We start from the raw sequence: 71,937 nt of genomic DNA, 5'->3' as shown, positions 1-71,937 counted from the left end.
TAACTGGCAGAATGCATGTTTCTCAGGTACATACACACAAATTACCATAATACCATAACAGTTTTAATCTCACAAGTTTATAGTTCCTAAAAATTTTCCAGTTGGATATGAGATCCCACAAGTGTGTTCCTCGTAGCTATTTTCTGCAGTTATCCTCAAAGCTGTCTGCAGACTGCTGCTGAAAAGCAGCGATGTGAAGCAGCAGTGCAGTACACACAGGCCATGCTCCCGACCCACAGTTTGCATCTTTTATTTCTACTCCAGAAACCATGTTCATTTCCAGCAGCTCACGTCCTTACCCAGCTAACGGAACCATGCTACCTTATCTTTGCATTGAGCTCTTATCAACTGCAGTAGGCATCAGAAATTAACATTAAATAAATCACATCTTCAGAATGGAAAACCCAAATGAAGCTGCTGTTGCATTTTTAAACTTCCCATAATCCCAAATAAATATTTCAGTTAATGAGTGTGTCTGTGATAATGAAGAGATGGCAGGTTTGTTAGGAAATATGTAACTATCTGAAGAGGTTATAATTTGTAATTGTGTCAGCTTTGTACTTCTCTCTGTTCTCCCAAGTAACTGGTTTTGAAAGTCTGGTATCTTAAAATTTTTCCTTTCTGCCCCCGCCCCCCCCCCCAAAAAAAAAAAAAAAATCCATTTCACAATATAATTCCATGCTGTTTTGATGTAGCTTTTGTGATTCTTCTTTCTCACTTCACAATTTTCATTTGCCATGAAAACAAGACACTTCCAAATTTAGCATGCATGTATATATGTGTGCTTGTTTAACTTTACGTAATCTCATCCTCACATCATCCTCATTTTGCTGTGACTAAAACAAACCACTTTTCCACTTTCCATTCCAAGAAAATGTAAGCTAATCAACAACAATACAGTGCTCATGATGGAATACAGCCCCAGGCACCAGATGGGCAAGAAAAGGACCCATCTTTTAGAAGAAGGAAATGAGCAGACTTCAGGAACATCCCCACAGAGTTTACAAATGCATACATCTTCCTGATGCACGGGCCATTGATTCAGAGCCTGCTGTACATAAACTGTCTAAAATTAGAGGATCCAGCATTACAATTTCTTCTCACTAAAAGAAAATGCATTGAAGAAAATTATGACTATTATCATAACACTGTGAAACCCAATGAAAATGCTTGTATCTAGTATTACTGAAAACTTTTACATTCTTATAAAATATTCTCCCCGGTTTTATTTGACATTATTTTATCATCCTGTTCAGTGAATATAGCCATATTTCTTCAGCACATTAGTAGTATTGGATTTCTAAATCACATTTTAGTAGCTGACAAAACACACACACAAAAACCCCCAGTATCAGTGACAATATAAACACTGAATGGAACAATTTCAAATGGGTCAACATGCCAGTAACATTTTATATAAACATAGCACATGTAAAAGGATCACTCTGGATATTTACTAATCATGTGATAGGTATTAAAAAACTGAAACATTTTAAGTCACTTCCCACAAAGATTTCCTAGAGGGCTTATATGCATAAAATTGTCATATCATGATAAAAAAATAGGTCTAAAACATTTCACCAGTCCACCACAGTGACACAAAGCAAAATCAGCTATACTTAAGGTGTGCCAGCACAACTTGTTCTTAAAAAAAACCACCAAAACACACCATCATCACCTCAAAAAAATCCAGGGACAGGGAGATACAGGGATTCTACAAAATTCAGTGACTACCTATGCCTCCTACTTACAACGTTTTGGTTATAAGTGGATATAAACCTCCTTCTTGCAACATACGCTTATGTTCTGTTCTGTTCCCAGGGTACATAACAAATATCACCCGTATTGCCACACAAGTGCGCACACAAACATGAGAAACAATGAACAGCTGATTTAAATTCTGCATGTGCAACATTTAATGCAAGTTGTAAACTATAAATACCAGCTGTGTAATGTTTACTTGCAATATAAACTACTTAAAAGATTCAAGTCAATAGTAACCCTGAGGATTAATACGCATGTATTCCCTACACTGCTCTGTCAAACCAGAGCCTCTGTCTCATTTAAACTCACTTATTTCTGTAGTTCTGCAGTGTGCCTGAAAGTGAATTACAGAAAAAACACAGATATTAGTATAATATAGCCATCACCTCTGCAGCAATGGCATCTTCTTGAAAGGACCTCCCTCTAAACATCAGCTTTGATTTAGAGTGCAAGCTCTCCATGAAGAATTTGTTTTCAATCATTTCTAGAAGGCACTTAGCAATGGACTATCATTATTATCACAGTGTTACCCAAGATGATCACTGTCAGAGTTCCATACTGCAGAAAATTATGCTCCTTGACTCAGAAACTGTTGTCTAGTTTAGTTACTAAACACATATGGCTTGTGGAAGGTAGAGAAAGGTGTTCCAGCAAAGGAAATATAATTAGCACAATGAGGATCATCAAGCTGCCAGTACGTTACATTTAATTTTACAAAGCTGTTTTACAAGAAGAGAACAAAGTGATTAGTGAAAAGAAAAAAATAAACCACCAAACCAACCAACTAACCAAAAAAACCCAACCCAAAATACACAAAGAAACCTTACTGAGAAGTCATCCACCAATACTAGAATACTTGCCTGCACTTAAAAGGCACAAAGCAGAAGAACTGAAGTCAGTTTCTACTCTGCAGTTGCAACAGCCTAAATATTCAGAGGCATCACAAAATGTTTATCACGGGCAGGATTTGCACGCTCCTGCACATGAAAGAGGGATGAAAGCTGGCTACATCTCTGCAAGACTGTCAGTGGAACAGCAGCCCACAAGCCATGCTGAAGAGTACGTGTTTGAGAAAGCATCACCCAGGTCACAACCATATGGCTGTGTTAAAGTACACAAAACTCTGCATACAGCAGTACAGACACTACTTACCCCTTCTTAAGTGCAGCTCTAAGAAATGCTTTGTTCTCCGTGACCATGAGGTGGTGAAATAAAAGATCTTTGCTACCCACCTCCTTCATAGGAGACAAGCACTTCCATCTTCAAAGGATTATTGTCACAAGTTGGATATTCCTGAGTACCTAAGCATTGCTACATGGTTTTGACAAGCCTACTGAGAGCTGTTGAAATATCATTAAAGTTTAACAAAACAGATTGCTCTTGAGCAATAACAAACACATGTTGCCCTAGTACCCTCCCAAGCAAAGGCTGGTAATGAATGGAAAGCCTACAATAATGAAAAGCCATTATTTTAAATGCTAATGCAAGCTTCAAAAATGTGATATGGGTAAAGTGACAAAGGTAGTTTGTTTGCAGGGGGGTGGATAGGCGGGTGTTTGAACAAAGGATTAAAGTTAACTCTATCAAATGAATCTACCACATTAATACAACTAAAGTACTCTTTGAATCCTGTGTGCTACTCTGAAATAAGTTAGTGATTACAGACAAGCCAAAAAGGACCAACCAGTTTTGGGACATGGACCTCTCCAAGTACCTACTGTTTTCTGAAACAGGTTGTTCAAAACTACGCAGTTTTTAGACAGCAAAACCAGCGAGGGTGATGCTACCTAAACTTAAAATTAATACATGAAACCGCAGTGCATTTCTAACCTGTCTTAGGGGTTCTTCCATTCTCTAGATGACTCTTCCAACAAAACCTGCAGCTTTACATCAGGTTACCCCGAGCTGTGTGATCTCCAGCATTAGAGAACCTCAAAGCTCAACTAGATGCGACCTTAGCAACCTGGCTGTTTGCCTCTGAGCAGGAGAACAGATCCAGACAGCCTCCAGAGCTGCATTCCAACCTGATACCACAGCTCTAAAAAATTTCATTTAGACAAAAATCCATTTTTGTTTCAGAAAACAGTTCTCTGCACAAAAAATGGTAATAAATGATCACATTGTATCAAAGTTGTAGGTGAGAGACAAGTACCACCAAAAGGAGAGAATAAAAGAGCTTTCTTGCAGATATTCCCAAGCTATACTCTTTAAATAGCATCTCTGCACACGCACACACACATGGCCCAACATGGAGCCTGTAAATTCTTCAAGTCTCGCTGCCTATGAGCTCATTTTGGCAGAGAAATTATTAAATAGAGCTGTAATGATTATATCTCCATCTCACACCAATACTAGAGGAGCTTAATTTAATACAGTCCTGGTTAATAAACAGAAAACAGATGAGACAATTTATCTCTATTTACTACAAATTCCATGGGGAAAAGAAGACTTTATCAAAACTGTTTGTGTCTTTAATACTGCACTGAAGTCTCTAGTAACTACTTTGCAGATCCTAAGGCAGAAGAAAATCCAATCATATTTTGGCTTCTAAGAGTAACGCAAAAGAATTCCTTTTCTTTCTGCTTTGTTATCCTCATTAGAGATCACACAAACAGTACCGAATGCCTTTGGTAGCCTACATGCTTAAGGAGCCAGGAGGATGGGTGACGTCTGTAGACTCTGCTTTTGGATAAATGATGTCAAACTTTTCCACTCCAAAAATCTAAGGAACAGGCCAGTTTAGAGCACACAACACCCTTTCCGAGGTCTGGAACAGAAGCTTACCATAAGTGACAGGATCAGCTACATCATCATAGTTGTACAATGCATTTTATAACCCTCTTCACACTTTGGAGACATTAATTCAAACCAGCTTTTCAAGGGGAGAAAGCCCACCCAGCATGTACGCAATGTTAACTTTCTCAAACACATTCTGTCAAACTGAAGCCAAAAAAAATACGAAACCTCAAAATACACTCCTTGCGTCCATGCCTGGAGGTGTCAATCCAAGACAGCAAGCAGGTGCATTATTTAGCCCAGTTTAGAACAGCCCTTACCCACACGTGTAGCTTTAAAGCACATATGTTTAATCCTGTGATTCTTTAAGTACTTGAAGACAGTGAGATAATTTTGATTCCACATTAGTCATCTTGCTTACATGCTATATTCCTTCCACTATCCCACACCCATCTCTGCCATTAAATTGTAGGTTTGTGCCGGAGCAAAGGACTACTCCTGCTCTGCCTGCATGCAGCCAGGCACACCAAGGTCCACCGACTAGAGGCCATTAGGCCCTAAAATAACACCAATTTTATGTGACAAAGGAATAAAAGGAAATCTTTGACTCAGCTTTAGAAGGTGAGTTAGAAAACAGCATTCAAATGATAATGAGTTTGACCAGTATTTTCCAATCCATATGGGCCAGAGGTGTTCTCAGTTGCTGAGAAAAAATAGCCCATGGGACACCGAGCTCAATAAACCTCCTCTTCCCCACACTTTACTGGAGCACCAGCACAGCATACTGCTCACGTTGAAGGCTTTAGAAAGGTGCGTGGCAGAATTTCACCCCAGGTGAATTTACACATTGGATTCAACAGCAGAGCACACTGCTCTAACCAGGAGCCACCACTCAAGAGCTGGGAGCCAAAAGCCACTTCCTAGGCACAAGGAATACAAGGGGTTATTTCCCCCTCGCCGCCCAAAGCGGACCAAACCCCTTCACTTGCTGAGAAACAGGCTTGTAGATTTATTCGCTAGACCCTGCAGAGCTGGATGGGGACACAGGAGCAAGGCCACGCCACCCTCTCCAAATGAGGGGCAAGTATTCCATCCCATGTGGTGGGGAAGGAGTTACTACCCGCAAAGGGACTGAGGCCAAACATTCCCCACAACAGCCTGCCTTCCCTCCGTTAGCATCAGCTCTGAAGAAACAGCAAACTAGATTGCAAGGATCAGAAACAAAACAAGCTGCTTCTGTGGTTTGCCTTGCTCGGAGGCACTCTCCTCACTGTGACTGATGCGGCCCTGCTGGTGTCACACTGGGCTACTTTATGTGCATCCATAAACTGCTATAATTCAGCACAAATTCATTCTGGGGAAGATTTTGGAAAACAGTGAAATGGTAGCATCCCTCAAAAAAAAAAAAAAAAAAAAGAAGAAGTTATCTCACTGGCTATGACAGAATTCTAAAGTATTTCAGCATTAGTAAGTGTTACACAATGCATCATCTGTATAAAAACACTGAACCAAGAAAAATAATACAGGAATTCTTCATCAGAGTTCACTTTTCAGGCCTTCCACAAACACCCTTAATCTTTGTTCCTATGGATTCAACTTAACCTTTTGGAAATGTTACAGCTAATAACTTTAAGGGAATAACAGGAAAACATTCCTTTTCTTGACGTTTCTGCACCTGACTCCTCCAGCCTCTCCCTCCTGCCTTGCCATTGCTTTTGACACCACTGATCACTCCCCCCTCACTGACATCTCATCTTCCTTGGGCTTCTGTATGGTCTCTTAGCTCACAATCCTGTTCAGTTATGACACTAGTGCTTCTTCTCCTTGCTCACACCCACCAGGGGTCTTCAAACGCACTAAACATGCTCCATTATCAGCTTAGGGAAAAGACCTCTTACCCACCCATTTAAAGCCAGCCTCAAGTTTTGCCCAAGTTTCAGGCAACAGCACACACCAACATTGGCAAAGATCAAAATCAGACACTAGGTTGAACTTTCAATCTCTGGCAGCCACATCTTCAATCAACTGAATGTCACGCTCCTCCAGCTCTGAAGGGGCATCCTCTCTTGTGAAAGTTATCATTACCCTGGGTCACCAACCAAAAAAGCCAATTACCCTCTGCAGCAGCACCCGGCATAACAGCATCACCCGTGTAGGGAGCAGGAACTCAGGTGGAAGGAGCTGCACTGCTGCAATTGCCATCTTCTTGTTTATACAGTCGAGCTAGTCAGGGTTAAATATTTAAAATAGGTCATTAAATGCCAAATTTTTACTTTCTTTTACTTCCTTTTTTGAAAACCCAGTTTACACTTTTGATCAGAGCCAGTTTAGAATCACCTTGCAATACAGTTCAAATGCTTTTCTGTCATTTTTCTTGATGGCAGGAAGCTACTGTCTGAGAAACTGGTCCTTCAAAACTGCCTGTGTGCATGTCTGTCACATTAAATATGCTTCATAAGGGAATTGATGTAGCATCATTAAACAGTGCAATTAACTGTCCTAGCTACACAATTACACATGTACCCTAACCACATGAAGAGCTGGACAATTTCTGAAAATTAATTTAAATTACTCAAGAAAATTATATATAATAATACAGATGCTTACGATGGGAAAATAATGATAGGCATCCCAAACAAAAGCATAAAAGAAACAATGTTTAGATATTGACTAGGTACCACTCCAAGCTCACTGATGACAACTTCAGTCAGTTTTGGGGAAGCAGCTGTAAGCAGCCAGCTAACACACCACACAAATGTGACCAGGAGTCACCTTTGTCACGCATCTCCAGGGCCAGCCCTACTGAACATACAGCAAAAGGTCACACATGAGCAGAGACATGAAAACAGGATCTTTGCACAATACGAGGGAAGATTTTTTCATGAAACAGACTGCACAGATTAAATTTTAAAGCCATTAATAAATCTTCTGGCATTTCTACAAAGGTGCATACCTGTACTATCCCATCCATCTGGGAGAGAAAATAAACACTAGCTATTGTCTCTATAAACGCTGATCACCCTTTCTCCCTTTATTTGATGGCCAAGACCCCCCAAGAGGTGACAGCTCTTTAAGGTGAAGTTATGCTCAAATAAACAGTGTCTATCAGAGGATCATACCCATTTGGAAATAAACCACAAGTCTTTACTGTTCTATGTGAACCACTGAGAGAATCTAGAAAAAACACTTTCCCAGTTGTTCATCAGTCCAGAATTCTATGAAATAACACTGCCTCAAGCTAGGCTAACCTGTCGCAGATAAGAATTCAGCTGAATCTTCAGCCAAATAATGCGGCTGCAGCAAGTGAACATTACTTACTCTGCTGGAGAAGCAGCATTTGGATGACTGTTTTTACAAGCCAGCTGTACATTACTGCGCTCACTCTGGTGTATCCTATCACTCAAGCAAAGCAGACTTATCTCTAAATTAGTAAATTCATTTCCTCCCTTGTGATTACTAGTCTTTCTTGGTCATTTCATTCAAATAAACAAGGAATCCCTTTAAATTTTGTACAATGCTACTGTAAAACAAGGTAACAACTCAGTACTATAAACAACGACGTGTCTGTTTCTGTAATTTTCCTAAATCCTTCTCTGGCATTTCTTGGTCTTACAGCATATGTTCCTGAAGATCTGAAGAAATGTAGTATCTTTATCTTTGTTTAAACACTCAAGCCATGCAATCCCACAGCTGACTGAGCCCAGCAAAAAGAGACATCCTGCTGCAAAAGCAGTAGTCATTTTTCTGAAAACTTTCAGAAACATCTTAGTACAACTAGACACAGATTTTGATTAAATGTTTCAAAAAAGCACAGAAGTCATGCGGAAGGAAGGAGCGAGAAAGGAACAATGCTTTCCTAGGAGCATGGGGACCAAGTTACAAGCAAATACAAAAACTAAAACCCCTTAATGGTGCTTGAGGAAGAAGTGATCTATTCATCACAAATTTTTTTTACCGTTTTTCTTTGTAGCTTTTAAGGCTATGCTTCATGTTTTGAATATGTTCCCAGACTTAAGTGCTGAAGATGCTTTGACGCTAACAAATTTTAGTTTGTAGCACATTAAATGCAGCACAAAGTACACAGTGGGTCACAAAAAGCTGTCCAACTGTGTAGTCTAGCTCTGAGTTCATTTAATTCACAGATGCACAGGCTTTTTGCACCAAACTAATAAAAACTTGAGTTGGCTGTCACAGAGGTATCCAACACAGAGCTCTAAGTCAGATTAACAGCAATCAATCACCATGCCGCATCCTTCACCTCTGCGTGAAGGAAGTTTCATCAGTGAAACTCCTTGTCACTGTTACTGTGCAAAGCCTGTGGCCTCCTCTCAGCTATGCCCATTGCCCAGAGCAACAGAGCTCCATCTTGTCTAGGATGTCTCAGATCACTACTGCATATATACCCTTAACTAATTTTCCTATAATAATGCAGGAGTTAACATACCTATACTGTTTAACACATGATGGAAAAGTTTCTGAAGGAGCTTCCATAAAAAAAAGAAATTCAAGGATGTTGCTCTGGTAATAGATGGTATAAAAATACGGAATCCCAAAATATTCAGTGAAATGAATCTTAGATTAACAATTCTTTAAAAGAAGTCCACTTTTTCCAAAAAATGGATTGTGTTACACAAATATAAATCAGGTTGCCACTAAGAGAAATTACTTGCTTCTGAAGTGACATTTGTCAACTAAATGAATAAGGACTATGACATCTGTAGAAACTGTGAAGCTGCTAAAGCTACACACTACTGCTTAACATTATTTCTCCTTCATATAAAGAGTGTCACAACTTGAGCATAAACATTGCTCTTATTAGGCAGAGAATGTCAAGTCTCATTGCTAAATTTACTGTCGCGACTCAGCATGAAAACAAGTATTGCCCTTTTGGCTTTCAGCGCTTCCATTAAAGTGCCCATTCAATACTCACATTAACTTTACTACAATGGTATTACTTAGGCCAACAAAAGGGGTATTTTATCTGAGTCTAGACAATGTTAAATTCCTTCTAGCACTGATACAAAATCATCAAAATATAACATCTGCCTTGTAACCAGCCCATAAAGCCTCAGACAGGCGGTAATTAAGCCCAGACTCAGGCGTACTTCTTGGGAGGCCACTTACCCATGCAAAAACTGGCCAAGGTCACCCCTGCCCCTCTAGTCATGGTGTCAGAACCAGGGGGCTGGGGGTATGAGGGGACCACAGGCTCTGGAAGAAAACCCATGCGCCCCGCAGCCCTGCTCAGAAGCTGTAGGACTGAGATGAAGATCACTGAAGGGCAATTTGCTTGCGATGTTTTCAAACATCTTGGACCAGCAATTGCAAATGTAATCCTTTTAAAAAATACACTGATCAGAGGAACTCAGATATATGCAAACACTAACAAAATACCCGTCGCCAATACATTTCCTGAAGCGTGGGCAGCCTGATGTACTCGACACATGGCATACAGCACAGACACGTCCAAGAGCCTCCTGAACTGAAATACAGACACACCTCCAATATTGAGAAGTGATAGCCAAGGACCAGTCCTCCAACAGCATAAATCACATAGCCAGGACACACAGAGCTTCCAAAGCACCAGTAACCAGCTGAGGCAAGCTGGTGTCCTGAAGCTAAAACGCTGAGCTTGGGTAGGAGGCAGCCCCAGTCAGGGCTGGGGGACAGGGGGGAAAGCAGTCCGTGGAGGTTTGCCTGGCAGAGACCAAAATCTGAGGCTGATTTAACATTGATGAAGAACAGATGACAAATCACGTTATCGACGAAAGAGAAACTGAAAGAGAAGAACAGCCTTAGATCACTAAATATTCCAAACCAATGTTAAACGATCACCTAACTGCGCAAATTTCATTTCTGGAGGACAATGTGAAATGACTCTTCAACACCACCCACAAAACCGCAAATGTTTGCCTAAACGTTTAAACAATTTAGAAGCTCACACACAAGCTAATGCCCATTTAGAGACAAAAATCAAAATAATATATTTTTCCAGATGCTCTACTGGATTGCTCAAGCTGTAATGGCACACTTATAAGAAACTACAATAAAAAAGGCAAAATGCTCATGGCAATACAGCATGAACATAGCACAAGAGCCATTAATATTGTTCTGCCAAAGAAAAATGTCTTACTAAATAGCCTGAAAGGACATCTGACATGCATCTTTTCCTGTTTTCAAGAAATATAACCATACGTAAACCTGATATGATTACTTGCTAAAGCTAATAAGTTTATTTTTCTTTGATGGTTGTGTGCTCCTTAGTGTGCTCTAAATGCATAATAAAAATATAATGAAAAACATACATTTATTCTGTGGCAACTACTGCATATTCCATAAAAAAGTAATCTTATACAGTTTAATTTTACAGTGTTTCTTAAACCTAATTCTACTTATTCACTACATGCAGAGGGTATCTGCAAAGGAATTTAATACTCTAGCATAACCCTTTTCTTCACTGACATTAATGCCAAATTTTCTCTTTACAATCATTGTCTTCTCCCTCCTGTAAGCCTAGAAGAGGAAAAGAAAATGGATTTAAGGTTTCCAAAGAGTCTCATTAAAATGTAAAGTCCAAATATCCACATAATTTTTTCCACGACTGCTTTAGGACTGTTGTGGGATTTTTCTTGTCTGGGCATTTATCTTCCATAACATTTCAATATCCTCGAGAAAACTCTGAACTGAGCTTAAGTCATTGTCACTGGTGATATCAGTGCATCTGTTTTGCATTAAGGGCATGCAAATTTGAGCACAGATGAATTAAAGACCACTTACTTTCCAAAAAGCATCTGTCAGGAGAAACACCAGCAAATAAAAGCCACTGACAGGAAACCCAGTGCAAATCTTTAGGATAAGACAGTCCAGAAAAAAACTCTTGGGACTGTCTCCCTTGTTCCCCCTTGCAGCGGAATTTACTATGGAAAATCATGCTTGCAGTCAACAGCCAAACCATCTGCTTTTTTTAAAATATACTTATGTTACACACATTTGTTTTACATGCCCTGCCATTCATTTAAAGCCAGAAAAATCTGCCACAGAATTCTTCATTATGTCAATTGAAATAAGAGCTTTTATTCACTTCAAGAGATGACAAGCAGTGGGGACTTGCAGATGCCACAACCTGTTCCTTTCACCAGACTCAGCATGTACTCCAGTTCTTTGGCTAGGCAGTGTTAAGCTGCCCTCCCGTTACAGTCACTTCAACTAGCCTTGATCTTACTTGATTTTATGAGGCTAGTCATCCTTTTAACTGGAGCTATGCAGAAAACTACTTATCCGTGGTGCCAGAAATCCCGTGCCCCTAATTAGGATGTGTTCCCCCACGGAAGTCAGGATGAGGACATTTTCCATGGAAGGTCTAGTTCTTTCACAGACAAAAGGCTCTGCATTCCCACAATCATCCTAACAGTCCTCCACTGCATCTATCTCAATTTCCACTCACCTTTCCTGGGCATGCTTGCCCAGAACTTGGGGGGGGGGGGGATCCTGATGACTCAGTAGAAATCTGACAGGTTTCCTGGGCACAGAGGCACTTTCCTGGTCCCAAAGTAGACATGCACTGCATCTGTAATGCAGAGTGGTCACTTCAGTGCTGGCAATGACCAAAACCTACAAGCTACATTCACTTCTGTTCCCCATTGACAGGTTGAAGCGCTCTGAAACCCAGCACGCCATGGCTACAAATAATGCTGACCATACCCGTTCTTCATATGAAACAACCACATGTAAGACGGTGCAGCAGATCTGGGCGCTCTTGATACCTCTGATGCTTTCCAGGAACATTGGATGAGCTACACAGCACCCACGCATAGCAGTTCTGATGAGGTAGGAGGGAAGAGGCACCTCTTCTTTCCCAAGAATGATTCCTGTGGTACAATCCTGCACAGCTTCAGCTGTGTGACTGCAGAAAAAAACACAAGAAGCAGGATCGTTATTGCCTGCTGTCACGGTCCACACAGTGGACTCACGATGGTTCATTTACTATGATCTTGAAGCGCAAAAAATCAAGGTGACCATGCCAAGGGGTTATGCTTCGATCAAACAGCACAACTTTATTGTTTGCCCATAAAGTGGCATGCAATAGATAGTGACAGAAAATGAAGAAAAGGTAAAGTAAAAAGAAAAGGAAAGAGGATTATAGCTACCACCACAGGTCCAAGGTGTCCCTATGTCCCAGGTCCAAGCACCATCCCGCCAGTCCTTCTGATCGTCGTGATCCTTGGTGGGGAAGATCTCCAAAGTTGGGTTTCTAAGGAGCCATCCTTTATGCCAAGCAACACACCTTGCTCCTCCTCTGGCCCATGGATTGTTGCCAATCTCCACCTTCTTGAGCAAGGTAACCAGTATGTCCAAAGAGGAGTGCCCGAGGCATGGTTTGCCTTAGAGGTGGGTGGCTTCAGACCAGGAGGTGTGTTTTTGTATTATAATGATATTATAATGAAGAAAGTTCACCTGAAGTGCAAGTTTTCTTGTTTGTTGTTACAGCAATGGTTGTGATCCATCTTCTGGACAGCTGTTATGCGGCTTTATCGTAGTTGTTCCTTCCAGTGCCGGGTAGCAGGGACCAGCATAGTACTCCTCATACCATGCAGTTCTCCTTCCCAGGGTCTTTGGGTCTTGGTGTCCATGTGGACCGCACTCCATCTCCAGGTCTCTGTTAGCAATGTTGAGACAGTATCATTCTCTTTAGACAGACTCTTACAACGACCTAGCCGGCAAAATGTGATATAAACTGTTGGTGAAGAGCTAGTGAATCCTAGCAGCAATTCCTTGGGAAAGAAAAATTCCTCACCAAGTCATCATGGGAGAGGCTGGAAGGCTGGTATCCCCAGCAGCTGCAGGTTTGTTTGGAAGAGAACAGAGGGCCTCAGAGCAGAGGACCATAGCATAGCGTGGCTTGTGTCCTACCCTTGGCTCTTATTTGTGAGAAGGGATATTAAATTCCTAACAGCAATGGAAAAAGCAGTAAGTGAAAGCAGCCTGGCAAGCACTGTGCAACAACAGTAATTCACCACAAATGAAAGAATGGGTCCAAACACAGCAGCACTAATATAGAGATGTTATTTCGACTGTATTGAGTTGTACAGCACATTTTGTTTGTCACAATGCTATCACACTGATTTTAGAGTTTTTGGCCAGCACGTTGTGATGCTGAAACTCACAGGAGCTAAAAGCAGTTTGGACTAGTGGCCTGAACAGAAGGGCCAGGAGTACCTAGTTTCTGGCTTCCTTACTGCTTGCAGTCATTCCAACATGTGCAAAACGGGAGCAAATCCAGTTTCTTCTGCCAGCCCAATGGTCACTCTTCCATATCAGGGGAAAATCTGAAGCAAGGTGCCTTCTCTTCCCAAAGCCATATTGGTTGTTCCCAGTATGGAAAAGAAGGAGAGTCCAAGTAAGTACAGCGTCTTCAGATGATGCTAGCTTTCTTTGTTTGCACTATTGGGGCTTACAAAACCAGAGGCTGACATCAAAGTGCAGAAAAGGGTCATTATTCTATTCCCTCCAACAGAGATGACAAACCATTAGCAAAAATTTGGGGAGATCACAACAGTGTAAAGTACTTTGCCTCATTAGTAGACCAAATGTCTTCACAGGTCCTCCCCACCACATAGGAAGTCTCAGCTCATGAGATGCAGAATATATCGGACACTGTCATTTAGCTGGAAAGAAAACCTGAACTTCTGCAAAGAAATGCCCCTCTTTCAAACTCTTCTCCCTTGTTAATATCCACAGATTTCTTAGAAAGGAGGCAGGATGGATACTCCCCGAGGAATCTAGGGATTAAAAGCCCCTTTTCTTTCTAAAGCTTACTTTTTTTTCTAAACCCAGTTCCTTTTCTTTAGAATGAGCTGGGATTCCTGCTCTCTATTTTAAAGAAGTAGAGAAGCAACTACAAATTGGCAACTCTGAACTCTGACCACTGTACAGGAGACAAAAAGACAAGTCAAATTCAAGAGGCATTTTAGGTAGCGCTGGGGCAAGTCAGAGAGATTGTTTTCACCATGAACAGATGCCACACGTTGTGTTTATCACTGTAGCTTGGCTGTACATGCTGAAGTGAAAAGCAAAGACCATAGTGTCTATGTCAGCCAGTGTCCTTCCCCACCCCCATTTTGGTATCAATGCTTCATTCTCCTTCTTCGGGTTACATTAAGTGCACAGAAATATATAGCAGCATTTGGACTGAAGCCCTTGCATACACCAGACAGTACATTCCAGGAGGTAAAACAACACCTTATGGCCTATACCCTCAAGGTATCAAGTTTTCAGGATAAAGAGCAGTAGGAAGTGGAGAGCTGAGGGCAGAAAAGGGGAGGAGGAGCAACACAGGAACACAAGTTCTGTTTCCATGCCAGGAGAGGATCAGGGTGCCATTCCTGTGTTAGCACCAGGCTGTGATATGACCGCAGACAAAGCAGACGGGCAGAGCAGAAGTTAAAAAGCCAGTCTCCCATCTCCCTGCAGCAGTGGGGTCAGGGGCAAAGACAGGAGTAACAAACGAGGACAGGGTCGTACAACTGCTGATCAGGGATGGGTAACTTCAGATGGCAGCAACCAGCACAAAACACATTCCTACAGTTCCTGTCAAGGAGCAAGAAAACCAGTGAAAAGAGACCTGGGAACACCACAGCAAAACTTCAGCAAGCACACAGGATCCAGTTTAGGGATGAGGTACCAGCCTTACTTACGATATATCAACAGGCTTCTTAAACTATATACTGTGGTCTCCCAGAGCAAGCCAACTGGCTACCACTAAAAAGGTACTAATGGGCATCACTACCTAGGAGAAGGATCACAGGCCTTGGAAAAACAGAAACAATGCAGAATGGAAATCGGCAGGGAATTCAGGCGGCCTGGCAAATAAAGACTTAAAACTTTCTCCTGGGGGCTGGAGGGAAGAAACATTGCAGACAGGCATTTTGTGAGGTTTGTGAGAAACAGGCTGGGAGGAAGAGTGGAACTACAGTGATAGCATAGTTTACCTGCAGTGATGCCTCTGTTTGGCCAGCCAGAATTCACAATCACAGTTAAAACAATGCAAGGCCATGTGGTCTGCAACCCAACGTGTGACCTAGGGCAGACACCAGTCCTCATCAGCTTTCAGTTTGCAACATGACAACGACCAGGTCTCAGGACCCCAGTGCAGGCTGAGCTGGCTTTGGACCACAACAGGCTAGCTCAGAGCGAGCCCACCCCACAGGTCCCTTCCTATCGGGCACAGCAGCAGCAGAGGATGCAGAGGATGTGTTAAAGGACAAGGGTGTCTGCTCTCTGCCTTGCTTCCAGATCACACTCTGCTGCCATAACCACCACAGTTAGCTGCAAAGAAACCCTCCCCTGCTGCATTACAACTGCCATAACAGAACACATACCTCAGTCTCCTTCTTATCAACAGGCTCCCAGCTTGCTTCTGACAGTCTTCACTATGATCAGAACAGAAATCCTCAGTGTCACTGCCATCCGATTCCTTCAAACATGTCTGCAAGAAGAGGTGAAGTCACAAATCCCCTCAGCTGCCTCATTCACACAGCCAAGGGCACTCCCCGCTCTGGCCCTGCTCAGTGCTTGTGAGGGACACGTGGGTGGCTCCACAGCTCCCCATACGAGGAGGTAAAGCATTCATGACTATGTAGGAGCCACTGCTTGGCTCTCAAGATGCAGAGATACCTCCAGGCAGCATGAGGACACGGCACATGGACAGGAGGGGAGCAGGGCTGAGAAAGCATAGGAACAAGTTTAACCACTCAGCCCAAAAGTAAAAGGTTGCAAACTGTGCATTGGAAAGGGCAGTGTGAGGGGGGCACAGGGACCGCTGCTGCTGGAGCCACACTGCCAGAGTTGGGATGTTAGGGGCAGTTACTTACAAAGTCATCCTCGTAGTCCATCGGCGGCTCGGCCGGAGGGGGAACAGAAATGGCAGATGTCCAGGTGCAGCTGCAGCTCTCACACCTGCCTGCACAGCTGCTCCACCTCCTGCTTGTAGCTGGCCTTGATCTGCCACAGCCTGTGCTGAATCATGGCTGTGGGGAAGGGGAGCCCGTCATTGTCCAGATAGAGAGGAGGCACAGGAGAAGGGCATTTTGGTGGCACGTGCTTGGGACCAGACGCTTGTTTCAGGTGGCAGGGTAGCCATGAATGGCTGGGCTTCCTTGAAGGGCCTGCAAAATGCGTGCCGACGTGGCCAGAGCAGACTGAGGGTTTTGCACCTTCCCTGGCAGCCCACTGGCCACTGAGGCACAGGCCCGGTGCCCACAGAGGTTTTCTGCTCAACCTCTTGCTACAGCAGCCATAGGAGAGGAGGTATCTGGGTGCAGGCTCCCCACTGAGGAGTGATGTCACCATTCCTTGAAAACTGTCCCAGTTGGACCCCAGGAAGAAGAACTCACTGCTTTGGCTCTGGGAAATGGGCTTGCGCCATTGGTCTAGGGGGACTCTCCCCAGCCAGCCAGACTCCTTGCAGGGCGCACTCCTTCCAGCGTCACCTTTGCTGTTGTCTTCATTCAGGCAGGGAATGCCCAGGGCAGGGCTTGGGATGTCATGTCAAGGCCCTTTTGGTGCCAGGGACACCTGGCTGCGAATGTCTTGGCAGGTGGCACTTCTCATGGGGCAGTCTCCTCCATTGGACACCATGCCAGTAGCCTTCAAAGGTTCCCGAGGACAGGCTTCTAACTGGAACTTTCTGGAACTGGTGGAAACCCTGTCAGCGTTTTCTTGTCTGGAAGAATTTGGAGCTGGACATGTGCCATCCAGTTCCTCCGTGTATGTTTCACTCCCCTTTTCTGCCTTCAGAGAGCCTCTGCTTGCTGGCACAGAAGCCCAGCCCCTCAGTTGCCTGCTATGTCCTGTGTGCTCAGCATGGCTGCTACAAGCGCTGTTGGCTTGCAGGGGAGTGTTTTCCTCTTGCTCCTCCACCTGCTGTGTCTCTCCTGCACGCACCGCACTGCCCTTCGCTCAAGTGTGGCTCAGCTCCCTCAGCAGCGGCATGCCGGGCTTCCAGGCCCACCCAGACCTCCTGACAGCGGTTATTCAGGTTGGGATCACTAGACATGCGGGTCAGTGGGCTGCTGGAGTCACAAGCCGAGAGCAGGTCATCCATAGATCTTGTCTTTAGTAATCTAGAACCCCAAAGCAAAGCAAATCTCACAACAAACCCCCTGAAACTTCCCTCATTTCAGTCAGAACTGAGGTGAGGGAAGGGAAATGTTCCTAATTACGGACCAAAGGGTGGGGGAGGGGCGGTGCAGCAGCATGAGCACAACGCTATAGCGTGGCCTTTGCCATCTGCTTTTTTAGGTGCAGCAGCGAGCTGTACACATTCTTCTCCAAGTGGCTGGGACAAGAGCTACAGAGCTCTTGCTCTCCACAGGAAAGATGAGAACAGGTAAAACAGAGGGACTACAATGAGTGAGGAGGTAAAGGCGGCCTGCGGGTAGGCAGCAACTTGGGCCTGGAGCTCTAAGCTCTTACCTATCCAAACATCTGCCACTGAACTCCTGGCTCTGAGGGCAAGGGTCAGGTAAATGCCCATGCCATCCTGTCCCAGAGGATGTGGCGAGGAAGCTGGGAGATACACTGCTGTCCAGACATGCAGCCCTCACACATGGCACACTGGATGCAGCACCTGCAACCACCACTTACAATCAGAGATGAACGCAAAAGGAAACCCCTCCAAACTCTCCCCACACAGTCCCTGGTGCCTGGCAGATGAAAAGTCTGGAAAACTGGGCCAGGAGCTCTACTGACCTGCTCAGACCCTGGCATATAGAGAAGATTGTGGAAGTTCTTATTGCCAGCCTGCAGGAGGGACCACACGGAGCAGGTACGCTTGTAGATGTTGTGCATCTCTCACTCGCAGGGGGTGTTCCCAAGGAAGGTCCCATAAAGGCAGGAATACGTGTGCTACACCAGCTTCACCTGCAGCACTAGAAGGGGAACAATTGTCAGGGCCATTGGGAAATGGTGTCTCCTGTCCAAAAGGGAAATGTCTTGCGCTCCTCTGGGGTGGCTCCTGCACTTCCTACCCAGCTGGTGACCCTACTGCTGTTCTTTTCCACACAGAGCAGGACAGAGAAGGGACAGCAACAGGAATCACTTAAAGTGAAAGCAACAGTCAACTCATACCATAGCCATCCCTCTATAACCCTAACCTGTATTATTTGATAAGACCGAGATTAATAGCCATTGTTTCCCTAATGTATTTTTAAAAATGTTTCAGACTCATATTGCTGAGATATGCAAATTAGGCTTTTAATCAAAACAGTGCTGCTGATGGTATCTGAATTCACTGGGCTAGAAAGGGACCTGCAGAAGAAGCAATTGAAAGAAACCAGAGAATATAAACCCTTTGTCACTGTGCAGTCTGTTAGGTCCTCTGAGCCTGCACTGGGAAGGGAGGAAGAAGTTACAAGGAGCTAGCAGAAGCCAGCAGTAGTATCACACATACAGAACCAGGTCAAAATAGCACAACTGAAGGGCAGGGCTGGACCCACACAGTGAAGGTATGTCAGGAATGCCAGCAGAAAGTCCCAGCACTACTCAGACACTTGGCCATTTTTAAAGAATTCAACTTCTGTCTTCTTTCAGCTACAACACTTTAAAATATCATGGCCTTCCCTCTGCCTCTGCTTGCATCTGGCATGGGATAAAGAGATGTTTGCACGCATATCTCTTACCAAAAAAGCTTCGTTAAATTCAAAGAGGCAAGGAAATTGCCAAGAAGCTGATGAACAGCATCCAGCCACTGAAGAAACACTGGGCACTGCTCATTCTGATCTTCCACCTTCTCCTGGTCACCAAACCTGTGACTGAAATCCAGCCAATCTGATTCAACAGGCACCTGGAAGCCCTGTAAATAAAAGAAAAAACTAACTGCTGACACTCTTCTGTAGGCACACAGCAGGATAAGGCAAGGCCCATCTGCCACTCGCGCAAGGTAAACGCAGGCCTTCTGAAGGGCTGGAAAGGAGGCTGCACCTGTGGTTGGTTTGGGAACAAACCTGAATGTCAGAGGTTTCCAAATACAAACAGCTGTTATTTCTATACAAGAAACAGCTTGGAAAATACGCACAATTAGGAGCAGAGAACCAGCTGAACCTTGAACACAAGAGGTTATTTACCACAGTACTTCACCAAGTGAGCAGAAGAGTGACGTACCATTCACCGAAAACAGGCAGGAAAAGAACATGGAAAACCCCAACACCCACAATTGTAGCTCTGAAACATCACTAAGCTTACTGACAAATGTGACCCTGCTCCTTTCTCTGGAGACTCAGAGACAAAAGCTGCCTTTGAACAGACATGAATGAGCAGCCCAGTCCAACCCACACCTCCATGGTCCTGTAGTAAGGGTCCAGAACAACCTTTGCCAGCGCTACAATCTGCGGAGTCCCGTCCCAGCTGTCTGAGCAATGAACCAGCACTGGACGCCCTTCTCTGTCAACTGCACTGGAGACTAGCACTGCTGCCTTCAGCATGACAGAAAGGTGCGGCATCTACTTGGTACTCTCCAGGGCTGAAAGCCAGCTAGAAGGTGTGCAAAAAGCAAGAAAATGATTGCTTAGCTCTCCAGTGGGAGGATAAATAAATAAATATACACACATACACTTTAACTGAAGTCTTTTTGGAGTCCACAATGAAAATCAGTCTTTTCTAAAAGATGCTCAAGAGGAGCCAGCCAGCCTAGAATAAGCACAAAGAATTGAACCCCTAACTTCAAATTTTCCCAGATACAACTCTACATTTTACAAACCCTCAAAGGACACACACAACCAAGTGACACTGAGGCAGTGCTGCAACCCCTTCTGGATTACCAGGGGTGAAAATAAGCAGTGTTCAATCACTGTGGGCACATTCCCTCCATTTTCTGAGGTAGAAACCTGGGACAGGATAAAGGAAAAGGGAGGGAACCCCCTCCAGGACACTGACATATATGATGTCAAACTCAGCTAGAGAAAAGTCACTTACTGGGGTCTGGCACCTGGCTGCAGACAGTACGTAGATACTGCAAACTGTTCCGGATGGAGCCAATGTTGGCCATGCCCATGAACGTGACTTCACAGTTTGGGTAATACTCTAAACGCAACAGAGATGCAAACATTCAGAGAGCTGCTGTCACTGCAGCTCTGCCTCCATACACTTAGTATAGCTGTTCCCTCACAGTACCATTTCTGGTCTTCAGCAGTAGGTAGGCAGTTTTTCTAGAAAAGACTTGTGGGCCAGCAGCAATAAATATGGAATAACAGACTGCACAAGCAAGAAGGGGAACGTGGTGCCAGAAACTGAGTACCAAAATGCTGACACCCACACACCCACACCCCCCCTGCTGTGCTCTAGGACCCCCTTGACAAAGCAGGTCCAAGAGGAAGATGTTCCAGGATGCACTTAGCCCTCTGTACCTTCACATTCGCAGCCACCTCCCTTTGCTCTGTTGGCCACAGCCACAGTGTAGGACCTGGCATCAAGAATCAGCAGCTCCTGAGGAGTTCCTGCGTTCTCCACACCTGAACACGTGGTCAGGGATGAGTCTGCAGAGACAGACACAGACTGAGCTCCCAGCACCTCCCTCCCTCCTACAACAGGCCTCCAGTACCCCCCAACACTGGCTGTGAATGAGCCCAGGGACCTGCCCCACACACCGCTCTTAAGGCATGACAGGGCACAGATTATCGATCTGGATATTTGGTTTAAACCTTGCATTGTGACAGCCCTGTTAGCAGCAACAGCAACACTTAGGTGTAAAAAGCACTGACTAATTCATGTTTAGGAGAGCACGGAAGGGAGTGAGCTGTCTCACCGAAGTCAGCATCACAGGCCTCGCTGCCGTCGCTGCTCCCGTTGTGTGGCATGCCACCAGATACCTTTACTCCAGGGTTCAAGGAACAGGCTTTGGCAACAGATGCCACAAGATACTCGTCATCAGCGTTTCGCCAGCACCACCAGCTGATTCCAGGCTGGCTGCAGCGTGCAATCACTGCCCCATTGCACACGTCTGCAAAGGAAGGGAGAGCCTAATGAAGCCTCACCTGGAGAGGTGAGGAACAAGCCCAGCAACCTCTCCTTAGGTACAGTCCGCACCTGTGCAACCCTCCTCACTGCTTTGTCTGCTGCATTTACTCTTGCATTCAAGCACTGAAACAGGGCAGGGCATTTCAAATAACCATTATTGAATAACAGCAGCAGCGACACCGAAGCTGTCACTCATGTCACGGCCATGAGGAACACGAGAAGACAGCACAGGAGTGGCTAATGGAGCTGGAACAGCTGGCAAAATGAGATTGCAGAGGAGTAGGTTGCTGCAGCGGCTGTTGGGAGCAGCCGGTGCCAGTGGATGGTGACAGCTCCGGGGTCAGCTGCAGCTCACTGGGCCTCACCCCAAGGATCGAGGGCTGTGCCCGGGGATCAACTACCACTGAAATGATCGGGGAGTTTCTGCAGCCAGGGGGAAGCTGCCAGTTATTTAGCCTTCACTAAACTATTTTTATTTATAATGATATACAAATATATACTATTATCTATAAATATATAATATATAATATATAATATGCATATTATTGTAGATAGATATATAAATATCTAAACATTAAACCACAGGGTTTATTTAAATAATTATGGTTGTACTTTGGTAAAGTAATATTTATTTTAATGCTGTTCTGTTCTTCCATTCTCCTCCTTTTTCTTCCTCACTTAAAGTATATACTGGTTGTTAAACCATCTCATTTATCACTTCTAAGCTGGAAAGATTAGCTCACTCCCATCAGACTGGTTAGTTTCTGGGTGGAGGCCTGAGCTGGTGTTTATTAAGAACCCCTAAAATGTGAAAACAGCCTACCCTGGCTGTTGCTTATTGATGCCTGGCAGAAGGCCTGAGGTAGGAATAAGTGTTCTTTTTTCACATGAACACACCAGTCAAGTCATTCACAAGCAGCCTGGAAAGGGAATGGGTCATTAGGTGACAAAGTTGCTGGTGATACAGAATTATCCACGAGAATCTATGGCTGTCTGGAAAAGGTTGCAAAGGATCTTGTGATAAAAAGAGAGCACAGAATTTAATATAAATATATGTAAAGTATTTACAGATGACCAAAGCATAACCCCAGCTATGACACAGAGCAGTTCAGTACAAATCAGCAGCCAAGCCTCAAAGACTTTGAGGTCACTGTGGAGCTCTCAAATAGCCTCAGCTCAATGCTCAAAAGAAGCAAAACAGTTAAGAATGTGTTAGCAGTTATTTAGAAAAGAGTAAGACAGGAAAAATTATGGCATCACATCTTACGCATCTTCAGAGTGACAAAAATTTCTCACCAATCCATCTCAAAAAGGATAACATAGTACTCAAGCCTCCAGAGAAGGGTGGCAAGGACAATCACAGGTATAGAAGAGCTTTGCTATAGGGACAACTTAAGTAGGAAACAGCTTCCCACCACAAGAGGAGGACAAGAATGGGTGAGAAGCATAAAAGGTCATAAAAGATATAAAAATGTGCATTTGGAAGATTAGACTTATTTTTCCCTGATAGAAACACAAACACGTACTGGAATGGTCATGGTATATGTTCAACAAGTATTTTCCAGACAACAACAAAACAGACAGTGGACTCACTGCCACAGTGCAATGTGGAAGTATAAATTGGTTCCAAAATACACTGAAGTCATGGAAGGTGGGTCCACCAAGTGACCATGAAACATGACCACACATTCTCCTGAATAGTTGTTGTAGGAAATCTAAGATATTGGCTTCTCCAAAGATGCACCGGGAAAGAATACCTGCATACCTGTCACATTTATTACACTTCCCCAAGATGCTGCTCCCAGTGCCTGGCTCTCCTTGGAGACAGGGTAATAAACTGGACAGCCCCACACCTCAGTTCTTTACAAGAGTGCTTGCCCCTCCCTATCCCACCACCCCTCATGCAGCACCTCTCTGAAGATGAGCTGGAGTAATAACAAAGATACAGATAAAGCTCCTGACAAACAACATCCAAGTATTTTTCTTTTATTTGTAGGTCAACAGCTCTGAAAAAGTTGCATTGGTGGCAAAGCAGGGGACGTAATGCTCTAGATCCTAAAGCACATACCAGCACACACCTCAACCCATTGCTCAAAGGCTGTTTAGCTGCCAGCGAGGGCTATTAGAAGCACTCCTGAAGGTATCTCTTTCTCATGCTGCCATGCTGTAAGAGGCCCTGCTTTTCCACAGAGGATGACAGTGCCTGCTCATGTTATTTGCTGTAAGGCAGTACACCAAGAAAATGCATCAAGGCTTTGAACTCCTCCTAACAGCGGTGCACAGTATCTCAGCAGCAGCTACCACATTTTTCAGGAACAGTCTTGCTTCTCGAAGACAATGTTCCCTTATTCTCCTGAGGCAACTTATCAATAAATGCAGAAAACGTATTATCGTTAGTGACACCTCATAGCCACTAACGATGAAGACTTTAAATTGAAGACTTCCAAAGAAATAATGTTCATGTTCAGCCAAGTCAAAATACTGTGAGCTCCTTTTTCTTTCAGTGCTCTCTGCTGCTGTTCTGTTTTGCAAAGACTTACAGAGCAGTCACTCCCAGAAGATCTATTCCTGTCTTCAGGATCGCTCAAGTATGGTTAATACAGACAGCAGCAAAGGCTTTGTTTGTACTAGTAAATGAAACTGAGCCAAGGTGTGGACTTAAGCACCAGCCTGTGATCATCCAAGCTTGTTTGTTAGCACACCTACAGGTTTTGGCCTGTGCCAACCACCACTTACCCAAACAGTGCCTAAGCACGTTTTGGGGAAATGCAGGTGGTGTGCCAGGGACTGCTCCCAACACGCATTTGGATGCAATGGCACTGTTTGGGGTGCAGAAGGTAGAGAGTTTAGCTGTGTAGGCCACCTGAAGTGAGAGGTAGCCTGCTTAACGTAATACTACAAACATTGCCAAAGAGTCGTATTACATTCAGAAAACTTTGTAGCACAAACTTCTCAGCACTGCAACAAATGCTGGGCAGAGGTTGGCCTTGAGGTAGCCAGTTTCAACAGACATAGTGACATGCCAATAAACACAAGGAAATATGGCCACCATTTATGAGCATGAAGTCACCAGCAAGCAGAAAGTATAGCAGATGCCAGCCGACAAATCAAAACCACAACTGAGCTTGCAGTGAGCTTCCAGGTCAGGGAGGCCCCCATAGCTTGACTCTGCATTCTCCTGTAAACCCACAAACATATGAACCATTTCTGGCCATTGCTGTGGAACTTTTCTTCAAAGGAAAAAGCTCCTTTCTTGAAACTGGCATGGCAGAAGGTGCCATAGTGTTTTAACGTATGTGGACAAAATTAATCTTTAGAGAGCCTCAGTTTACTTTTAATTACTCAAGAACCCAAAGCCAGAGTATGCAGTGCATTTGTAGTTTATCAGTTGAGCTTTTACTCCCAGATTCGTTTGGAGCACAAGGCTAAAGTGCATCTGATACCATCAGTACATGCCATTTAACCCATAACAATCATCCAGAAAGCATCAAGTAACCTCTCTCTGGCCATAAAAGTGCTCATCCACAATGCAAAGTCAAACAGCTTAGCTTGAAACAAGAAAAAGCTGAAAGAGGGTTTACACAGCTGTCACCTAAAGGTTCCCAGCTGAGAGGCACGTATACAAGTGCTTTCATTTCTCAAGTCTCAACTAAACTCCTCGCTCACAGGCATGATCTGAAAAGCCTGAGACTGAGCGCTCAGCCATGGTGCTGGAGCAATGCCCACTGGTTTCCCGCTGCTTCCCCGACAGCCACTGCAGCATGAACAAGGCAAGGTGATGCTGAGTGTCTGTGAGGAGCTCTCTTGCTAACATAGTCTCAAGGTCTTCTCAAGGTGGCTGTGTAGACAGAGAGTAATAAGCGGCTGGCATACAAAGCCCGTCTGCCTATGCAGTCAGCTAAATAGTTAATTGCATCCTTGGCGTTGTTTTACAAGTGAATTGTGCCTGAAGGCTCCTGCATCTCTGCTGTACATCTCCACTGAGGACTCAGAGATGGAGACCTGAACTTCTGTTTTCCCTAACAGCTAAATTATACTTTTATAGAAAACTGATAATGTGGTACCTTTGGTGTCATGTTGTATAGATCTGTGACCCAAAAAATTCAGAGTTGCTCTCCAAAAGGTCTGAAGTCTACCAGTCTTACGGTTACAGAGTCCCCTACAGGGATGCACACACTCCAGCTGGGTTCTCCACTCTCTCCTGAACTATGAGCAAGGAAGAGGAGGAACTGAGTGTAGGGCTTTTAATTTCTTCCCCTTTCATGCAGCACAAGGCACTCCAGAAGCAGTCATGGCCCTCACGGAGCCTCCTGGCCAAGACTTCAATCTTGAGGGCAAAGGCTAAAGAGTGCATGAAAGTGAGAGAGACACAGGGGCAAGCACTTGTCCCACCTTGTAACATCACTTGTCGGCATCTTCTAATCTGTTCCCAGGCTGCAAAGGGTTGCAGCTCCACTTGTAAATTACTGGGTACCATTACAGCGATATTATCAAGCAAGGAACAATATTAGAGCAGCAAAAAGACACGGCTTTGCCCTCAGCTGGGGAGGCACACTGGGACAGTCTCCAGTGCCAGACCATTTTTAGCAAAAACAATCACAAATACAATTAACTTCTTAGCCGACTTGTCTACAAAGAGGGAAAAGCTCCATACAATAAGCAGCACTCAATATTACTCTGCTGCAGAATTTAGTTCTTCCAGAAGTAATACACTCTGTTTTGCCAGCATCTAACAGCAAACCATCCAACATGAAGATGCAGAGTTAAGGTAACCTGTAAGTGCACTGGTTTTGTTTCCTGGCTTTTGTGCTTCCCAAGGTTGTCCTTTGTTGTGCAGCTCTGATACTTTCAATTTTTTTATATATTTGGATATAGTAATTGTTAACACAGAGTCTAAGGCTAGAAATCACAACATATATTTTACAACATGCACACTGGCTGTGTGCACCTATTTCACCAGCCTCCCATTTGCTTCAAACATGTCAGTCTCCCTGAAGACACATTTAATGAGAAACCACCCCCCTACCTGGCAAAGCCCTGCTTTATTTGCTGCCTAGCCTCCTGCATCCCCCTGGATAGATTATTTTTGGAAGGCTGACCAGGGAATATTTACCAGCTATTGAATCAACAAAATTCAGCCACATGCAAACATTTCATTCTGTTACCTAAACAGTGTCAGAACTCTCAGAACTCCATCAAAACAGAAGTGATTTGCACTTCAGTATTAAAAGTTATGTCCAGGCCTGAACACCTAGTTGAGAGCTGGGCCACACAGCAGGCTCCTTTGAGCAAAGATTTCTTTTCTAAGCAGCCATTATGCAAGTGCCAACCTGTGAAAAAATTTTAAAAACTCAAAGAGAGAGAACCTTGATCTGACATAGTGCTCTTGCTGCATGTCCCGTAGGAGGAAAGTCACCCGCATCTTTAGATCTAATGGAAAGTAGGAAAGAAGCAACAAGTGCAAGGTTCTGCATGTGGGCTGGGGCAATACCAAGCACAAGCACAGGCTGGGCAGAGAATGGATGGAGAGCAGCCCTGAGGGGAAGGATTGTGGGGTGTTGGTGGATGAGAAGCTCAACTTGGCCCAGAAACGTGTGCTTGCAGCCCAGAAATCCAACCGTGCCCCGGGCTACATCCCCAGCAGGGCAAGGGAGGGGATTCTCCCCCTCTCCTCTGCTCTGCTCTCGTGAGACCCTCCCTGTGCAGTGCTTGTCTTCTCTGAGGCCCTCAACATAAGAAAGACATGAAGCTGTTGGAACAAGTCCAGAGGAGGCCACGGAGATGCTCAGAGGACTGGAGCCCTCTGCTGTGTAGACAGGCTGAGGGAGTTGGGGTTGTTCAGCCTGGAGAAGAGATGGCTCCAGGGAGACCTTAGAGCAGCTCCCAGTACCTGAAGGGGCTGACAGGAAAGCTGGAGGGGGACTTTTTACAAGGGCCTGTGGCAAGTAAAGGTCCTTAGTAGAGGTCAGAAACCAGCATTAATTTCACTTACAAAAATACATGGTGGTGACACCACAGGCACCACTGTATGGGTAAAACACAACTTTCAGGTACAGGCAACACACAAGGTGAGAACTAGCAGGGTCAGTCATTCTGGTGGGCAAAGTCTGGATATGTATTTTAGCTGTAGCAGAAGCCCAGTAACCCACAGCAGCATGTGTAAAACCTTACAGATTTCATAAAAAAAATAAATAAATCATGTTTTCGGCCAGATGTTTAGCATCCCAACACGTGACTCAACACATTCAGCTTTATAACATCAATTAAGATATGCAATAATCTTCATGGAATCCACCAACCACATCCAAAATTAAACATTAACACAACACAGCTACAGATTGTGACTGATCTGCACCATCCCCTCTCTCTCACCACAGCCTGCAGGGCTGGGGGGCAGGAACACGAAGTGACAAAACACACAGGTGGACAGCTCACACGCAAAACACCTCGTCGCTTCGGCTATAAATCCGCAGCCAGGAAATAAAACCAAATGCATTGCACTGGGAGCTGAAGCAGCAAGGAGGGCAAAGCGGGGAGAGGAGCAGGAAGGCAAGGCAGGTGGAACTGGGTAACATGCAGCTGCTCTTCCCTGGAGCAGCTTTCCTTCAGCTGGAGTCACCTCCGCAACTTTTGCAAACTCCCCTTCCGGGATGATCGGCTCCACTTTGAGGAGGATCACCCTGATAAAGGCTTTCTGTGCTGCCGACCTCTCTGACTCGACCGCCGCTGCCAGCACCAGCCCTGTATGGCCCAGTGCTGCCTGCAGCATCACCATGAGCAGCCAGGGCCGGAGGACAGCCAGCTGCAGCTGAGGGCCAGCACTCATGCTACCAGCTGCAGCAGCAGGCTCCAGCCACACATACTGCTCAGGAACAAGTCCTCACGCTGCAGTGGGCTCCGGCCATCGGTGAAGCTCGTCGGCTTGCCCAGCATGCGGTCCCAGCAGCAGGGAGGTGGGAGAGTGGGGACAGAGCACCTCGGTCACCACCAGCACTGCTTACCGCACAACTTCTTCAGTCCTTGCCATCACCGTTTCTCTTCCTTGGTGCCACGTGCTCAAAGGCCACTGAGAGCTCAAAGGCATATTTTAAACAAACAAACAAACAAACAAAATATCCTGAAGTATAAGTCCCTCCTCCAGCAGATAAATCCCAAAAGGTCAGCAGAACAGGTTGCAAGCAAGAAGTCAGTTCGGCCCTACAGGAACACTGGGGCATGTTAGGAACGCGCCAGTCCCACAGAGATGAGGCCCCGGGAGATCTCCCTACGGACATGGTGTCCTCGTGTTTCCCACCCAAGGGTTAGGAAGATCCACAGGTTCAAAACATCCATCTCAAATACCCTTGAGAGACACCTCACCTTCTCGCCAGCACTTCTGACCACGTCAGCTCAAGCTCTTCCCCCTGAATGTTACCTGCAGTTACCAGCGGCCTTCTCAGAAACTATGCTGGAGGTGTTGCTTGAATTTATGGTGAAAAGGAAGTTTGCTTCGGTACTGTTCTGCAAATCGAGTCGATCCCTTCCATCCTGCTCCATCCTGCCAGAAGTGCTTCTTTCAAGTCTGGAGATCAACTTTACTCTTCTCCGGGCAATCCACGTTCCGAGTCTGACTCCGGGTGCAGTTCTCGAGAATAACTAATAAAGCACGGAGCTTCTCTTCAGAATTTCAAGTTCCCAGGAAATAAAAAGGCTCTCAAAGTCTTTGGACGTTTAGATACCACACCAAAGAGGTATAGCAAGCAAAAAGTTACAGCATCTCTGGTTTCTCTCGCGCTTTTTCTGTGCACGCCCAAGTTCTGGTATGACCGCTTCCACGCACACATTAAGAAGATCCCGACTGAAGGCCCCACAAAATAAAATATAAAGTTCCATGGTCTGCCCAAAGGTCCCATGAAATGTGTCGAGGAGCCTTCTTAATGTGGAGAACTCAGGCAGAGGCTGTTTTCAGCTAAACCCAAAGTTACGGTGATCGCACAGCCATGAGGAGAAAAAATGGTTTAAAAATTATAAAATAATCTGCAAACCTGTTAGGTGGTGTGTGCCTGCTGGAGTCTGCAGGGGCCAGGGCGGGTGGAAACTGGGCTGTAAATCCTGGGCCAAAGTTATTTCCAGCAGCTTAAGAAAACTGCGTGGGTCTGGTGATGTCTGCTCGCGCTCTTTAAAAAAAACCACCACTACCCCAAAGTCGGTATTTATAATAAAAAAAGGTTAAAAGGCAGCAGGCAATCCCTGCGGCGCGCAGGCAGCAGGCAGGCAGGTGCGAGCAGAGCCGAGAGCACTCAGCAGGGTCAAGGGCAGCACCGCCGCAGGCAGCGCTGCGGGGCCGACGCGGCGGAGCGGAGCGGAGCGGAGCGGACTGTCCGCACGCAGCGCGAGCCCAGCGCACCGTCCCCCCCGCGGGGCGCCCCCGCCCCCGCTGCCGCGAGCGCCAGGCGCCGGGGGCGGGCGGGCAGCAGCGGCGGGCGCATTGGCAGCGCCGCAGCCCCCGCTGCCCCGCCCCGGCACAAGCGCGGCGAAGCCCCCCCGGCCCGACCCCCGGCGCCGGCAGCTGCGGCCGCTCCTCCCCCGGGCCGGCCGGCGCGCTCCTACCCGCGGACGCACCGGGAAGGTGGAGCAGCCGGAGCCACTGCGCCCCGCTGGGCCGGGACCGCGGGCTCCCCCTCCCGGCCCCGCCGCCCGCCTGCAGCTGAGCGGGACGGCACCAGGGCGCGAAGGGGCAGCGCCGGGGCCGGGGCTGGGGCCGGGGGCCGGTCCCGCCGCTGCCGCGCCCGAGGCGCTGCCGCCGGGAGTTTCGGGCTCAGGCTGGTGCTAGAGGCCCGGAATTCGGCGGCTGCTCCGCGCTGGCAGCGCTGCCCGGCGCGTAACGCTGCAGCTCAGACCTGAACCTCGGCGTGCGGCTGCAGCCGGGAAGCGGCGTGCGCGGAAACCCCGCATAGCCTCCGCAGCCGCGCAGAAAGCGCGCACGGCCCGGCGCGTCGCTGGGAGCCGCCGCCGCGGCTCCCGAAGAAGGGCCAGGGGCCGGGGGCGGCTCGTTGCGCGCAGCCAGGCTCGCCCCTGCAGCCGCCCCGCAGGAACTGGGACATGGCGCAAAGAAGAGCGGGCCAGCTCCGCCGGGCAGCGGCCAGTGGGTGATACACGTGTCAGCAAGAACCGCTGGAACAGGAAGCAGCTGTTTCTTCCAGCTGTGATATGCTTACCCTTTGTCAGCGAGAACACGGAGAGAACACCAATGCGACACCCATTGCTGTGTCAAAGCTTAATTTATTGCAACACTGCTACAAGTCTGACAAGGGAATCCAGCTGGCAGCTGCTGCACATCTGTCACCTCCAGAAAGCACCCCCGCTTCCAACGTATGTCCACCAGCAGACAGAGGTCTAGGAAGAAAAGGGAATACTGAGTACGTATCAGTGCTTGTATATGTTTCCCTTGGCAGCATACTATAACATACGCTTCCAACAGCAGACTATAACCTGAGGCCTACCCTGCCTGGGCAGGGGTACAACAGAACACACAAGGGAAACCACATCCCACCCTGGTCCCGTTAACAGGACTATCGGTAAAAACATCTTATTACAGAAGTTGCTACTTATTTAAAAATACCTTATTACAAAACATCTTATTACAAAAGTTACTACTTTTTAAAAAATATCTTGTTACAAACCATCTTATTACAGAAGTTACTACTGGTTAAGAAATATCTTATTACAGAAGCTGTAATTAAAGGTTTCGCCTCAGTTCATCTTACTGCCTGGTGCTCTGTTAGCACATCCTGGCCACAGCTGGGAGCTACACAAGCCGAGGTGGTCCTGACAACTTCTCTGCTCCCTTCTTGTGCGTTTTGCTCAGGTCTGGCTCGTATGAACACGCATGAAGCCATTATATTGATGGTTTAGGTGCTTTTCCACATGGATTTCCTTAACACCACAAACAGAGGATGTGCCCCCTTTATCCTTTAAACAGTATTTTAACATATACACAAATGTATAGCTATTAAAAACTTAAGATCTGCTATCAACGTAAGTGCAATCTTCCTCTAAAAGTTTAAAAAATATTTTCAAGACATAATTAAGACAGAGTACTAGAACAATAAATAACAACAACAATAATAATAAAGAACTTATCATTACAGATACCATTAGCATCAAAAGAAAATTGTTAAACCAGAAGAATTCCCCAGGAATGTAAAAGATCAGCAGCTGTGACATACATACACTTGCTGGTGAAACAGCTGGTTCAGGAAGGAAGAACATTTCCTGGTTAATCACTTAGAAAATTAGCTCATCTTTCCTTTAGCTGCTCTCCTGAAATCTCTGACCCATTCAGACCCAGAATCTTGCGACTTTCCAATGCTTTTGTTTCATACACAATCCCCAGTAAAGGGCCACAGTATGACTTCAAGCAAAGACAGCGAGAGCACCAACCACCGTCTATGCTGAGCATACTGTAGCTCCCAACAACACTAAATAAATAAATAAATAGTTAAATAGATTCCTAATAGAGCACTAAAAACAATTTGCTTCCCAGTAAGGATGTCTCAAGAAAGTTTTTAAGGTTTCCTGTTTACAAAAAGTTCAGAGTTTCCGTATCTAAAGAATACAAACAGCTAAGTAATTACTTCATATTAATTACCCTGACCACTAGGTGCTTTATAACTTGACAGGTAGAAAATGTAATGAAAGAGGCCTACTAAACAATACCCTACCAAGTTGGAAAGAAAGCAAAAAATAGAGTGGTGTGTGGAGGGGGGCTTTGGTTGGTTGTATTTGGGGGTTTTTTTGCTTTCTTTTGTTGTTTTTTTTTTTGTGTGTGTGTGGGGAGGGTTGGTGTTTTGGGGGATTTTTTGGTTTGGGTTTTTTTTAAACACAGCTGAAATGATCCGAAGTGGCTGTAGTGTGCAAAGCTCCACTGCTGCTGGGGTCTCACAGGGGAATCCAGCTGGCAGCTGCTGCACATTTGTCACCCACTTCTCACTCACTTGTTTCGTCCTCCAGAAAGCACCCCCGCTTCCAAGGTACATCCACCAGCAGACGGAGATCTAGGAAGAAAAGGGAATACGGAGTACGTATCAGTGCTTGTATATGTTACACTTGGCAGCATACAGAGCAATTGCATTTCTATCAGGTACTGTAAAATATGCTTTCAAAGGCACACTATAACCTGATCACCTGAGGCCTACTGTTTAAAGAAATAGGAATTCTTCCAATTTTTCAAAAATTTAAATATAAAACCCCAACAAAGCAGATTATAAGAAAAGTGCTCCCATTCTTCAGTATGTATTATTTAGACATGCCTTCGCTACCATGGATACCAAAAGCCAAACATTAATTACTATAAACCCTTGGCAGTATCTACAGAAAGGCCTGATCTGCTTGTGCCATATCCCTTTGTTTACCCAGAAAAGGCACAATTGCCTCAAAGCACAACACAGCCAGTGCCAGGATCCTAGAGAAAACTCATAGCATCACAGAGAGGACAAACAAGAGGCTCCTTTTTTGACAAATACCTCAATCCACAGCAAAACAGAGATACTTCCAATGTGTGGCCAGATCTTGCAGGTCAAGAAAGCGAACAAGTACCCTGATAAAGTCACAACAGTGCTACCACTGCAAACATCACCCACAAGAAATGTAACCTCTAAACAGACACATTCACATTTTCCAGCCTCTGTTCTTTCTCTGTACTACAAAGTTCCTGCCCAATAGGCACCACTTTTGCACTTTCTGACATCCGCCTCCTACCAAAGCAGACTCTGTTGGGAACGCATCTTGAAAATACATAGGGATAGAGAAATGAGGGGGTTTGTAACAATGCACCTCAGTTATGTCAAGTTAAGACACAGGGTATAACATCCACTCATCCCAAATAGCAGACTGCCAGGACAGGCAATTTGAAATTCCTTCAATGAATATATAATGACGTCAAGGTAATGGCAACTGAGCTGGAGCAAGAAGCTGCTGCTTGGACTCCCAAGAGCAACTTCGCTTTGGGCTTCACACAGATGTTCAAGAGTTCAGGGCCAGGCCTGTCCCCACATTAACTTTTAACACCTTTGTAGGAAGAGATCTCACTGTGACCTGCTAGGAAAACTAAATGAACACTAACAATATTTTTGGCTGGAAGGTGCAGGAAACAGTTCAAGGGAACAGATGATAGCATGGGAGACCTTGCCTGAATGAAGATTTCCCCTTAGCAATTGCACCTAGAAATCTATTTACCTTGGAGGGAATGAGAGAGAACGCATAGTGACACAACTGTAGTGGCATGGGAGTGGGTGGTAAATGTCTAGGGCACCTTGCAGCATGATAGTGATGGATTCACCCGAGTCAGTAGCACCTCAGTGTTATGTCTGCATTCTTGCAGGGAAAAAAAGAAAAAAAGTCAGAGAGAGTCATCAGATTATTTTAAGGACTAGACGACTCACAGAAAATATATGGTCAGCCATCGAGAAAGAAAGTTTTTTTCCTTAATGTCTCAGCATCAGCTTAAATGCTTCAATCCAGAAGTAACAAATTCCACCTGCTCCATTCTGAGATCCCTATTTCCAGAAAGAAGGGCTGCAAACAAAAATTCCTCCCATCAGAATCTGGTCCTTCTCCCGTGCTCTTTTAGAAGAGGAAGCACAAGCCACAGATATTAGGTCCACTACAGCTATGTTCACTAGCTGAGTGTACCTGTGGAGCACAATACAGAGGAGATGGGGAAGGAGACTCAAAGTATTTACAGAGTTCCTCTCAATCATTTGTGAAGTCCAAAAGGACTCCTGTTGCAAGTGTGTAAGCTGCCAACAAAAGCTGACAGATTTATTGCAAAAATCCCATTTTAACAGACGAGCTCAGCTAGAAAGTAGTGGGAAAAGCAGATGCATCATCGGCACCTTCGAATCTATGTCCTAAGAGCGAGCTTGGGGCTCAAAAAAAGCAGCCCCTGAAAGGTGAACTATTCCTTGCACCTCCATGTGATAAACATGGCAGGAGCTAGAGCACCATACCCATTGCCTCTCAAGAAAAAGAGTGGGAAGGGAACAGATGACACAGCCTGTAATCATTTGCAACGATGTATCTTAGTGCTGAGTTAAGTTCTGCACCCTCTGCAGCTGACTCTGGCTCCCAGGAGGACTCAGAAATAGTTATTGTTCTCCTGCTGCTACCAAAGAAAACTGGGTCCCTCTGCCAGATTGTCAGGCACAAAGCAAATTAGTGCATAAGGAGTAAAGATATGGTTAAAGCGAACACTTGCATCCAAAACAAAGGAAGAGGAGGGTTCTTCACCCACTGCTTAGTTAATCTGCATTAATGACATTAACTTACAAAAACCACGCTGGATGCTAAATGTTTGCACAGCTTCAAAAAGTGACTCTAAAAATCAATTGAAGAAAAGGTTACTGAGGCCTTTTCTGCTTAATGGTACAGAAATGCCAAAGATACTGTTGGAGACAGGACAACGAACTAGAGACACCTTTCATCTTGATTTTGCTGGGCAGAATGTTCTTAAAACTGGTAAACTAGAATTTCGCTGAGAAGGTTGGTTAAATACATTGTTTTTCCATTTGAAGGAAGCAGATAACCTATTTCAGTGATTTATGGTGCTGCAGAGATGGGCTGGCAGCTATGGAGGGAAACCCCGGGGACGGTGTTTTAGTGAAAGGATGCTTGTCTTTTCTTGCTACAGAATAGCTGTGAATGCAAAGAAGTCCAGTCCAGCTCTTCAGAGGGAAGCAATGCCTTCTCCACAAAGGCGGGTTTGATTCTTGGTACGTTTTTACAGATTAACACCTTGGGATTGGGCTCAGAGCTGCTCCCAGTCACTGATGTGACTTTTCCTTCCCTCTTCATTATGTACCACATTATATTGGCTCTCACTGTGTGGCATCCAGAACTCGGTGTCGCCACGTAACAAAGAAAAGTGAACATGTCAACAGCCTACTGAAACAGATGGAACAAAAGCCTTTTCCACAGCAGGGTATAATGTATCAAAGTGCAGGCTCAGAAAACTTGTAAAGGAGTGCCCAAAGGAAAACAGGAAAACAGACAGACTCCATCACACTCAGAGGGTAAGTTGCCAAGAAACACCTGGAAATCATCGTGATGCATTTTAGCAGAGAAAGATTAAGAAAGAAGTTTCCAAAGTCTCACAGAGGACAGGAGGTGCTGACAGACAAAGGTGTAGTCAGAGCAGCAGAAGTCAGCTTGCATTTGAGCTTGCCTGCTTCAGGCTTATAGCTGACATGCAGAAGACAGGCTATGCCAGCTTGGAGGCTTCTATCAGCACCCAACTGATTTTGGGCTAGCTTGAGCCTGATCACGTTTGGCTCAGGTGTGCTGCTATCTCTACCTTTTACACACACACCAAGCCTAAAAGGTACAACAGTGGAAATGCAGACCTGGATGACCGTCACATTTCCCAGAGAGTAGACTATGCCAATTGTTGCTAATTAGCGTTAGCATAACAGTGTTTCATCCCTGTGGAACAATCCCATGGGAATGCTTTCCAGCACGTTCCTGTACATAACTTTACAACTGGCATGGTAAGCAAATGTTTTGCTTCAGATATGAAAGCTGAGAAGTTTGCTAATGATCCGTGATACCAGGAAGTAATTGAACAAGAACTCTCGATTCTGTGTTTTAAACAAAAGCTTGTCTTCTTTCAAGGTGGCATCCGACATTTTTTCTCACCTTCCTGACAGAAAGACTTTATTCCTTACTTAAATATTTGAAACTGATGGGCATTATGAGCTGAACTATTAACTAGCATCATGATCTGGAATCTAGAAACTATCCTTTGAAGTGAGCAACAGCTCTTCAAACTCTACCATCAGCTCTTTGATGAACAGCTGTGAGGGAAACAGCTTCTTAGAGAATTGCAGGCTGAACCAAATTCTCCTCTAGAATGGATCCCAAGTACTTTTTGTGTCCTCTTATGTCTCTCTAATCTGTGGACATTTAGGTTTTTCCTTCAGTTACTAGATTTGTGAAGTTTTTAGCCTCAGATACTCTGCTGCTTGTTTTTCTCATGTGTTTCAGGACATGTATCAGACTGGTACAATGTATTTAGTGATCTGAGACAAAGAGTTCAGACTTCTACACTGACTTCATCAGTTTGGTGTTTTTTTTCCCCTGGAACTTCCATAGTTACCTCATTATTCAGTGTTTCCTTCACAGCACTGTCACCCTCCAGCAAACACATCTATGGACTTAATCTCGACACTGTGACATCCAGGTTTCTGACACAACTCCCAGAACTTCAAGTTTTATTTACTTACATAATTTATACCCTTTCCCACATCAGAGTAATTAGCATAAGTGTATCTATAGAAGTGTGTTGGTAAGCACACTAAGAGGTTGTACAAGTATAATATTTTAAATGAAGGAACAATGAGGTACTTACACGGCAGACAACAACTAAATTCTTCTACTCTCCCCTTTCTGTAATAGCTAGTTTCAGAGTAGCTGTCTCCATAATCTCTGAGAAAACGTAGAATCTTTCTTACTGAGGGAGTTGCCTGTGTCTGAACCGCATCTTTTCCTGGAGAAAGATTTTACAGATGAATCTGTCTGTTCTACAGATTCGTTCACAGGCTCAGTTCCTGAGGTGAATTGTCCCTCTTCTGTCTCTGATGTCCTGGATTCACTTTTAACACTAGTATTGTCCTTAAAAAAAAACAACACAACACCAAAAGAAATAAAACCAAAGATCACTCAATGTTATCTTGTAATAAAAATGGTTTAGTTCAGATCACTTGTCACGGAAGAAAGAGATGTATTCTAGCGTGGGTAAAACCAGGGGGAAATGACACAGATCTTTACTATTAAAGGGAACCCTCTCTTTTACTGCTGCAAACACTGCTCATCCTATGTTATTTTCATGGGTTGAGCCCTTCCAAGGAAGCTTTATGTGGTGCTGTTTTGAGAACTGATGTAGTAGGTAGGGTACGTGGAAATGCTGACTGCAACAAGGCTTCTCCCTGGTGAGTTAGACGGTATCTAGATAAAGGCTAGATAAGTAACTTCTCCAAAGCCCTTGCAGACTCCGGGACAGCACCAGAGCCTTGGGCTCTAGGCACTGCCATATGGCCAAAATTGTTAAGTTACTGACTTGTAAAAATGTGGGGATTATGTTTGGGCTTTTTGGGAAGGAGCACATCTCTTAGTGGCAGGGATCGATGGTGTAGGCCTGACCAACAACATTGGCCTGGCTTGGATCTTGGAAAATTCTTAAGAGATTCATTGTCTTTAATCTCAAGGTTCACCTCAAATTCACTGAAGGAGAGGATAAAATCACTTTGGAAGGACCTACAGAAGATGTGTCTGTGGCTCAGGAACAGATTGAAGTCATGGTCAAGGATCTGGTGAGCTGGAGTTACTAGATCCAGTAAGAAACTGGGGGAAGAAGGGGCAACAGAGCAGAGATCATGAGGTGTTTATCACATCCATATGATGTCTTGACATGCTTAATCGAACTTGCAGAAGACAAATTGTGTGGCAGGTGGATGACACCCCTTGGTTATGAAACTCATCCATAGCATTCTTGAAAAGTCAGCATTCAATTTTTTGATGCAGAGAAGGAAGGATTCTCTTTGTTATAGCTGGAGAGGCATATAAGTAAGTCTTTTCAATGTTTCATGAGCACAATGTTCTCTTCTCAAACCAGAGGAATGCTTGTGCTCTGCTTAATAGCAGGAGAAGTGCTTGTAGCTGACTGCTGGTGAGTCAGTGCCAATACTGGCAGTAGGCAGTTACTTAGGGCACGAGACAGAAGCAGTGGCCTACCCTACCTGGCCCTATACAATTCTTTTTAGATCAACTGGATGGATTACGCAGAAATCAACGTTGGCCACCAATTCCACCGACACCTCATTGGCAAGAATGGAGCTAACAGTAAGTGGAGTGCCTTTCTAATCCTTCCCATGCTCAGACTCTCCGTGTTTAGTAGATCATATCAGGGGCTCTGTAGCTCACCCAGTGTGCTGTCTCCATCACATTTCCTCTGCTTTTCTGGAGTGGTGGTGGTACAAGGAGAGAAATGGGCTGTGAGGCCTTGCAATGGCTTTAATGTGTGAAATTATCTTGGGAGCTTGAACAGTAGTGGAATTACTTTGACATGTCCTGGAGGAAATTTTTTTATTATTATTTTTTTTAAAGTTTGCTCTGTGTGAATTACATTTTAGCAGCCAGTTGTGGGTGGTGGAAATCTGCTTGGTGAGGAATGAAGGCAGTGGGTTGATTAACAGTGATAACATGCAGCCGTGGCCTTGCCTCAGAGGCAGTGGGTTGGTTGACATGGATGATGTGCAGATGTAGCTGGTTCCCACTAAGTGGTTAAATAGCCCTGTAGATGGTGGTGGTCTGGCTTCTGGAGGAGGGAGGTACAGCACAGACTGTAGAATATGACCTTACTGCAGTCTACTAGTTTGATTGTGCTGCAATATCTTCCTCAACAAAGAATCTGGGATAGAAATGAATGATTATCTTCTGCTCTAAATGTGATACTGTTTGGGGAAGAAATGTGCCTTGTTCTGACAAGTGAACAATTGGCTCTGTAGATGCCACAGTATTTACTTGTGCAGGTTCTTGTGTGGCACAGATCTGCTCTCACTGAACTCCAGGGTGAGGAAGCAATTTCTCCTGTCTCAACCCTACCCCCCTGAGCCTTTCTCAGAGGTGGGTTTACTTCTTAAACAGCCTCTAAGCAGTGATAAATCAAGGTGCCTTGCTTCCAAGTCCTTGCCTAGCAGACTGTGTCACCACAGTCCTTGCTTTGAAGTTAACAGGATTAAGGACCTCTACAAGGTGTATGTGTGTATTCCCCCAGACAATGAGAAGAGCAACCTGATCAGAATTGAAGGAGACCCACAGGGGGTCCAACAGGCCAAGAAAGAGCTGCTGGAACTCGCTTCCCATATGGTAAGTGAGTAGGATGTGATGTTTGGGAGACTGCAAGGTTTGGGCTCTTGTGTTCCCTTGTAACCTTCTGGTGCAAGTGTGTGCCCCTTGCCCACTGAGCACTTGGATCTCATAAGTGCAAATTCCTCTTCACAAATGTCTTCCTCTGTTCCCTCGAGTAGCCCTTCTCTGTCAACCTAGAGTGAATTTTTTCTAGATAAGAGGGACAGTGCTGGCAAGTAAACTGTCAGGCAGCAAGCTGGTAATTAAAAGCATATAGCTCTCCTGCTGAACACTCAATGTGAACTCTGTTCTCATCAGGAAAATGAACACACCAAGGACCTAATTGTTGAGCAGAAATTCCACCAGACCATCATTGGGCAGAAGGGTGAGCGGATCCGGGAGAAATTCCCAGAGGGAAGGCTTTTTAGGAGATGAGGAATCCAGGGGGGGTATTTTCTACACAGGTAGTAGGCCTATCATCAATGAAGCTGTAACTTTAGTGGGTCTGTAGCTCAAGTGTCTGAGAAGATAGTTCTTTTAGCCAGAAGCTGCTAACACGGTTACCCTTTTCTGAATGGGAAAAGGGGATGTGTAGGATCCCCCCCAACCTTTGCATGTGTCTGACACAAGGGTTCTTGCATTTGCTTGAGTTGACTATAAATGACCACCTCCTACAGGTTATCATCAGCTTCCCAGACCCTGCACAGAAGAGTGATATCGTCCAACTTAGAGGTCCCAAAAATGAGGTGAAGTGCACAGAGTACATGCACAAGATGGTGGCAGACCTGGTAAGGAGGTCTTCTGTCTGATGTTCCCTCCTACATGCCTGAATAACCCTGGGGTAAAGCAGAGCTGTACTGGCTTGGGTAGAGCTAAAACACCTCAAGAGGAGGGAGCTGTCGACACTGTTTTGGCTGAATGGAGGCAGGGGGGTAATACCTGTTATTTGAAGGCTATGGGGGAACGTACTTGCCTTTGTTTACTCTTACAAGTCTCTTGTATAGAGAACTTCCTTGGGTCTAAGCCTATTGTCAAAAGCTTGTTTATCAGAGTTCCTGCAGTCGGGCCTCACTTGCCACGACAGTGTAATCTTCAGTTCTCCCTTCCTTTCTCCCTTAGGTTGAAACAGCATTTCTATTTCTGTCCCCATCTGCAAACAGTTCCACAAGAACATCATAGGGAAAGGAGGTGCCAATATCAAGAAGGTGAGACATCTTTCCTAACTCAAGTGCTCATGATGATCACTGCCTGCAGCAGAATCCCACTGGATGCTCTCTCCTGCTCATTGGTGATGTCAAATGGCCTGCAAGGGCTTTTTTCTGACATGGGACACTTCTGAGATGATTTTTTTTCCTTTGTGGCAGATCTGTAAAGAAAGCAACACCAAAGTTGATCTCCCAGCAAAGAACAGCAACTGAGACGATTGTTATCACAGGCAAGACAGCAAACTGTGACGCTGCTTGCCACAGGGTTCTTGCCATCCAGGAGCTGGTAAGTGAAGCAACTGGCCTTTTGCAGTTGAAGGACTTGAAAATGTTGCTAGAAGACACAGATACAGATGTGGTTGTAATGGGTGAGGGCAGGGAGGAGACAAATGTGTCAGTCTGTTCTTGACTCGTAAACCTAAGTTTGTGACTGCTCCTGTCAGGAGTAGCCAGTCTCAAAGCCCTCTGCTCAGGCATTTCTTCCAGATCTATAAAGCGCCTAGCAAGGTGGGAGTTAGAGGGTAAGCAGAGTGGGTGCAAACACATTTCTACAGCTTGATTAAGAGGCTGGTACTGTCCTCTCTTAGGCCAACAGCACAGAGGTGGAGGTCTCTATTCCTTCCAAACTGCACAGTTCCCTCATTGGTGCCAAAGGCCACTTCATCCGCTCCACCGTGGAGGAGCATGGTGAAGTCCACATCCACTTCCCCACCAAGGGCTCTGGCAGTGACACCGTGACCATCAGGGGCCTAGCCCAGGGTGTGGAGAAAGCCAAGAAACAGCTGCTGCACCTGTGAAAGAGAACAAGGTCTTAATAAATAAATAAATGGCAATGAATCAGGATGAGTTTGGTACAATGCTCTGTGTTGAGAAAGGAGTGTACTCTGAATAATTAGAAAAGATAAGGTGGGCACCTGAAGGAGATAACGAGACCATAAAGTCAGGAAATTGTTGAACAAAGAAAATGGAAAGGTCTATTCCACCTAGATCCCACCTATTATGAATGGAATGATTGGGTGCCCAAATCAAGTGAATATGTATGTAAAGATGTTGTGTAACCTCTCACGAAAACTGTATAAAATACCTAACTTTTCATTGGAAACTTGGGAGCTAGTTTGGCCGGTGCGGATCGGCTAGCTCCCCAATGTTGCACAAAATAAATACCTTTGCTGCTTAAAGACAAAATTGGTCTGTGAGCAGTTACTCTGTGCCATTTTGGCATCAATGTGGTGAGCCAGGCAGGAGAACTCTCCGCCGGTGCTGGAATCCAGGGGTCTGGGGGCCCTCTGGGCCCTTGACTGGATCTTCTGTTGGTGAGACTCCCCTACCCCTCTGCTTCTCACACAGGTGGACAAGGACTTCTGCACAACATGAAAGGTATTTATATTTATTCTTTGTTTTGAATATTTGATTGTCTTAAGATCTGGGCAGCTAAAAACTTCCTTTAGGGTGTCTTAAGATTTGGGGAATTCCTAGAACATAACAACTGACATAGCGCTCTGTGTCTTGTTTGTTTGTGTTATCTTGTTACATGTTCAAAATTAGTTATGAATCTTGTGTAAAAAAAACCCAAACAACAACAAAAAATAATATTCTGGCAATTCTAGGTGAGGATAGCTGAAAACTTAACATGCTGCTTAGGGCCAGAAAAACTTAGAACTTGGTTTTTGGCAATTGTTCATTGAAATACATACTTTGTGTGCCAACACAAGCTGTCAGCATTCCTAGAGTTGTATGTAAGTGCATGGTACCTGGTAACATACTGCCTGTGTGACTGAGGGCTGCCCAGAGAGTGTGATGTGTGTGAGACGCAGTTTAACTGTGAAGCGAGTGGGGAGTCCCGATCTGTGTTTGTGTTCCCTGTGAGGGGGCCGGCCAGAGACAGATGAAGCGATTGAAAAATCAAGGTATGAAGTGGTGGAATGCAATATTAGATATTAGAATACGGAACTGTGGACCAAACATTAGAACGAATATCATTTGGGAAAAGCACAAACATGGGGACCTAGGTCAGTAAAGGGGAGTCAGAGGTCTTGGGAATACAGCCTATTAAACCCTGTTCCACAGGCAGTAACATTCCATTTGAAAATCCTTTCTTGCCGTGGCAGGCTGCTTGTGTAAGGCTTTTATTGTCTGCTGAGGGTGCTGGAGTAAATGAAGAGAACCAGTCTTTTGGGTGGGAGTGCTGAGGCAAGGCACTTTGTAAAGTGTTCCCCAAAGCAAGGACAACCAAGTCATGCCTCATCCTAGCTTTGTGGCTTTAGCAGTGCTTTCTGGCTCTTATCGTTGCAGGTGCTGTTTTCTTGTCTGAAGCCCTGGGGCTCCTGTGTAGCCACCACACCCCAGCCTGCAGATGATGTCCTCAATAAAATGATCTTTCCTCTCTTCTGACTGTCTGCCATGTGATAATTGGGGACTAGGCAGATATTGTTTGATGGTGTGTCCTAGGGGAGGACTTTGGGATCATCCCTTGGCCCAGACTTCTTGCCAGTGGGCATCACGGCTGAGCTCAGGTGCTTTAGGACTCACACTGCAGCACAGTCACGCAGGGAGGTAGGTGACACCACCTCTGGAGGTGTCACTGTCCTCTCAGCTTCTGCTCGGATTCTGGCTAAGACACAACTCGTGCTGAGGCTTGATGGATGCTCCATCGGGGAGCAGCGCCATTAGCTCAGAGCCAGGGCAACACGCAGGCAGACACGGTGTTGCCGCTGCCCATCACCTGCAGCTTGCTATCCCCTGTGGCCGTCATCCCTGCACACTGACTGCTGGGCAGTTTCTCCAGACCCCCACACTCAGTGCAATGGTATAAACCAAACTGCCACGCTGGCCACTACAAATATGTCTGCTCACCCAAAAAGCTTTTCCAGCAGCTCCAACAGCAGCTGGATTGCTGAGGCTTTTGTGCATCCCAATGTGAATGGGAGACGCCCGTGCCCTGATGGAGGACAAAGGATGAGTACTCTCACCATCAACCAGCTAACTATTTTGTTCATAAGCTTTTGTGGTTTAGGTGGGGCTGCCAGCTGTGCACCACACAGCTGCTTGCTCCCTCCCTCCCCAGGGGGATGGCAGGGAGAACTGGGAGGCTCAAAGCGAGAAAACTCGTAGGCTGATACCAAGGCTTTGATGTGTGCAGGTGAAGGTGCTGGTGGAGTTTGTGATTGAAAACTGCGGGGACATCTTTGGAGAGGAGGTGGCTGGCCTCTCCCCTCCATCAGCCAAGGAGGTGCCAGTACCTATGGACAGATGCACAGGTATGAGGAGGGGCTGAGGGTTTTCAAAATCTGGGGCTTCTGGTCCTATTCCTTATTGTGCTGCTGGTGGATTTTGGTTTAGGTGTTGTCCACTTCCACGAAGTCACTTTGCTGCATGTACTTTTGTGTTCCAGAAGTGCGTTTGGAAGATCAAAGGAGCCATGTAGGTGAAGGAAACACAGAGCCCCAGGCAAAAGACTTCTTGGACACAGCACCGTCTCTGTTCCTCCTCTACAAAGAAGCAGGGGCAGATATAGTGGTGAAATCAGAAATAGTAGAGGGATGTCAGGCCAACAAACAATGTGATGTTTCTCATGTATGACAGTAGTTTCTGATAGGTCCAAGTAGCTGCTGTGCCTTTTTCTGTCATTAGATCCCTTGTCTGTTTGACTTTTCTCACCCTGTAATGATAGAGAAGAAAAAACAGAAAGGTTCAGATGCATCGGGAATGTGCTTAATCAATCTAAATACTTACAAGAAGACCAATACAAAACAGCAGACTTAAAAATAAAAGGCTCACGCCCCAGAATGGGATAATGCTGCTCAAAGGGTAACAGCAGAACCGTGTCCCAGGAAGGCAGAAGAAACCCCAGCAGAAAGAAGCTGGCAAGGCTTTTCTTGCCCTCCTTTCCCTGTGTTTCTCTGAGGTCTGTCCTACCCTCCAAGGCCCCTCCAGTTTGCGGTGCCCCAGCCCGCAAGGGGCAGTCCATCATCCCAATTCATCAGAGCTCCTGAAGCCTATCTTACAACTGTGCAAAATGTGGATAATGCAAAGCAACCAAAGGGATCTTATTTGAGGAGCTAAGGTAGCAATTTGGAAAACAGTAGCTTACTACTCTAGGTGTCTTGCCACCTGTCAACTTATTTTTCTGGTTCAGGTGCTTGTACCTTTGCCTCCAACCACCCCTGAGAGCACAGCAGACTCCTCGGTAGACCCCAAATAGCTGATGAGCCTTTCAGAGGAAAGAAGGTAAAATGAGCTCCCTTTGTTTAAAATAAGAACTGATTCCAGTTGATCATGGTTTTACCAATCTAATAACGCTGTGGAATATCAAGGTTTGCAGGGTCTTTCATTTCAGGAAAATGAAAAGCAAAGAAACGGAAAGAAAAAACAGGCCTCTGGAAAAGAGGCTGAAAGCATACCAGAAGAGAAAAGGAGAGAAAAAAAGCTTTTGGAGATCAACCGTTGAAAAAATTCAGGAAGGTCAAGAAGCCCAGGTGTGTACCAGACACTGCTGTCCATCTTTCAAAACTCTGAACACTGCACTAAGTGCATGAACTATATTTAGTGTGCACAAAGATGGCCCCAGATAGGAAGCAGACACCTGGTGTTTGGAAAAAAATGCATGTCAGCAGGAAAATGCCATTCCCAATGTTGCAGGTTTTGTTTTACACTTATTGAAGTACTGTTTGCTCAAGGGTAAGCAGACGCCTCGCCCCAAGAGCCTCAATCCTTAGCTATTCACCCAGCTACCGAAATAAAGAGGCAAAGTAAGTCCTACTGTTTTGTCTGTTAGCAATCCTCACACTGCCCTGTATCATCTGAATCCCAAATATGCAGCAACGTTGTTCCAGGTCACTACATACACCTTAGATGCTGGTACTTTTTAAAAAGGCCACATTTCACCTGAGGTAATTTGGTGGGGGGTGGGGGTGGTGTTTGTGGTGGTGGTGTGTGTATTGGGATGGACACTTTTTAGTTTCTTACTTCTTCTTTCCTTACCAGTAACAAAGGTATCTTTCTCAAGATCTTGAGAAATGTCCTGAAAATAAGTTTTCATTACTTTTTTTGTATATAGATGATTAGTTTTTTAATGTACGCTATTTCACTGTTGCTAAAAGTACTATATTCCACTTCACATGGCTTGTTTCAATGACAGCCTTGTACCGTAAATTCATATCGTGTACCTCCTTTTTCTTAGGATCCACAAGCTGCGATGCCAGCAGTTTGTAGTCAGGTTTCAGCACAGGCTATCTGCCCTGGCTGAAACCCGACAGGATAACAAACGGTGATTTCTTCAGGCAGCTTCCTTATGCAGATGTCCTAGGAACCACTTTGGAAGAGAAACACAGAGAGGGTGCTTCAGCGAAACTGCAGGCATGTCCAAAGCACGGAACTAATGAGCAGGACATGCACGGGAGAGTCCATGTTTAGTAGCCACCTTATAGCTTGAAGTGAGTGATTTTTATTTGCTTTCCAAATCCATTTTCCTCCTGCCTAATCCAATTGGAAGAGTGAGTTCCACCGCATTTTTTGTGATGTACTAAATATATTCTTTTTTAAAATCAGGTGTCACCTTCTTGGCTTTGCTTCATGGTATGCGATGTCCCCTTTTTCTATGTACAAGTAACTTCGTTGATGGTTCTATTCAGCTGAAAGGTAACTGCCATGGAGGCTGTATGAGAGGGGCAGGGCCAGGCACAGGCTGGGGCATTTATCCGTTCTGAGCCCCTCGACTCCTGCTGTGCATATCTGACAGCCCTGCGTCGCTCACAGCCACTGTCCCAGAAGGAACAAAGCCCAGGAGAGAAAGTTCTCTGTCGGCTCAGGGGAAGCACACATGCAGGGGTGCAGCACCCTCGTGTTGTAGCCAAAGTGATAAACCAGCCTTGCTTAGCGCAACTCTCCATGCAAAAAACTCCATGGCTGCAAGGATCTCAAGCCTCGCCTCTGAGCGCTTGATGGAGCTCCCTCCCAGGCAGCCTGAGATTCCCAACCGTCCCGACGTGGCAGTTTCCCTCCCAGCAGCTCCCACGTCCATTGGGTGCCTTTCGCTTGCAACCGGCTGTAATGCTGGCATCAACTCTGCACTCCAGCTTTTGGCCTTTCTGAGTGTTGCTCACTAGAATAGCCCCGAGAGTGACCCCCATATGCCAGCTGCCCCCATTGTGTCCATAGGGATAGCAGTTTGCCTGTGGGCATGGCGGGATGGTGTTTCTTCCAGGAACCATGTGGATGGCAGGGTGAGCGCTGGGGGGGCTTGCGCCACCCGGGCCGAAGCTGGGGAGGTGGATTCCCCGCTCACAGGGACTGGGGGTGAGGGGAAGTGTTTTAGGGATGGACCGTGGGGGCCGGAGGGAGGGATTTTAGGGACAGAAGCCGAGGCAAGGCCTCATTCTTGGAGAGATGGCTCAGGCCCAGGGCAGGGCCCACAGGGCTCATCTCTGGATGCCACGCGGTCGATTGCAAAGGACCAGGCTGCCACATGCAGGGCGCAGGCGTGTGCCTGGGCTGCCGGGGGGGCCTGCCTGGCTGCTCCCAGCCGAGCCCCAGCTGGGGCCAGCCCTGCGCTGCAGCCCTGGGGCCGAGGCGCAAGGAGCCGGGCATTGCTGAGGGTGCTGCGCCCCGCCGCCAGCTGCCCTGGGCATCCCCTCGCTTTCCCCAGCTCTGCCTGCTGCTGGCGCTGGTGGCACCGCCACGGGGCTTGCCCCCTGCCCACAGCTGCCCTGACCCACATCTGCAGCTGTACGTGGTGCCCACATTGCACAGCTGGGGTGGGGGTGGCAGGTCTCTGGTGGCAGCCTGGGACGGGGGGCAAAGCCAAGCCCATCCCTCGCTTGTGATCTCTGTTCCCAGGGAGAGCCAGTGCAGATGTGTGGTGCGCTGGAGAGGTGATGGCCAACTGCAGAGCAGCACTGAGACCCGCGTGACAGCAACGGCAGCCGGTGGCCACAGAGCAGCCCAGGGGAGCTGGTTCCCTCGACGGGCCCCAAAGCAGCCTTCCTCAGCCCCTGCTTTTGGTGACATGTGGAGCAGTGCAGGGATGTTTCTCAGGCTTCCAGGGGCACTGTTAGAAATCCTGCTCCCAGCATTAAAGCACCCCTCCCCGCCATGGATCCGAGGCTGTGTATCCAGCCCCCTGGAGCTGGGTACAGGTGCCCTGAGCAGTCTCTCAGGGAGGATGGGACCATCTGCCTGGTGGCTCTGACACAGAAATGATGAGCTGAAGCCCTGTGATTGTGGCTGGCCGGTTCAAAGCCTCCGAGTGCCTCAGCCTCTCTCCCCAGGAGCGTTTATCCCAGGCACTTTTTCAGGGTGTGAAGATGGACGCTGGCGTTGTCCTGGTGCCTCTATCTTGGTCTCACTTCAAAGTTGTGATGCCTGAGGTCAGGGACCACATGAAGGCCCTGGCAGAGATCTCCAGGGACTTTGTGTTCCATTTCATGTTGCCTTAGGGCTACAATGTGCTGGGGTTTTGGGGCAACAGGGTTATGGTATGCCAGAGGTTAAGTGAGTAAAGTGTTACAGCATGTTATCGTTATGGACAGAATCTGGGTTTGTTGGCCCTGGGTTCCTGGGGTTGTGGTAGTGTGATCTTATCTTGTGTTCTGTGTGGTGTGGGGTTTTTTTTGTGGAGAGTGGCTTTTTTTCAGCTTTTTGGCCTTTGCAGGGTTTGGATGGGTGCCTTTGGTTTTAGGATTTTGGGTTTTTAGGGTTTCAGGTATTTAGGCTTAAGGGTGTTTAGGGTTTAGGTTATTTAGGGGTTAAGGTTTTTAAAGTGTGTTAAGGGGTTAGGATTTAGGTTGTTTAGGGTTTAGGGGTTTTAGGTTTAAGGGTGTTTAGGGTTTTTAGGGTTTAGGGTGTTCAGTCTTTTTAGCGTTTATGTTGTTTAGGGTTTTAGGGTTTAGGCTGTGCAGGGGTTTTAGGGTTTAGATTTTTTAGGTTTAAGGGTTTTAAGGGTTGTTAGGGTTTTGGGTTGTTAAGTTTTTTTAGGGTTTAGGGTGTTTAGGGGTTTTAAGGTTTAAATTTAGGATTTAGAGTTTAGGTTTAAGAGTGTTAAGGGTTTTTAGGGTTTAGGTTTTGGGGGGTTTAGGGTTAAAGGAGGTTTAGGGGTATTAGGTTTTAAGTTGTTTAGGGGTTTAGGTTGTTTATGGTTTAGTGTTTTTAGCGTTTCAGTTGTTTAGGTTTTAGGATTTTTAGGTTTAAGGATGATTAGGGGTTTTAGGGTTTAGGTTTTTTATGGGTTTTAGGGTTTAGGTTTTTTATGGGTTTTAGGGTTTAGGTTTTTTATGGGTTTTAGGGTTAAGGGCCTTTAGGATTTAGGGGTTTTAGGGTTTATATTTTTTAGCTGGTTTAGGGTGTTAAGGGGTAAGGTGTTTTAGGGTTTAGGGACTTTAAGGGGGTTTAAGGGTTTTAGGGGTTTTAAGGTGGTTTAAGGGGGTTTAGGGGTTTTAAGGTGGTTTAAGGGGTTTTAAGGGGGTTTAGGGGGTTTAAGGGCTTTTGAGGGGAGTTTGGGGGTGGGGTGTTATCATCAAGATAGCGCATCCTTTCTTGCTTAGAGGCGGGTGGCCAAGGCTGTGGATCCAGCTGTTTGGCCCTCTTTGGAACCACATGGTCAAAATGCAGTAGATAAAGGAAACTCCCTCGGGTCCTCCCTGAGCCCTGGCCAGGCTTTGTTGGGATCTGAGAGGCAAGCGAAACCAGATATTTCTGCATTTGCAATGAGGTGAGCTTGTTTATTCCATAGTTCAAAAGCTGGACCCTCTTGCAGCAACTTTGGAGACTTCAGCTACAAGGGGACACCCTGTGTAGCACTTCTCCATTGCCGAGAGAGGCTCTCCAAATCCTTGCTGCAAGAGGGGCTCCCCAGTGCCTGCACGTCTGGAGTATGGTAACATACCGGGGCAATTGGAATAGGTATCATTCTTTATTGCTGTAGCTAACTGGCGGTAGGACTGATGAGGTGCGTTGCCTCGCTTATCTGCCTGAATGAGGGTCTTGTAGGCTGATCCCTTTTGTACGTGCTTCTTGTCTTATTTTCTGTATTCCTTTGAGACAAAGAGTACATAACGGTTATTTTCTCTGCTGGTATCTGTGTGCTATCTCTTGACCCCACCAACTGAAAAAACAAGATCCTAACTGAGGTACGTTTAGGCCGTGAAACTCGACGAGGGCCTTCAATGACATAAGACAGCATTTCCTTGGGAGAATGTGAGACTACTCCAGGACAGAGTGGCAGACCAGGTCTCCTGTGAGAGGTAGGTAGCATCCCCTCGTGGGAGGACAGGCTCTATACAGGTAAGAGATCAAGCCCCAGAGAGGCAGTTAGCAGCAGCATTGCTTGTGGGGAGGGTGGTCACCTTTTCAGGACAGGATGATGGGCCAGGCATCTAGTCGGAGACAGCATTTCCTTGGGAAAGTAGGGGACCACTCCAGGGCAGAGTGACGGACCAGGTCTGCTGTGAGAGGCAGCGTCCCCTCGTGGGAGGCCGGGCTCCAAAACGGTAAGAACATAAAGCCCCAGGTAGCCAATTTATGGCATCATTTCTTTTGGGGAGTGCGGGCATTATTTCAGGACAGAGTGATGGGTCAGGCGTTTAATCAGAGACAGCAGTTCCTCGGGAGAATGTGGGACTACTCCAGGACAGAGTGATGGACCAGGTCTCCCGTGAGAGGCAGCATTCCCTCGTGGGAGGACAGGCTCCAAACTGGTAAGAGATAAAGCCCCAGGTAGTCAATTATTGGCGGCATTGCTTCTGGGGAGGGCGAGTGCTCGCCCTGCCAGTGCTCAGCACAGGGTTGGTGGAGAACTGCTGCCACCTGGCGACCAAAGTTGGATACTGCAGCCGCCCAGTTGGTTGTGTGCTTTTGCTGTCATCTAGTGGCCAGGGGTCCGTACTGCAGCCCTGGCGCCGCGGATCTGCGGTGGCGCCTCTCCACTCGGCGCTGCCGGCCTTTGTTAACGGCGTCGCGATCCCGCGGCGCCCGCTGCTGCCTCCTGGTGAGGAGCCGCCGCTGCCGTCCCCCGAGCACGCTGCCAGAGCGCGCTCGGCACGGGAGTACGGAACTGCAGCGCCGCTGCAGCCCCGGGACAAACGCAGCCCGCGGGTGCTCGGTGCTGCAACGGCCCCGCCCCTGGCGACAGGCCCCCCACCTGGAGACCGCGGGGGTGCGGAACGGCTGCGCCCCTCCACGGTTTCAATTGCCCCTCACACGGCAATGCCACGGTTCTGCTCTTACGGCGCTCGAACCATGCTCCTGGACGCGGGACGAATTCTGCCGATCGCGAGTTGAAACCGCGTCCTCGCCGCCGCGCCGCAAATGGTGCCCGTGACGCTGCCACCGCGCTGCTAATCGCACCGCCCCCGCCGCACTCCAGATGGCGCCACCGCCCCTCTGCAAGTGGTGCCGGTAGTGGCGCCGCCGTGCCGCAGCTGGTGCTGCCCGTGCCGCCGCACTCAAAATGGCGCCACCGCTGCGCTGCAAAGGCCGCCGCCCGTGCCCCACTCCAAACGGCGCCGCCGCCGCGCTCAAAACGGCGCCGCCCGTGCCTCCGCGCTACCAATGGCGCCGCCCGTGCTGCCGCCCTCAAAATGGCACAGCCCCTGCCGCACTCAAAAAAATAGCAGTGCCAACACTGCGTGCGGCGGCAGTTGGCGGGTGGCTTTAAAGCCTTTTTAAAAACTGTAGGCGCGGGTGTGAAGGGTTGAGATAAAGAAAAAGACTCTCGATTTATGCATACTGAAGAATAGTATCCATTGATATAAAAAGCGGTATCTCTGGCACTCTGTCTCTTTCTACTACCGCATATGGCTTTGCCTGTCCCAGCCCTGCCCCATGGCCTGCGTGGCCCTGCCCTGCAGCCACCTGGCAAATAGACGTCGGTGCTGCAGACCTGGTGGTGGGTGGGGGGGTGTGTGTAGCAGCCCTGGTTGGGGTCTTGCTGCCCGGTGCCTCTTGCCCTGCTCGCAGCTGCGGAGGTGGGTCCTGCTGCCTCCTGGCGCTGCCAGGGCACCAGATGTCTTTTGCAGCCCTGGGCGGTCGGTGACCAAATGCTTGTTCCAGCAGCGCAGCGGGGGTGGCAGGGCGGGGGGGCCTGGCTGGGAGAGGTGTCGGGAAGCCCTTTGTGGGGGGGGGGGTGTACGTGTGGACGTGGTGTCGGGGCTGTGAAGGTATACAGGGGTGAGGGTCATGGAAACTTCTGGGTGGGCTGCAAGGGATATTTGTTGAGGGGTGTAAGGCTGGGAAACGTCAGTTCTCCTTGTGGGGCTGGGTAGGAGTCCAGGCAGCGGGAGAGCAGGGGGGTGGTGCTAGGGAAGCGCTGGGGGAATGTTGGAGGGAGACTTGGGAGGGCCTTGGTGGGGTGAGATGTCTTCTTCTAAGGCATCTCTGTTAGTTTGAGAAAGCATGAAGGAAAACAAAAAAACCAGACATATGAACGAAGACTTTCTTGGTCCAAAGTAGATGTTATTTTTGCTGAATTTGGTCACTTTTTCCTTAAGGTCAAGAATATACAGAAGCTGGTTTTGAAATCTGAAGTTACAATAAAAGCTAAAATTCTTGTTGTATTCTTACTGAATTTTAAAAAAGTTTTAAACCTCCCAACATTTTTTAATATCGCTAATAAATAGATATAGTAGGTTTCTGCAGGCCGCCTGGAAGCCAATTTTTTATCTTAAACAAGAGTTGTTAAAACAAATCTAGTTTTGGTGACATTAAGCCTTTACTGAAAGCTGCATCTCTAAAGATATTCCCCAGAATAATACCACTAGTGGTGACGAGGATCCCTTAAGGCCTTGTGCATAGTGTGATGCTATAGTGAGACTTAAAATACTCCTGCCACCTCCACAAATGTCAGAAAAGGATTTCTGCAGTTTTCAAAAAAACATTAACCATGATGGATGGCATTTCTCATTCTTGAATTACTACAGCTTTGCATAAATTTTACCTGGGATACAGAATGAAAATGTAAAACTATGTGTCTGTCCAAACTCATTGAGGTCGTAATGGCACCGCACGTAGACTGGTTGCATGTGTCCAGGGAGGTAATGATGCTGCAAAGAGGGCTGCCAAAACCCCACTCGCCTACTTGTGTCCATTAGCGAATGAGAAAGGGCATGCCAAGATACAAATTGAATTTGCTATAGCCAGATTGCAGGTATAGATATCTGGCATAGTTTTCTTCTGCGTTCCAAAATAAATTGGGAGACATGAAGATGATTACCTGACACAGTTACTGTACCGTTTTCCAACTATACTGTTGATACAGCAGACCTCAAAACTGAACCGCACACAAATATGCACACCACCAGAACCACTGTTTTAGAGTTATAGGAAGTTTGTCGACCCAAAGATGTTTCAAACGAAACATTTTAGGCTCAACAGAAATATATTTTGATTATATATTCAATATTCAATAAAATATGTTTCAGAAATATATGTTATATGACTGCTTTCCAGTCAGGTTGAATTTTTTTGACCTGAGTTTTAATAAATATTTAATTTATTAACATCAGCACAATTATCCATATTCTCCTTTGAAAACTATAAAGTTTTCAAAATAAACACAGGTCTGATGGACATAGAAACTCCAGAAATATCAGCCCAGCATAAATGGGGGGTGAGATCAGAGCTTTTCTGCAATGGAGTTAACCCAGGGCAGAATCTTGCTTAAAGATGCAGACAGGAGGTTCTTGAGTGCTCAAGGTAAAAAGGGAACTGCTGAAAGAGGAATGGTCCTCTGGGGAAAAAAATAGCATCTGATCAAATATTTAAAGATAGTCTCATGAAGTTTTTACCACAACAGGGAATACAACTGAATTAAAATTGTATGCAGAGTCTTCATATAAGTACTGAGAGTTTGGCTTTGCCATTTTATAATGTCTATGTTGCATAGCTTTTGTGTGATATGTATGTTTTTCTAGATTCCTTTACCAAAACATAATCCTCATCTTAGTACACCCCCTGCTTTAGGCCTGGAGCAATGCTATACATGCTATTGAAAGAATTCTTGACTTTGAATTGCCTTATTCTATACAAATCAAATGAAGAAGCACAAAGTGTCTTTGAAAAGCACTGATATTTATAACATGTTTTTTTAATTACAGGACTTTATTAAAAAGGGCCTTATCTACAGTCTCCATATAGAAATCACCTTACCTACATTCACTTACAAATTAGATGTCTATTCTAAGCTGTTTTTCTAGGCTTCCTCTCAGTATCTCTAACCATTTTTTTTTCCCCCAGTCTATTGCAAAGTACCAGTTTATTTATCATTCTTATTGGAAGACTCAGAATAACCTGCAGCTGGGAGAATTCCACCCACAAACCACCTTCAGAAGCCCAACTCTATGACCATCATTTCCTGAAAGGACCCGTGTGAGAAGAGTTCCTAATTTTTTATTTTTCATGTTGCCTTCACTGTATGCTACAAACCATGAAATAACTGTTTCCAAAGAAACAAATTTGAGCTACAGGGACTAAACAAACAAAAGTATTTTTTTCAAACATTTAAAATAAATTATAAAGTATGATTCATTGTCATCTGGTTATGATAACTGAAACCAAAGCCAGACATCTATAAACTGTATCTGCTGGCACTAATAGCAGGAGCTTGTGGAGAAAATGATGCATAAGTGATATTTTTCCTCCAGTGCCTTAGCTTTGTGAACAGTGAAGGATGCAAAATTTCCAGGAAAAGAAAAGGCCCAAACTGTATTTCCTGCAAGGCACCAAATGGTACCATTACGCTCCAGCACACAGGTTTCAAAGCATCTGAAAACTGCCTGTACATGTCATTTTATGAAAAAGTTAAAAAGGTTGTCTTCTGCTTTATTTCATTTACATTAACAGGATAAATAATACAAAATTGGAAATTACTTGTGGAGAATGCAAATCTCAAATTCTAAACTTGCACACTTTATGCTTGCCCAGCCAGCAACTAAACACTGCTCAGTTGCTCACTCCTTCCCTCCCCAGTAGGAGGCGGGGGGGGGAGAGAATCGGAAGGGTAAAAGTGAGAAAACTTGTGGGTTGAGATAAAAACAGTTGAATAATTGAAATATAATAACAATAATAATTTTAATGAAAAGGAAAATAACAAAGAGAAATAAACCCCAAGAAAGACAAGTGATGCAAATGAATACAATTGCTCCCCACCAACTGATGGATGCCCAGCCAGTCCCCAGGCAGCAGCCTCCTGGCCAACGTTCTCCCTAAGTTTATTGCTGACCAGGATGTCATATGGTATGGAATATCTCTTTGGTCAGCTGGGGTCAGCTGTCCTGGCTGTGTCCCCTCCCAGCTCCTTGCCCACCCCCAGCCCACTCACCGGGGGGGTGAAGTGGGGAGCAGAAAAGACCTCGATGCTGTGTCAGCACTGCTCAGCAGTAACGAAACCATCCCTGAATTACCATGCTGTTTTCAGCACGAATCTAAAACACAGCCCCATACTAGCTACAGTGGAGAAAATTGACTCTATCCCAGCCAAAACCAGTACGATGTTAATGAACGGAGAACACACACTGAAAAACTGTCCCATGGTTGATGTAAAGGGAAGTGTTGTAATACCTACTGCCTCATGCTTTACACTGAGGTTCAGAAAATGATGCCTTTTCAAATCAGTGTCTAGAGGCCAGGACACGTATTTTCTTACAAATTTCATGTAGTTCCCTGTGGTGGCTCAGAGCCACAATATTTAAATGGTGATTTATGCAGTAAACTTTATAATCTCAAATAATTTTGGCCACATTTTATAGTTTATAACTTTCTTATATTTTATTAAAGCAGCAGTGCTTGCCTTCCGCTATAACAATCACTTTACCAAAAAAAAAAAAAAAAAAAAGGCGCTAGGAAAATAATAGTGATAGCCTCAGTTTCAACTCAAACCCCATATTTTTGTTGGTCAATTCATCCTTCCACCCATGCCAGCATGCCAGGTTAATTTCCATCTCTGAAGCACCCTATGAAAAATGTACGAAAGAAAATTGCTATTCTGCAAAACCTGTGAGTATTTTAAATCTGTGGTTAGTCGTACCTTTGCTTCAATTCTACTTCTACAGTTTAGAGTCATTAAATAATGGATTTGAATGATCCAAATCCATTAAAAAAAAAAGTGTTGAGCAGACATGACAATGTGATAATCCAGATTTTGGCTGTCACTCCAGTAACGACTTCAAGGAACATGACAAATACATTATGTGTTGTCATCAGTAATTATTTATCCCTCCTGACTGTGCTATGTGCTGTCATCAGAATTTATTTATACCCTCCTGGACAGAGAGTCTTCATTAACTAGAAGGTTAAGTGTTAATTTGGAAGTGATCTTTCAGGTCAAAGACAAGATGATTTATAGGTATCACACATTTAAAAACGCAAGCGCATACCCTTTCTTCAAATAGGAAAGGTTAAAATGGCATCCCTTATGGGCCACATGTGCAATGGCAAGTAGCACCAGCTTTAAAGCCATCCTCCCACCTAGGCCTGTCCTTCCCTACTAAATCTAACCTTTCAGAGCAAACCAGCTTGAAGAAAGCTTTTTTAGATTTCCAGCTCTGATGTTAATCATAGTCCACTTCCTTTCTGCTCTCACTTGGAGTTTCCCTAGATCTTAAGTCCTGAGAAGAACAGGTCCAACATTAGCAGTCTTATGCCTACTTAACACTATCTTGTAGCTCTTTCGTGCTGCTAAGCATGCACAGTGCTTCCTCTTGTATTATTTCTGTACATGTTATGTCCCCCTAGTAGCTGAAAAAGCTCGGTATTTATCAGGAAAGACTTGTACTATCTTTTTCTCCTTATAATTGAGAGTGGGATTCTTCTAAGTTAATTTTCTCAGTTTGAAATTTAGACCTCTAATGTCTCCGAGTGATCTTGGCTCCTATAATCACTGCAGAGAAACAGAACTCTGGGGGCAATTTATCTTGTCTTAGGCATATGACAAAGATGGTAGTATTACTGTCAGTAGTGCCCCTCTTTGGGAACACCCAGATGACTGGTTTGGGCAATCAAAGCCTGGTGAGAAAACTTTGTTCACATCTGTAAAACTGGATAAGACCTGTTAAATCTTGCGAGACTGATTCTTGCTCAGAACCCATTATGGAAAACTGCACAAAGAAGTGCTAGCCATTTCTCTTCTACGTCTCTGCCTCTGTGACTTCCTTTGTTTAATCATATTTAGTCGTGAATACTTTCAAGTAATTCAACTATCTAATTTGTTGTTGAATAACACCATCATCTAACATTTGTCATTAGATTAGCTGTAGCTACAGTTTGTCCAAGATACCTTGGTCCAAAAAGGTATTGCTGTTTAACTGAACCTCACAGTCAAGCCAGATAACATCACTTAGAGACATGTATCAAGTGCTGTGCCAAACGTCATCATGGGAAGTCCCGCATTTCTAACATTAGCTTGTTTTTTACTTCTGAAACAGATCTAAAACAAATTTTAGAAATCAGAGTAATCTGTCAGTATGCTGTCTCAGTACAGAGACAATTTCCCATCTCAGCAAGGAATAAAGAACAGAACAGCTGAGATATAGTGTAAGGCACTGGGTACATTGTTTAACACGTTGGAGGTTTTTTGGTAAATTTAGGAAAAGCAGGAACCTAAGATTGGAAGAGATAACCCTTGTCACAGAACCAAGTCATTGGCTGTCACAGGCAACATGATCAAAAAATACCTCCTCATAACAGAGTAACTTCACCTCAGAAGTAATTTTGCTTCCACTACTCCTACCAAAGGCTATCACAGGACACCACTGTTCTGGAAGCTAAAAAACACCTTCCAGTCACTGCCCTTTAATACCTCCTGATGGTGGTCTACCCCGCTGCTCTTGTACCCTTTCTGCTGCATGTGCTCCTGATCTATGGAGGGCAAGCACACACCTCAGCCTTTTTTTTTAAAAAAAACCCAAATTTAGATTAATTTTCTTAGTTCTCCATTCTTCTGGTTCTAGTAATTGTTCTTTTCTGTTCTTATTCCAATCTGAATCTTATCTGTCCGGGAAACAGCTGGTGAGAGTTGTATTTCAGGCCTTGTTGTGAGCCTGGAGAATGGCATTAGCATTTCCCTCTCCCCTGGAAAAGCAGAGCCTTACACGTATTACAGCTGTGTGTGCTTCCCATGCAGCTTTAGCCTATTGACAGCCCGTGGCAGTCCCACGAGTTTTTCCTCTGTTTTCTAACTGACAGCAGTGCTTTCTATTTATAAAAAAATACTAATAAGGAAAATCTATGGCTTTGTGCTGCTAAATGTTATAGCATTTCTATTGCTTTAGCCTGTCCTCTATTCTTTTTGTTTCTTTCTGTATGACAGTCTTATACTTCTTCACATCAGCCACATCTCCCCAGCATATGCAATTAAGAATACTATTGACGCACTCCTCCCTTTGCTCCGGGTCTCTGAGGGAAAATAGTAAATCTTGCTGGTCCCATGATCAGTCCCTGAAAGTTCCACATTAACCTGTTTTCTCCTCAAAATCTTTTCAGGAATGTTGTTTCCTATCAACGTTGGCTAGTACCATCCACACCAGCTATTTTTTCCCTCATGTTATCACTCTTGAACTCAGATTGTTCCTTAGCTGACTTAATAATTTCCAACACGATAACATATAAACTCTGATAACATAAAATCTGTGTTCTGGATAGACTAGCTCTATGTAGTGGTTTCAAAAATATTCTGCTGGTGACTACATTCACTTGCAAATACGCTTCTCCAGCTGAAGAGTCAGAAGGCAAGTAGTAAGTGTTGTGGCATGATTTGCAATCTCTGTTTCAGGAAACACTATTTTACCACTTGCTATTAGTTACCTTACAAAAAATCAAGTTAACTTGAAAAGACGTACGTATACATGATTGAAACTGTATTTGATTCCCTTTTCTCTTCTGTGACATACTCTGTCTTAAAATTATAAAGTCAGACTAACGCAGCTAATTGAGGTTGTCTGGATCACATTTTCCCCTTTCACACAGAAACAGCCATTCCCACAGCAGTTGGTCCACCAAAGTCAGTAGGTTTACAGAAAACACTTGCTAGCAGAACTGCAGTTTTAGGGACCAGCTTTTCTAGGCTGCTGGGATGAAGACTATCTGGTGCTTCTGGCTGATACTGAACTCCTGCAGCATTTCCTTCACCATTTTGTTTTAAATTAAATAGTAACATATCTCAACTCCCTCTATTATTCATCAGAGATGAAATTCATTCACACAAGGACGGCCAGCCAAAAGTCACTGAATTAGTAATTTTTATATTAAATCTTACTGCATAGGCATATATTACATGTAAGGTTCATTAGGAATTTTAGTTATTTTCTTTCTGAAGGTTGTAGATAATATTATTTTAATTCACATTTAAAAATGTTTGTCCCTAGCTGACAGACTTGCAAATAAAACTGGGGAGCTGAAATGCCAGGGTTCTTTCTTTATTGTGTTCTACCATCAGTAAAGCATTTGCTACTGGAAAATAAACAACTTTCTACTTACAGAGATAATATAGCTTCTTTCCCTCTTAAAGGAATTGACTCTGTAATGCTAACAAAATTAAAATGCATTAACGAGAAAATGTGTTCAATAAAGAGAGAAGACAACTCTGAAGCAGAGCCTTTGAGTAGAATCAGATCTGTGTAGTGGAAGGTGAGAATTTGACATGGTTATTTCTCAAAATGTAGCTACATTTTAAATGTACATTCATCTACAGAATATGAGGCTTGTGGCTGTCTCTTTTAGTGCTGGTAACTACCACATTAACTTTTTAACACACTATTTCCAGATTCTTTTCTTGTGTATAGATGTTCATGCCCAAAAATTTGAATGCCTGTAATTTTCTCAAGCAAATATGGTTTAAATTATTTCCTTTTTTTCAAGTCATTGTCTGCGTCTATTCCCTTTGTCTCATATTTTTAAGTTAGACAAAGGCTTTTCAGTAGGGGAAAAATATCTTTGTTCCTTCTCAGTTTCCTTGTATTCCATTATTTTAGAGACTCTATAATTAATTTTTAGAAATTCAATAATTTTTCCCTTCCTATCTGTACATACATTTTAAAAGTCATATTGCCATTATGTTCACTTCAGACATACTGTTTCCACATTTGTGGAACATTCAGATTATGAGCTACAACGTTCTTGAGCATACCAGGCATTGGAATTTAGGTACTTTCAAGGGGAGTTTACTAAACTTAGGGACTGACAGACATTTAGCCCTAAGATGGCCTTTGGAAATCTTTCCTTTAAAAACACAGTAGGTAGGGGTGAAGTCTGTCTATTAATCTTTGTAGAGTGTGAAGTAGATTATTAGCATTATGCTGTCATATTTCTTTATGTTAAGTTTGCACCACAGATAAAAGCCACTTTTTCAAGATACATGCTTATAGATTTAAAGTTTGTGGTAGCATCAGCCAACTGAGAGCAAATTATTATACAGAAAAAGAAATACCTTGTTACAATTAAGAGACTAGAAGGTATTTTCTTGCATAAAGGATGGCTGGGTCAGATTTTATGACCCAAAAAACTTTAGCAACTTCAGCAACTTTACCTTCTCAGTATGCAACAAAAATATCTTGAGGTATTAATTCCTGCCATGAAAGAATCTTTGACTGGCACTAAGACCCTGTTTCCAGAAATAAGGTGATGCTGGAAAAAAGTGATGAGTTCTAAGAAGCTGCTGTAAATGAACAGAAGTTATATAGACCCCTGCTATTAAAATAATCTGAGGTAAAAGTGCAGTTTTCAAAGGAGAAAAAACCCTATATTTCATCTATCTTAAAAGAATTCTGTAAAACATTAGAATGCCTGGCCAGTACCATAACTAAAGTTTAAAGTTTAGTCTAGCTTTTATGTGTGCTAATGGGAAAATTGCTGCCAATTATAATGGAAACCAGGGAAGAAGGCATGTATTTTGGTTTCCTTGAATATCTTTGAAGTCAATCATACACTTAAGTGCTTCCTCAGAAAATGCTAAGCAGGAATACAGTACCACTATCTATAGTCATGATTTAATTTTTTTTTAATGACAAGTAAATGTCAACGACTAAACAGAACATGAAAAATTTGCTACCCTTGTCTTTGCTGGGCAATTCACTTCCCTAGTGCAGTCATAATTTATTTTTGCAGCAATAAATTTTACTTAAAAATGTATTCAATTCCATACCGTATTGTTGTGAACACAATGAGGATATTTCCAACTAAGCCTGTTGAACAGATAATCGCAGTCACAGAGGGAAGGATGCCATCTCTGCAGCAGCAATCACCTGGTAGTGGTGCCATCCACTCCAAGAACTGTTAAACAAGCCTGATGTACCATTCTGACAGAAGGCTGAAATTCACTCATTGCTCAGTGATTTTAGGACTTAGTTCTGCAGTAGCAAGAGAAAATTAATTATTTTTGGACTAATCATTTGAATATCATTAGTTAAGTCTGGTGTCTAAGTGAACGTCACTGTCAAATGATTATATGAATTCCACAACAACCTTATGAATTTCATAAGCACCAAAAGTTTTTGTTCATTCAGGATTGTACATAAAAGTACTGGATGATACTGTTTTGAAAATGGAATCTGTGAGGTAACAACTCCATTATAATTTAAATAAATATTTAATCTTTCAAGGTATGCCATTTTAGTTTTACTCAACTGAAAGGACAGACTATTCAAAAGTGTATCATCAACTTTTTTTCAGTGTCAAAATGTAAAAGCTAAAATATACTCTCTGAAGCTTCAATTTTTTAATACATCTGTTCTGTGTCTGTACTTCCTCTGACAAGGTATTGCCATACAAAAATGGAAGGCTGAGTCGATTAGAAAAATGTCTTTGCACACCGAAGTTCAACTAAAAAACAAAACCCACACAGGCAACATTGTGAAGATAAACAAAGAGATGTCTTCTCATGGGCCCTAATGACCTAGTCACATAACTTTTGTGTACCTCACTTCCTATAAACTTTGGCAAAGAAACAAACTCTTAAGAGCGTAGCAAGACCAACGATGGCTCTATCAGTCAGGGTAAGGTGCTGGTGCTTTCAGCCTGTTCCTCTATGGCATGGCAAGCCACCATCTGCAGCATAATCAACAAAATTCATTACATGAAGAACTAGAATTATGGGGGAAATTTAAACCAGTAATTTTTTTATCACATAAGGTCACAGAAACCAGCTGCCCATAAATTCACCGTGACAGTGAATTTTATTTTAAAAAAAACAACCAAAACCCTAAAAGCTGAGAAAAGGGGAAGCTGGCTTCTTGGTGGCTTGAGTACCAAAGAACAGGTATTTAAGACGTGGAGTAGGGCTTCTTCTTGAGGTCTGGATCAAGGTGGCTAAGGAAACTGAGTGAAGACTGGCACAGAATAGTTGTGACTCCTAACGAGTGTCTTTAAGATATCTCCTGTATATATTAAACAGTTACACAACTGAAGTGTTTATACAAGTTGTCTAATTTAACTTCTTGTATATTGTTGTGTTTCTTACGAAATATCTTATCTGTTACTAAGCAGTTCGGGCACTTGAGACAGATGGGATTTATACTATAAATTTATTCCTCCTCATAACTGCCAGGGACTGTAACAGAAGTGAGTGCATACTAACCCTGGTTTGTTTTTACTAAGACAATATACTTTACTAAAGGCAAAATAATTTAAGAAGACTGGCTTCTTTTATTTATGAGTCATGCATTATGGAGGAATAATTCTTGGCCACAGCTTAATCAAATAACAAAATTTTTTCACCTTTTCACTCAATTCCACCCAGTTACAGACTACCTCCTACGTGGAAGAAGTTAGCTGTAGATTTTGACTACTGCTTGACTTAGTTTTGGTGTCATTTACTATTCTCACTTTCTCTGGTGCCTTTGAGATGCTCAGATTTTGTCTGAAGGGCATGCTCACATTTTGCCGTTGCAAGGTTCAGCAGTTTGGTGCTGATTTTAGCATTAACTTGGACTGTTTTGAGTCAGAAGCTTATCTTGTTTAGTTAGGGAAAGGCATCTTTTGCCTCGTTGCTTTTTGATCCCTTGTCTTGCCCTTTTCTCCATTGTCTGTGTTCTAGAAAAACCAGAAGACGTGGATTTAATTCTTGTTTCTGCTACTGATTCAGTGCCTGACCTCAGGCATGTTTATTATGTCCTTTGTTGCTCAGTTAGTCCATCTGCAAAATGCAGACACTTAAGTTTTTCTTACGTCTTAGTAAAGTAACAAAAGATCCAGCGATAGGAAATATTTTTACACTGGTAATCAATCTACATCTTACAAATCCACTACAGTCTCAATGACAACGCTGCATAGTCATAAGGGCTCTAATAAAGAGTGGGAAAAGGAGAAAGCAATGTGTTCAACCTGTGCTTGTACAGGGCAACCATGAACTCTGATCTGGGTGGGCTATTGTCAGTAGGAGTTTTTACAGTACCTTTTACAGATTTTAGGCACTTTTTGCATAGTCATAGACTGCAATTTCTTAAGTAGCTCTTTGGTTTTTATTCCTTATTGAAATAAGTAAATACCTACATAACTATGTATGCTACCCTGCTTGATCAAATAGCACATACAGCTTTGAGTATATTTACAGTTCACATTAGGGTATTCATTGATTCTTCTTCACACAGAACTGTAAGTTTCTCTTAAGTCTGAGCCAATTCTCATTTTCATTACAATATTTATTACTTATTGGACATTCCTGATTATCCATTTCTTAACAGAAGTGTAAGATTAAATTCCAGCCAGCTTCTAAGGTATTTGACTCAACATCTCCCTTTCACACACACACCGGTAACTCAGGGTTCTTGAAGATAAGACCTCTGTGCTTGAACACATTTAAGATTAGAAAGAAGAAAACAGAAGAAACTCTGGTGATTCCTACAGCTTGACTGAGGCAGTTTCTGGCACAAAAAAAGCAGGTGTCCAGGAAAAGATGGTGGTAACCCTACCGAAGAACTCATTAGATTTCCACCACCAGATGCAAATGTGGTGTAAGTAGCTCGTTTTAGATAATGTCTCTCATGTGTGGCACATTGCCTCCTCTCTAGTGGATTGTATTTCTCTAGAAATAGCTACTTACAATTTGAATTTACTCTTTTTAAACCAATATATGGCTATGTTTGAAAGTATTCCCATCAGAGTGTAGAGAAGAAAATGGCAACCATAGATTGGAAGAGGACAGCCTATGATTAGATAAAAATATATTTGGGATATTTGGAATGAGGGAAAACTTGTTGCCATTCAGTACCTTAGACAAGTATCTTGGAAGAAACTGTTTAAAACTAGGTACTAATTCTGGTTGAGCTGTTAGATTTGTTTTCTTTGTTCCACTATAAAGGATTCATAAGAACTAATACTTTGATGTTTGTTGAGAAATATACTTCTTGCTTTTAGTGACCTCCTTTAGTAATTAATGTTTCTCAGCTAGGAATTAGTATCAGTCATTTTGTAACTTGTATGAAGTAGGCATATTTCAGGAGGTGCAGAATGCTGTGTATAAGCCGGTAGGGAATGATACTAAGCATGTTTGGGAAGCTGGAAATAGAACCCAGTTATTCTGGTTTTGAAGCACAAGGTCAAAGCTTGGGGAATAATCATCTGTGAAATTACTCCTTTTCTAAAATAACTTCTCCAGTGTTGAAGTGTGTTTTGAATCCCAATCAGTAAAGGCATGAATTCTGCAAATGACTGATAGATTTTAATCTCTTTTTGTTGTCATGGAAAGAAATTATTTTATACAATATGAAAGAATACAAAACTTACAAGAGATGGAACTCAGAAGAAAGGAGGAAGAGAGATTTGGGAAAGGAAAAGAGCCCTGAGCTGACAAGTCAGAAGACCATAACTCGAACAGAAATCTGAAATTTATGCAGACTTGTTTGAAGCATGTATGCCCTACATAAGAATGTGGGACATGGATAAATCCCCTGGGTTTCTGAATCCATTCAGAAATCCATTCAGAAACCTGCCAAAGGGAGCAAGTGAGAACACTGATAACATTTACCATATCCATTTCAAGGTGAGATGGCTAAACTCTTACTGTAAATAGGCTAAGAATTATCTTTCCCTTTTTGTTGATGTGGCAATAAAGGTGAAAAGAAGTTAACTGGATATTTGTCCAAGGTTGTTTCCCAAAGAAATACTGTTTTGTGCTGAAATAAGCTATTCATCCTACTTTTGATTAATCTTTCCCATTATCTACTTCTGAAATATTGAAACACCATAATTGCTTCCCTTGTTATGCTTCCTCTGGCATTTGTGAAGATTTCACTGTTAAAGGTCCTTATAAAAAATCTGCCTACAAATTGTTTAAAGTAAGTGTGCTCTAAGCACTAAGCTGGTCATCTTCCACCTAAACAAAAGTGTTATCTTGAATCATAAATCAGTTTGGATGGGTATGTAGGGTTCTGGTAATACTGCAATGCTGCTACATGAACAAGTGTCATGACCACATTTCCCTTGGAAAATCTGCAGTATGTTTGCTGTGAGCAGCATGCCATAAGTTACATGGCAAGTGATTATTGTTTAAGCAGTCAAAGTGAATATCAGCTCTGGAATGGGTCAATTTAATTTGCTGACACAACTGTGAGAGAAGTACCAGTTTATGTGTGCATCAACCACGCCCTTCTTGCAAGTGATAGAATTTTTGTTTCTTATTTCTAGAAAGAACTAAAGTAAAATGTATTGTATGAGATTGTTTGTAAACGGGGCTGGGACATACTAGTGATGGGGTGATGGTAGCTATGTTCAAATGAAGAGCAGAGGAGAAGGAAAGTGATTAAGCAGAGATCTACCTACTTGGCCCAAGAACTGAAGAAATTTGGACCGCAGAATATCTGCCTCAGTTCTGTAAAGCATTGCTAAGACAGGCCCTTCCACCACCATGCAACAAGCCCATCTACACCATGATGACAAGACCAGTGCTGGAAACGCAAGGTAAATGTTACTACTTAGGTGATCCATTTACATCCACTGAGGCTGAAGACCTCGAAGCAGCATGTATATTCAAGCAGCTTACATGGCTTTTTATAAGAGCAGATGCAGGATACTTCCCATTACTTGGACACAGTACAAAGTTTCAGAATGTGCTGAACTGGACAGCATGTTAAGTGAGAATGCAGAAATATTAATCTCTGGCCTGTTTATGGTCTGTCCTGCTATTTTAATCCACTGAGATCTTATCATAGAACCAGAAGAATTGCTGCTTATGCCTCTTCTGTATTTCCCTGTTTAACTACACATACAGCTCCACTGTGTCTTTTCCCCCATATAACCAATCTGATGGACAATAATCCAAGACCAGGTCACAGCTAAGTGGTATCACATTTCTTTGTCAAGTATAATCTTCCTTGGTCTTTGAGTGTGATGTTCTGCTAGGAGAGGTAAGAAACCTTCTGGATATTCCTCTTTTACTCACCACAGACTTTTTGTCACTTTGGCTTCCCATACAGTCTACTGCCTATTTAGCTGTATCAGAAATAACTGCAGATAATCTGGTTTTATGCTTTTCACAAACACTCACCTAAATAACAACTGTAACTTTCCAAACAACTATTAAATTTGTCACATTGTTTAGAAGACTTCCTATCCAAAGTAATAATCCTGAATTAACAAACCGCTGTGGTGTAGACAGCTATCCTTTTAATAGATCCATTTTTTGATTTTTTTTTTTTTTTTGGGGGGGGGGGCAGGTAGGGGGGAATGTAACAACAGAAACCTAGAAAATACTGAAAATGTTGGTCAGTATATGACATTTTTATTGAGTCATAGAATTTTAATGACATCGTAGCAGAAGCTCTGCTTGGAATTTTCTATGTAAGACCGATACAAATTCAATAAAATAACTGCTTCCAGAAAATTTTTCTGTAAATCCCTAACTACTCCTGAGCTGTATTATAAAGCAGATGTGTACTGAACCAGAGTTAAACTATCAAGGGAATTATTTTTTTTCACACAGTGTGACCTGACTTGACTTGAGTCTGACATCAAAATGTAAGAAAATAAGGCAAGTGTCAGGAGAAACAAGATTTAAACACAATAGCCCCTTCTGATTTTTAACCCCGATTTTAATGCTTGATCACTATGCTGCACAATAGCCTTTAAAAAAAAGTCTTAATTTCATTTGTGACTCAATTTCTGCTGCAAATTAAATACATTTGTGTCTTCAGTAAATGTGAGGCAATGAAGGTCAGTCTGTCTCATTCCAATGAGTAGGAAAGATTGGAAAATAATAATTCTTTTAAAAAGATTAATTACTGACTTAAAACATAGCTGTGGTATCACACAAACCTTTTCTTAGCCTTCCTGTTTTCTTCTTTATAAAACCAGCATCCTAAGCACTTTGCCTTAAATAATGCCACAGCATCTTTGTCTCCAAGACAGGCTTGGAGAGATGCTCTCACCATTTTCGCCGGAAACTTCAGTATTTACTGAAAGCACACGCACACTTTTCCACTGAAGACAAGCATCAATCCAAAAGTAGAATTATCATTTTTTTAAAAATTAAAAAACAAAAGGGCGAAAGCCCCAATAAATCCCTCACGGCTGAGAGCGGACAGACCGCAGAAGTTCAGGCAGTGGCAGCACCCGGTGCAGCAGCCCGCCGTGCCGCTGCCAGCGCCGCCGGGCGCCTCCCCCCGCCCCCGAGGCCCGGGCACGCCGGAGGGGTCCCGGCTGCCTGCCGCCGGAAAGCTGTCCCCGGGGACAGCAGCGGGCTGAGGCGGAGGGGTGAGCGCGACTGCGGTGGCCCCGGTGTAGGAGCTCACCTGCAGCCACGCCTGGCTCCCGTCCCTTCTGGAACGGGAGCGGTCGCTCCGTCAGGCGATGTCGGGCGGTAGGCGGGGGAGCGGCGCGGTTTGCCGCGCACACACACACGCACACGAACACGAACACACAGCCCGCTGCTGTGCCGCACACACACACAAACACAGAGCCCGCTAATGTGCCGCATGCATATACACACACAAACACAGAGCCCGCTAATGTGCCACACAAACACACGCACACACACAGCCCGCTAATGTGCTGCACACATACACAGCCTGCTGCTGTGCCGCACACACACACACACACAGAGCCCGTGCTGTGCCGCATACACACACACAGAGCCTGCTGCTGTGCAACACACAAACACGCACACACACACAGAGCCCGCTGCTGTGCTGCACACACACACACAGAGCCCGCTAATGTGCTGCATACACAAACGCACACAGAGCCCACTAATGTGCCGCACACACACACACACACAGAGCCCGATAACGTGCCGCACACACACACAGAGCCCGTTAATGTTACGCATACACACACACAGAACCCACTAATGTGCCACAGAAACACACGCACACACACAGCCCGCTGATGTGCTGCACACACACACAGAGCCCGCTTTTATGCCGCACACATAGAGCCCGCTGCTGTTCAGCACACACACACACACAGAGCCAATTGCTGTGCCGCACGCACACACACAGAGCCCGCTAATGTGCCGTAAACTTACACAAACAGCCCGCTAATGTGCCACACACACATACGCACACACACAGCCCACTAATGTGCCACACAGACACAGAGAGCCCACTAAAGTGCCGCATATACAAACGGACACACACAGTTTGCTAATATGACACACACACACAGAGCCTGCTACTGTGCAACACACCCACATGCACACACACACAGAGACCGCTAATGTGCCACACAGACACACACATGGAGCCTGCTGCTGTGCCACACGCACACACACACAGAGCCCGCTGCTGCGCTGCATACACACACACACAGCCTCTTGCTGTGCCGCACACACACACACACAGAGCCCGCTAATGTTCCGCACAGACACACACACAGAGCCCACTAATGTTACGCACGCACACACACAGAGCCCGCTAATGTGCCACACACACGCGCGCGGAGACACACAGCTTGCTAATGTGCAACACACACACAAAAAGAGACCGCTAATATGCTGCATAAACACACACACACACACAGAGCCCACTAATGTGCCACACACACAGAGCCCGCTGCTGTGCCGCACACACACACACACAGAGCCAATTGCTGTGCTGCACATACACAGAGCCCGCTGCTGTGCCACAGACACACAGAGCCCCCTAATATGCCAGACACACAGAGCCCCCTAATGTGCCATATACACACACACAGAGCCCGCTAATGCGCCACGCACACAGACACATTAATGTGCTGCAGACACACACACAGAGCCTGCTGATGTGCCACAGACATACATGCGCACACACACAGAGCCCACTAATGTGCCGCACACACCCACACACAGCATGCTGCTGTGCCGCACACACAGAGAGGTCGCTAATGTGGCGCACACACACACACAGAGCCCGGTAATGTGTCGTACACACACACACAGAGCCCGCTGCTGTGCCTCACACACACACACAGAGCCTGCTAATGTGCCACACACACACGCGGACACACACATCCCGCTGCTGTGCCGCACACACACACAGAGCCCACTAATGTGCCGCATAAACACACACAGAGCACGCTAATATGCCACACAAACACATGCACACACACACAGCCTGCTAATTTGCCGCACACACACAAAGCCCGCTGCTGTTCTACACACACACACAGCCCGTTGGTGTGCCCCCCACACACACATAGCCCGTTGGTGTGCCACATACACACACTCAGAGGTCGCTAATGTGTCGCACACATAAAAACAGAGCTCGCTAATGTGGCGCTCACACACACACGGAGAGCGTTAATGTGCCGCACACACAGACACACACAGCCTGCTACTGTGCCTCATACACACACACACACACAGAGCCCAATACTGTGCTGCATACACAGAGCCCGATAATGTGCCGCAGACTCACACACCAAGCCCACTGCTGTGCCGTACACACACACCCCAGAGCCCGCTGCTATGCCGCATACACACAGAGCCTGCTAATGTCCTGCAAGCTACACGGAGAGACCACTAACGTGCCACACACAGAAACACAGCCCGCTGCTGTTCCGCACACATACACAGGGCCCGCTAATGTGCCCCATACACACACACAGAGCCCGCTAATGTGCCACACACGCACACACACACAGCCCACTAATGTGCCACACACACACACAGAGCCTGCAAATGTGCCACACACACACACACAGAGCCAACTGCTGTGCCACAAAAACAGAGCCCGCTGCTGTGACGCACACACACACAGAGCCCGGTAATATACTGCATACACACACAGCCCGCTAATGTTCCACACACACACACAGAGTCTGCTAATATACCACATACACACACACAGAGCCCGCTATTGTGCCGCACACACACACACAGCCCATTGCTGTGCTGCACACACACACACAGAGCCCGCTAATGTGCGGCACACACACACAGCCCGCTGCTGTGCCGCACACACACACACAGAGCCCACTTATGTGCCAGATACACACACACACACAGACTGCTGCTGTGCCGCACACACACACACACAGCCCGCTAATGTGCCGCACACACACACAGAGCCCGCTAATGTGCCGCAGGCACACACACGGAGCCCACTTATGTGCCAGATACACACACACAGAGACTGCTGCTGTGCCGCACACACACACAGAGCCCGCTAATGTGCTGCATACACACACACAGAGCCCGCTAATGTGCTGCATACACACACACAGAGCCCGCTTATGTGACACACACACACAAATAGCCCGCTAATGTGCACACATACACAAATGCACACACAGCCCACTACTGTGCCACACACACACAGAGCCAGCTAATGTAACTCATACACACACACCGAGCCTGCTGCTTTGCCACACACGGGCACACACACATTGAGCCCGCTGATGTGCCGCACACACACAGAGAGCCCGCTGTTGAACCGCACACACACACACAGAGCCCTCTACTGTGCCACAGACACACACACACACAGAGCCCGCTGCTGTGCCGCACACAGAGCTCACTAATATGTTACACACACACAGCCCGCTGCTCTGCCGCACACCCCCACACACAGCCCGCTGTGTTGCACGCACTCACAGCCCGCTGCTGTGCCACACATGCACACACACACAGAGCCCGCTAATGTGTTGCACGCACACACAGCCCACTGCTGTGCCACACACGCACACAGAGCCCGCTAATGTGTTGCACGCACACACAGCCCGCTGCTGTGCCGCACACACACAGACACACACAGAGCCCGCTAATGTGCCGCACACACACAGCCCGCTGCTGTGCTGCACACACACACAGACACAGATTGCTGCTGTGCCGGCACACAGATACATAGAGCCCACTTCTGTGCTGCACACACACACACGCACACACAGCCCGCTGCTCTGCAGCACGCCCAGCCCTTACCCAAATGCGAATTATAAAAATCCAGCATGACTGTTACCCTGGAGAAAACAAACGAACCAACCAACCAACCCCCGCTGTGTGGAAGAAGTTTAAAGACCGTGTGAAAACACGATGCCCACGTTACTGCCTAGTCCGCGTCCCGCAGCACTTATACCTTCATAGTTTTAAACCCACATGAAATTTCAGGGAATCCTTCTCACGAAATACAGAAGAGCAGCAGAGGGCAATGGCCATATCTGCATAATGTCACAGCAATTTGTCAAAGAACACTGGCGGTTACTGAACTGTACTGAAGCAGAGGTGACCAGATAGCTCTGGTTCAGGCTTTTCAAATTATATCATCTGGTTCTGGTTCTGATATGCAAGAGTAGTGACCTAAATAATTTTTTTATTTCCCCCTCTCATATAAGTGTGTGAATGCATTCATTGTTTTAACTGTATAGTCCAGTTCTTGGTAGTAAATTTTCATAGTGTAAATGCAGTAAATACCTGAAGGGAAGGCTTCTGAAGCCAAGACAAAACAGTACTGTAGTGCTGACTACACTAAGATTATTGTCAGAACTGCCTTTCACACTTAATTTTGGCAAAAATATTTTGAATCTGATGGAAGTCTATTTTTGCTGAAACATTCCTGATTTCTCTCGTTTCAGAGACACATCTCAGTTGACTTGGTTTGGAACAGACATCACCATTTCAGCTCTTGTAGAAAAAAAAATCTTACCCAAAAGTTCTGAATAATCTGTAAACACCAGACACCTCCCCCATACCCTCTCAGAGAACTGCAGCTCACGTAAAAGTCTAAGAAATGTGAATTGTTTCAGTAGAGTGGACACATGAGGGAGGCTACTATGAAAAAAGTAATTAGTTTGGGAAAGAAGTTTTACATCCAGAGGAAAGAGAAAACCTCTGGTATATTTCTCAGTGATATTCCCCTTTCCAGCCCTGTGCTCTGGAAACGAAGGTTTCTCGGACTGCTGCCAGGTGCCTGGTGCTGTCCATGGCCGAGCCAACCCAGTCGCCTTTAGCTGCCCC

At 45.0% G+C, this 71,937-nt stretch overlaps 2 protein-coding genes, 1 long non-coding RNA gene and 1 pseudogene across 4 annotated transcripts; 1 reads left to right on the top strand and 3 right to left on the bottom strand.

Moving 5' to 3' along the window:
- Positions 1-14,993: 14,993 nt before the first annotated feature.
- LOC308064084 (phosphatidylinositol-3,5-bisphosphate 3-phosphatase MTMR4-like) lies at positions 14,994-24,523 on the bottom strand (annotated as a pseudogene). Its single transcript, XR_013931970.1, has 12 exons — positions 24,460-24,523; positions 21,299-21,493; positions 20,901-21,029; positions 20,466-20,577; positions 19,833-20,028; positions 19,179-19,351; positions 18,250-18,420; positions 17,974-18,127; positions 16,371-17,621; positions 15,879-15,985; positions 15,489-15,577; positions 14,994-15,087 (listed from the first exon to the last, which is right to left on the bottom strand). The product of XR_013931970.1 is annotated as a phosphatidylinositol-3,5-bisphosphate 3-phosphatase MTMR4-like (transcript).
- A 360-nt stretch (positions 24,524-24,883) lies between these two features.
- On the bottom strand, positions 24,884-34,016 carry LOC308064329. Its single transcript, XR_013928337.1, has 2 exons — positions 33,933-34,016; positions 24,884-32,546 (listed from the first exon to the last, which is right to left on the bottom strand). It is a non-coding gene; the product is annotated as an uncharacterized lncRNA (long non-coding RNA).
- A 3,484-nt stretch (positions 34,017-37,500) lies between these two features.
- On the top strand, positions 37,501-42,188 carry LOC308064328 (vigilin-like). Its single transcript, XM_080388640.1, has 4 exons — positions 37,501-37,856; positions 38,307-38,385; positions 39,272-39,411; positions 40,071-42,188. Exons 1-4 carry the CDS (start codon positions 37,842-37,844, stop codon positions 40,200-40,202), a joined length of 366 nt encoding a protein of 121 aa, XP_080244766.1. The 5' UTR covers positions 37,501-37,841; the 3' UTR covers positions 40,203-42,188.
- A 9,551-nt stretch (positions 42,189-51,739) lies between these two features.
- On the bottom strand, positions 51,740-60,900 carry MCHR2 (melanin concentrating hormone receptor 2; the record flags this gene model as incomplete). The annotated part of the gene is given in 6 exon segments (XM_080389632.1): positions 51,740-52,674; positions 52,678-52,700; positions 52,703-52,760; positions 60,714-60,799; positions 60,802-60,882; positions 60,885-60,900. Coding segments are annotated over 6 exon segments (474 nt in total). The 3' UTR covers positions 51,740-52,464.
- Between the last annotated feature and the right edge of the window lie 11,037 nt (positions 60,901-71,937).

The sequence above is a fragment of the Falco punctatus genome (assembly GCF_963210335.1).
Source record: "Falco punctatus genome assembly, chromosome: 5".
Lineage (NCBI taxonomy): Eukaryota > Metazoa > Chordata > Aves > Falconiformes > Falconidae > Falco > Falco punctatus.
Note: the sequence above shows the minus strand (reverse complement) of the source record. Positions and strands in the feature narration are given on the sequence as shown.

Excerpts from the sequence above, each read along its gene's own strand:
- LOC308064328 (XM_080388640.1), top strand. Across the intron at positions 38,386-39,271 it reads TGGCAAGAATGGAGCTAACA|TTAACAGGATTAAGGACCTC; the intron begins GTAAGTGGAGTG and ends CTTGCTTTGAAG. Across the intron at positions 39,412-40,070 it reads TGGAACTCGCTTCCCATATG|GTTATCATCAGCTTCCCAGA; the intron begins GTAAGTGAGTAG and ends CACCTCCTACAG.